The following is a 60948-nucleotide window of genomic DNA, read 5'->3' as shown; positions in this document are numbered from 1 at the left end:
CCTAACAAACCAAAATTAGTTTATATTCCTGGAGTTCAAAGGATGATTTTAAGGTAGTTAGGTCGTCGATGGAATTGACCAATTCTCTAATACCCTTAACAATAAAGAATTATTTTATATCGCAGGAATCTTTACCTTCTTCAGGTTGGACGACGTATTTTGTAATAGCCACAATTTTATCGAAAATTTATAGCAATTCATCTTAATGTTCGTGTAGGAAAGGCAACTTGCCCATCGTGATTGCTCGTTTTTTATATATTGTTCGTTCACGGTTAGTTAGATTTATTCGCAGGATGTAACCAGAAGAGGTCGTTAATTGGAAGGCACAATAGACCACTGCAACAAAAGGTCTTTCACGTGGCGGGCCAATCGTTACACCGGCCAATTTCGCTGGTCGTACAAAACGTAAAATTAGGTGGTTTGCAAATCACAATTCTCCGTGTTGCGTGTAGTCAACCGCCAGCTAATAAAATTTACAATTTTTACGCCGTTAACCTACGGCTCTGCGATGCTTATTTGGCGTGAAAGTTTCGGTAACCAGATCAACTTCTTTCCTTTTCATCGCGAGCACTCGAGCCAGCTGAAAGAATATCGCAACAACGTGTATCCTTATGTATCCTTACATCTGTACACTTATTCGATCACCACTCGGTTGCAATAACAAATGAACTAGCATCGCATTCGACGCTCCATAAACGTAACCATCGAAAGTGGACGCAATGAGTTTCCTTCACTGTTCCCGAATTTCCACCTGGAAGGCAGACAATTTTTTATACACGACGTCATTCCGAATATTGCGTCAGAACTACCTTTGACATATAACTGTGCTTACTCTTTTCTCGTGAAATTCTAGCGGAAAGATCTAGCGGCAACCGTGATTAGATTTCGCGCCCCTCGAGCGGTTTAATTAACGTCATATTTTTTTTCTTACGCGTGCACGAAGCCAGTTGCAATATAACAGAGTGATAGGCTATTTCCCGCAATCGCAGTGTATTTGTATAACAACAGATGAACCTTGGAACTTCCAGAAATAGCTCGGGTATCATACATTATTGGTGGAACGTGGCAGTCGTTTTATTAAAATATTTGTTTGCGATTTGGATGGGCTTCATGAATCACTACTGGCAAAGTGAATGTAAACTAAAATATATTTAACTAAATATAAAATAATGCGCTATGTCTAAGGTTACCTATCTACTCCATTGCTACGCTATTGCCACACTAATCCACTTTCTCTCCACGCTACAATTCACTCTAACGTTCAAATCCACACTGTTTCTGTAAGTCTTACTTCTATGACACTTGCATCTACACTACCATTTTTCCATTCGACAAACTCCCAGGTCAATGGCTTCTCCCTTTCCTTCTCTCTTGTACCCTTAAAAATAACAAACGTCTCCGTGCAATCCTTCCAGGTCATCGACGCCTCGAGTGGCCATGTCATAAATTATCTAGACCTAAATTATCCAGTAACTTAACTGAGCTACTACATTTATAATATTTCAAGCTTGTACAGAATCCATGAATTTCAAGTGAAAATATCTTCAGTAAATGAAAAACGTTTTTTAGCGCATGAACGTTATATACTTTCCCGTTTATTTTTCCTCGGTGATATTTCATAGTGTAACATTTTCGATTAATTCTTGAACTGATTCGGCGTGATTTAACCTCGGGCTATCGGCGATACGAAATAAAAAGTAATTAAACACACACAACCGCGCGCGAATAGCAGCCAGATTCGCCGCCATCGCGGATATGCGGACGGATCAATCAATGTTTACTAATGACATCGCTTTTTTACCTGTGGAAAAATGTTCCTTGCTGTCCAGCGAATAAATGAATTAAATTGATTGGCGAGTAGAAACGAAACGTTCGATAATTTTAAACGCTTTGCGATGAATGTTACGTTCGATCGAAAATACACGTGATATTTCCGGCAAAATGTCATGCTGTAAATCATTCTTTAAAATGCTGCCACCGTTTCCTAACAGGATTCCCAAGAGATTTAATCTCGATCGTAAATTAATTATTCATACGCATCCACAGAATTATACACACAAGCTGTTGGCTCGTATACAAACAAACTGGAATCCCATTTTACTTTCCAAACAGAATCTTCGTGTATCGCCATTATAACACACACCGTACCGCCCGAGTTAAATTGGTTACACAACACTCTTGTCAGTTTGCGTCCAGGCAACCACTGATTATATATTTCGTATATAATATTCTTCTGTTTACTGCAACGTCTTATATCGTAGTTGTCACGCTCATTGCATTTGTCCACCTGCGGTGGACGCCTACTTTGTTACTTTACTGGCAATCTTTGGAACATTTCTTAGCGATTGCAAGTACCAAATTTTTTTAAACGATATCCAAACATTAGAAAAACGGTGTTAGTGTGACTACTAATTCGTTATTTACCTTTTAAATTTTTATTTGTAAATAATCTTAAAATTACTTGGTCCTTGATTTTATAAAAAAAAAATGTCTGTACTGCATACCAAAAAGATACAGTGAGCAGGTTATTTACTGTACATCCAGCATCCTATGCCCTTGTGGACATAAGAATCAGCACAGCCAATACTTTCTCGCAACATCGTACGAATTAATAAATAGTGTGACGTCACGAAAATGTTCTATCATTCCCCCAGAAGCCACAAATAATCATCCGACACATTCAAGAAAAATGACCTAAAGACTTTCGACAGAGTAAGATAGATGGAACAGTCTGAAGTAATATTTGTTAATTACAGCCAGTGGCCGCGTGGCTTTCGAAGATAAGAGAAATTGTTTTCCAGACTGGTATTCCCTCGTGCATCGAATAAAGTGCTGATAAATCCAGTGTTCGCAAACTTACCACCGATAGAATGCATCGACTTCTGCGCCATTTATCTCCCCACGAATTACGATGCACATTGTGGATTCATTTTTCAGACAGAACGGTCTTATTTAATGTCATACCGTCCCAGGATTTATAATAATCTCTTGATGAATCGTTCGTGGAAGAAGGCGTCTTCGGACAAATATTTGAAGTGTATGCAACGTCCAAGTTTAATCGCCCTTAAATGGATTTCCTTAAATGACTTGGCATTTACGTTACTCTCCGTGGAACTTGCAAGTAACAAACCTAACCCAGACCTCCATATCCTGGTCATGGGACCAATGTTAACCGAAAATTATAGTTACGTTCCAATAAACTATTACTACGGCCAAGCGTACTGTTACAGAAAGCTATTTGACTAGGTATTGCAGCAGATAAACTGTTACCGCGTAGTTGATCGTTGCAGATATTGGATTGCGTGCAGACCCCTGTAGCTGTAAAATCTTCAATTTAACTTGTAACGAATAGAACACCGCTGTTCAATAATCACTATAGAACGAAATTCCGCGATGAATTGAAAACTTCTCGATCGATTATGAAACTACTTAAACCCGGAAAATGAGGTTCGCCAACTTATTTTCGAACTTCCAAATTGCCTTCGGTAATCCGATATTCAAATGAAACGTCCATTTGTTTTGTTAGTACGTCTCTGAATTCGACAAAATTATTGCGTGAAGTCTACCAAAATTTTGCGTAAATTCTACAAATTGTAAAGCAAAATTGACCAATTTTATAAAGCACTCTAGATGTAATAAACGATATTGGATCAGTTAGCTTCGAATATTCAAGTTCTCGATCAATCGATCGCTCGGTTCGATGCAAACGCAGTTAAATCAATCCTTTAATCGATGTGATGGTCAGTCCGTACTCTAAGTTATCGACCTTTTATAGGTAAAGTAATGTCTAACCGTATGTAACACGGGCGACGTATAATTTTTATTAACCCCTAGCTAGTGCCTCCTTAAAAGTCGACGAGCGTGCACCAGCACGCCCATCGTGGTTCCTACTGGAAGCCTTAAGACATCCATATATCACGCGATCGCGAGCACTGCTGACCTAACGCGTTTATAGAAGATCGATTGCCTCGAGGGAGGGAGTATGAAAAATTTCAACTCTCGAAAGTGTCGGTTTCAATTATCGCTTCTGTAATTAAAATTGCTAATAATGAAAATGCTTGTGGCCCGTGCTTACTCTTTTCTCGTGAAATTCTATGGGAAAGATCGATGGTTCTTAGGATTGCATTGCTCCCGTTGTGGTACCAACGGATAGAATTCCGCGAGGTGGTGATTCCAGGCGGATAGAGCTTCAATTTCTCACGGACGGTTTCAAGTCAAATAAGAAACAGACCACTCGTGATTCATGAGATGCGCCAGATACCAGGGCGAGTTTAGCCGAATCAAGATCATACTTTTTGCTCGGCCATGCTCCGATTAATTAACTTTCTTGACGTATCTCCGAACTTGGCATTGCTCGACCACGATACCCCATTAATCATAGCGCGTTGCACGAAGTGATTTCAGTATATAAAAATGGATCTCGGGCGTATACTTGGGAAGGTATATTTATTTGAAGCGTTCGTCCTTGATCGACCTTTAGATTTTCAAACGAAGAGGTATAAATTCTATTCAGGTCAAGGAAATTTAAACTTTGGTAATTTTTAATTCTACCATTCATTAACGTTTGTGCTCGGTCAATGCCGTTTTAATGCTCCTGGTAACGATAGACATACGCGTAGCTTTGTTCACGTGAAAAACTCGAATTTCTTGACTTATTCATACGATGTCGCGGTGATAAAGTTTAAGAAAGTGTAATAAAGAAGTCACCGAATGAAAATGGAACATTTTGCTCGAGAGCTTGTCGGTCTAAGCAGGAATCAATCGGGTCCATTGTGAACTTGGCAATGGACCTCTCATGGAAGGAGAAAGATGTGGACATACGTGATTTACCAGATCCGGTTGCTTACTTAAACTGGAAGACGTGCAGAGAACCAGAGGGAAGAGAGTGAACATATAGTCGCGAGGCGCGGTTTTTCTCTCGCCACGTAGCTATATAAGAAAGTTGATTGCAGTGATCGACTGCAGACGATCTTCACTCTTGCGGTTTCACTGATATATCCGTTTTATCATTCGTCCTCAGCCCTCGGGAGTTTATTCATCGCGAGCTAGGATTTTGTTTAAAAAAAAAATATTCAAATGAAGATATCGGTGAGTCACCTCTTCTTTCATTGTGACATCTTTCAGGACTTTGTCAGTGACAGTGACCTAGTATTAAAGCGTTACGTATTAAGTGGTGAATATTTTTCGGTGACAGTTTAGCCACAATTAATATTCGTTGAATAATTTCTTGTTTCAGACGATAGTCGTTGTAATGGCGGCGGTCGTCGCAGCCTACAAGGACGGAAGACTGTCACCGCTAGAGGACTTTCCACCTTATCAAGGAATTCGTCAGCATTCAACTTTCCACGAGCAACGCCAACCGTTCCAGGAGCAACCATACAAGACGCCGCAGTATCAATCGTATCGACAACGTCCGTACCGACAAGACTCGTCGTCTTATCGTGAACAGATATCCTTCAGGGACTACTCGTTGCCAAAGAGTCGGCCATTTTATGGTGACAGGCAATCTTTCAGGGACGCTTCAGACTTGAAGAACCAGGCTTCCTTCTTCACCGATGGACCATCCTTCCCGAACCATCGATACAAATATCCGACATCGTTCAAAGACGAAATTCAAGATCAATCCGTTGGCGAACAGTATTCCTATCAGCAGGAATCCTTTCCAAATGACTTTCGGATCTCCGATTTATACAAGGACCAAGAACCACCCGGGCAACAGACTTTCGGCCGAGATTCGGAGTACCTGAAACACGGTAAGTCTTTCAACAAGCAGGGCTCTTATCGTTTATCAAGCGTTTTCGCGATGTCGAAATCTCCGTTCGCGAAGAATGGAGCATAAAGGGAAAAGGTCTTTCCTGTTCAGGAAACCATGGTCTCGGTTACGTCTCCGTCCCGCCGATTTCCCCGTATTCCATTGAACGAGGAGGCATCCACAACGATGACACCGACGACGGCCACGACAACCACCCAGAAGCCATCGGAACTGTCTATCCTATCCAGCACAGCTCGGACTATCAGCCAAGTTCATACGTCTGCAACTTCCGTGCCGAAAGTGGCTTCGCACACGGGGACAATGCCAACCGTGAAATTCGATACGGTGAGCGAAATACACACTCCACCTTCCCATTCAACACCGCTGACACTTTCCTCTAACCTTCTCCCGCTTGCCTTCTTCGGTTTTCCTTCGAACGACTCATTGGTGATTTTTCTGGGTCTCTGTCGAAATCCTGACTAGCCGACAGTGACGGAGAAATTCCGATATCGAGTCAACTGTCATTTGTATTGAAGTTTTTAGAAGTTCCCTTGTTGCCTATTATTTACTATATTTACTAATAATTCCAATCTCAGTACCAAGGTTTGGTTTACAATTTCTATAACATTGCTCTCAGTCATCCTTTCATTCTTTAAGTATACCCTGCTCCTTACACTACCCATTCTCACTTTCTTTCTACTCTAAATATCCTTATTCTATTTTCTACCTTTCCTAACCAATCTACTACTTTCACTTTCCTTCTTCCACATAATACTTCCTCTAACGCTGAGTTCCCCCTTTTCAATCCATAACAATCTTCTAACAAATGTTTTAACGTACCCCTTCTTCTTGCCTACTAGATTGTTGTATAATCCTCTGGTGGACAGTTGATAAATGCATCCACGAAATATTAATGGTAGTAATGGAACAGAAACGGTTCTTAGTTTAAGTAACTATTCTAATTGATAACCATGATAGAATGCTCTGTAGACCGTTTCAGACTTAATCCGTCTGTGAACTTGTAAGTTTCGGAAAAATTCGGTTCGTCTTCTCGCGAACTTTTGATCAACCCCCGTCGTAATCCGTTTACAACTTCCCGAATCCGTTCGTGTGACGCGACACCCGCGGATCTTAAAAAGTCCAATAAAAGTTCGTAATTGCTTTCAGCTGGCCGACGACACCGCCACGACCACTTCGGCGACCTCCATGATACCAACCGCATCGGTCACCACGAAGCAATCTTCGAACTTGGCGAATCCGCCGACAGTGGCCAGCTTACCTGTCGTGGCCACGGAATCTCCAATCATATCCTTCGGCAGACAGTACGTAATGGCACTGTCCGAATTGATTACCTGCGCGGTCGATTGCGACCTTTGGCATTCCCACGGTGACACATTCGGTCTTTTTTCCAAGAAAACAAATCTGCTTGTTGAAATCTAGTCTGTTAAAAGTCTCGTTAGTCAAGTGTTAAGACGTTGTACATATTTGCTTCAATTCAATCTTTCAAAAATCTTGGTGGCTTTCATATGGTATAAAAAGAACCAACTTTTTATAAAAAAAGAATGATTAGGGTGTCTTTATATTTTTAAATTTATTGCCAGTGCAGTAAAAAAAATATAGTGGAAAATTTCCAACCAAGCTTGGTCTAGATACAAAGTTAAAACGGGTTGCTCTATGTACACATCTCCCGAAATCCTATAGAATTCACTTTCGAAACTATTTTCAGTACCGTTTCGCCAATTGAATTCCAATCGGGCAAGTTCACGGCTCCAGGGTCCTATTACATCACCAGCGGGGCGAAGAACAAGGCGCAACAGTCGTTGCTCACCTATCTGTTGGCGCAGCAAGGAAAAACAACCCTGAAAAGCAACGAACAGAATCCTCTACTGAACTACGTTGTCCTCCCACCTGTTATGACCAACAGTTTGAACAACAAGATCCAAAACCCGGTATCGAGCTACGTGCATCCGGAGGAGGGGAAGTCCGCGCTAAAGGACAGTCTGCTCAACTATATGCTGCAACAGGAACCGAACCATGGCCTATCGGTTCAACAATCTTCGCTACCGGAAACCGTGAATTACGTGCCGCTGACCAACACGTATGCCGAGAGACCGAAGCTCTCTCTGTCCAGTCTACCGTTCTCAACTTTGTCAGCGGTTCCTCGACCGATGGAAACGATAAACTACGTCTCCGCGACAGTGCCAAGAGTCTCTGGCTTCGCCACTCAAGACACGTCGCCATCAGCCGCCTTCCCTCTGGGTATGCCACACCTTCATACGAACCGATAAAATTCCGCTCGAGTCGTTCTACGATCTCTCGTTCGAACGGATCCTATCCTCGATAGAAAATTTCATCTTTCTGTCCCTTTTACTTCCAGGCTAACGGCGCGAACCATCCTCTCGCGTTGCCATTCGGTTTATTAACAGCCATGCTACCCCGTTCCGTTCCGGGTCAGTTGTAATTTTCGAAATTCCATTCTGTGTCTCCGATTCCGAGGATTTTTCAAGCTACGAATCACGATTTCATTTTCCTGTTTCCCCTTCATGCCAAATTCAATGGTATTTCATATAGATTCCATAGGATGTTCAAATTTTCACATTTCGATCGAAGGTTCATCCCTCGACGTTCTCAACTCGGCCACGTCGTTACCATCGAGTTTGGGGACAGGCTTCACGCAAAGTCAGTCCCCGAGTATATTTAGCAGTTTACCTGCTGGGCTGAACGGTGGCATATCAGCGGGGATACCGGGCAGCCTGTCAGCGACCGTTCCCGGCAGCCTGTCTACTCTGAGCTTGGGTCAGAACTTCCAACATCTAGGCCATCTACGACAGTTCGAACCGGCGAGGAGTCAGCCTCTCTCCTATTCTCCAGGTAACCACGATCGATTGAAGTGTACACACTTGTTTTACCGTCTTTCTTTTTCCACATGTCATATCCTACTGTCTGTTCAGATGACAAGTCAGTAAAAATAACCGAAACATTTATGTTCTAAAGTCAGCTATTGGCTGGCAACTATTTTTGTCCCAGTCCCTCCTAAATGGACATCACTTCACTTTATTTACAGTTGAATTGCTAATTGTAGAAAGGGGATATCTCCATTTTTTAAAGATACGACCCTTTTCTGCAGTACAGTAAATTATCGATGAGTGTCCGAAGGCTCCACTGAGGTCTCCCAGTGGTGGGGATGACATCTGAATACTCAGTCCCGAGGAGCTTTCGAACAATCATCGATAATTTACTGTACTGAAGAAAAGGGTCGTATCTATACGTTATCCACTGAGCTATGGACGTAATTAATCTCCGTTTTCTACAGGAACGAGAGATGTCCAGAGGATCTCCCTTGAAAATTGTCATCCCCTGCAATTTATAAGATGTTGACATGTCCTCCTTCTGTAATTAGCGATTCAACTACTGATTCGACTCGTTGAATAAGTTATAGTAGCTCATTATAATCGGCTAAGTTCGCCGAATATACTGAAAATGTCTTTCTATTTTGTATACGCTCCTCTCGGTAACGGGTGTCCAAAGATTGTTCCGGCTTCACGTTTCGTACCGTGTAACCCACGTTACGCGTGCGGTTCTGTGCAGGATTGCAGCTGCAGCTGGGCGGTTACGGCGGGATAGATTACACCTTACGGCCGAGTAATCCTGCCCCACGGCCCTTGGAGCTTGGCATCGCGAAGGTGGGCTTAAGTTTGCCGGAATTTCCGCGACAGCAGCTTCCCGCATTCTCCAAGGTGAATTTCCAACGAGTAATCGCGCCCCTCAGCTGGCCTGTCAGCCGGCAATCACTTGATTTTTGGGAGACTAGCATGCTTTCTACAGAACACCTACTTTAGAATCGCGTTAACTGATTTTATTTGAATATATAAAATCCTCTAACTCTCTAGAACTTTGTCACCAGTTTGATCCATCCGTGAAGCGTCTCGAAAGTTCCGCTTCAAATCACCTAGTATTCGACGACATTCGTGGCTCTCTGAACAGTTGAGCCCTCTAGTTCGTATTGTTTTATGCATCGTGAATGTTCGAAAGTCACCGAACTCCTTCAACGACGTGAATGCGTTTGGGCGTCGCGGTTCTCTGGCTATCGGAAAGTCGCCTCGTTCGAGTTCAATGGTTTGGCTTTCGGTTGAAACTTCGTCCCCCTCCGACATGGGAAATACAGATACTCGCACGGGCGGAAGTTTGTCGTTAGGTGCTCCACTCTCGTGCATGCCCTGCAGGAATTTTAAGCGATACATCGATCGCAAGATTTCCATAGTTTAATGGAAGCCACCTTTTCGGTATTTCGCCTGAAGAAATTTTCTCTGTTACATCCTCGTGTGTTGCACAACATTCCATCGATACGGTGTACATGGTGCATTAAATTTATTATGCCGTGGCAAAATAATCCTAGATTTTGTCAGTTTTCATGGTTTAATCGTCGACATGCGTGTCAGTGGTTCGGGACATGATGTAAACCCTCGAACGGAGAGTTTACCTATTGTCAGAACAGTTTTGGAATTTTGCATGTTATGCAAATACAATAACGTAACGAATATCAATGGCTGTTTGTTTCAGTTTCGAGCTCTGTGGAAATATGAACGTGTTGTTATTTATTGTTGTTCACGTCGCTTGGAAATGTTATGAATCTTGTTGATTGGCTATTCAAAATAATTTCTCACGTGAATTGACTGCTGTACGAGTACTAAATCTCGAACTCTAATGTTAAGTAATCGCTGGTCTGAATTGATAAAAAAAAATCCATTATGATCACGAAAAGCTTTTTCTCGCAGACTCTGGTTGCTTGCTCTACATTTAGGGTATTATGCACGAATAAGAACGTTAACCGTGAAGGATATGCGCCCTCCACTTTCCGCGAGTTTCCCATTTACATTAATTATGTCCCGAGAAGTTCGTGTCTGAATACCGCTGGCGAAAACTCGACGTCAAAGTAACGAGAATATTATTTGTGATAAGCTTTAACCGAAGAAGCTTTCCATTATCCCTGGTGAGATCGATTTACCGTGTTCCCTAGATGAAACAATAGATTCTTTTCATGGGTGATACCCACGTATACATGTTGAACATTCAACGCAGAACGTCGATTCTAATATTTTTGGCCGTGAACGATTTAACAAAATAATTTTTCTTTTCACGAGAGAGTGGAGTAGTGAGTAGGAAAGACAAACAGGAGCCGACAGCCAATGAAACGGTCGCAAAAACGTGCCCAAACTTTCCTACAGTCGCGTCGTCTTTCCGGATCGGTGAAGTTATAGAGAGGGAACAACACAGTGCTTGCATAAGCAACTCGGAACTTCCTTGTTACAGATGAGCCTGGAGCATCCTGTGTGGTAGATCATCGACCGCGAACAACCTCAGGAACTACAGTATGTGTTTAAGAAACTTCCAAAGTCGGGGATCTAGAATAATGTTGCTGAAAAACGAATCATATCGTAGTTGTAAGTGTTATCTAATTATAAGCGTGTGTAATATAACGTTCTTAAGAAATAGAAATAAATTTTGTCACTTGTTACGATCAACGTGTAATTAGTTCTCCGACTTAATTCATCCAGTTTGCCAATTCCAACACCGTTATCCGTTACCCTCCTCGACTTTTCTTTATCACAATGTAATGCAATTATGCTTTGTCAATATTATTATCGGCATTATTCTCTCCATCTTAGAATATTCTGAGTCTGGCTACTAAATATTACCCTTTCTGATCTTTCTGATTAAATAAGAATATATAACCCAGATCTTGATGTAATATACCATACCTTATCGATGCTGCTGTTCATATTATTATCCATTTTAGAATTTTCTAAGTATGGCTATTAAATATTACCCCTCCTGTTCGTTCTGATTAAATAAGAATATATAACCCAGCCCTTGACGTAACACAGCATACTTTATTCGAAGCTACTGTTGACGTTACGCGTTCTATCTCGGTATTTTTTCAGCCAGCGTCGCTACGCATTAACCCTTTCGTATGTTTTCTTATTACGTCGGAAATTCCTTGCGTCGACCTACTATCTTTTCCCCCGTGTTCGCACCACGCGACCTTCATCCTCCCCTTTCACGCCACTCTTCTGGGTTCTTTTTTTTTTATCGCTGCATCTCCTTTCCTTTACCTCTTAATGGGCCGCGCGAACAACCCAGGACGTCCGACGTGAACAAGGGGTCACGCTACCGTATGGTGTCCCGAGGCGCCCTTTGCCACCCGGGCGTTCGTAAAAGTCGATGTGAAACGATTTCGTTGCAGATTGGATTTACCCGGCGTCCGTACCTTCTTGGCCATGACCATTGTCACTGTGAATTGCATTGACCACGTTCCACGGTCACCTGATTTCTAAGGGACGCTCAACTGTCCCCGCGAACATTCTCTCCTAATCTATTAAATCATCCCGAAAGTAACAGTTTGAAGTGCCCGAAATTATTTTTTTTTTTAATTAAACACCTTCGTTCATTACTGTGGACGCCTACTTTGTCACTATAGTCACAATATTTGTAACATTTTTTTACGATTGGCAGCACGAAACCTTTTTAAATGACATCCAAATGTTACAAAAACGGTGTTACTGTGACTAATAGTGCCATTACTTATTGCGAGCAAACGCATAGTTTATGTAAAAAAATTCATTTAAATCTGTTAAATAGACTTAAAATGGTTATTGGTCTCTGAATGGCCCAACGAAAAGTCTTAAATGGACTCCTGGTATTTTATTGAAAAAAAATGTTTGTACAAGATACCAAAAGGATGCAGTGAGCGGGTTAAGCGACAATTTGAGGGTGTGGAGTAAGAGTAAGTGTAAGTAAGAACAATTAGGGTACTCGAAGAAATGCTTGAAATAACTTAAACAGGTACCATCATGCAGATTTATAGGGTGACTAAATACTTACTGTTGACATGGATTTTTGTAAATGAAATTTCCCGTTAATTTATACTATATTTTATTAATTTTAACAAGTGTCCGTGTGTTCAGTTTGTCTCTGTATGTTCGTGTCCGTGTTCTCGCGTGTGAATATGTATAAGTATTGCCATCGGTACATACAGCGTCTTAGATATTCATTTTTTTTTTTGTTCACCGTGTTTCATTTCGTCCTCCGTTTATCGGTTAGTCTCGGCGAATGAAACAACCGCCGTCTTACATCTATGCCCTGTATAGACCATTCGTAGTAATAATTAAGAAATTCATAGGAAAAACGTAGTTCTGTTCGGAGCGAAACACTCTCTCGCATGGACACTGACTAGGTAGTTTCAATTAATTTATTTCTTTTCGTTCAGTGTATGTTCTCTGTCTTTCTTTCTTTTTTTCTTTTGTCTGAATTCTCACGCAACGAGGAGTTAGAGACCAGCCTCCAACCATGTTTCGCGGGGATCTCCGTGGATTCGGGCTCAGTTTCGAATCCAAGGAGGCAACCCGGACTCATTCACAGGCATTCGTATACGCTCTTCGTCGATTAACTATATGATATTTACACAGATGTACAACGCCGAACCCCAGAACTTCGTCGTTCCGCGGTAATACAGACACGTTTCGCGTACGTGCAATCATTATTATAATACATACACACTTGTTATATATATACAGAGAGGGGTTACGTGTCAGGTTAGAAAAATACACCGATCTTACGCTTTTTCGGCAAGCGCGGTTACGCTGGAACAGAACGCTAGGCATTGATAGTTCTCGCTCGATCGCGGAAGCGCACGCTAAATCGACGATCGCTCGCGACACCTGAACCCTTGAACGAAACCTGGATTATTCCCATATGTATTCGGTCACTTATTTGAATTTACTATCTTCATACAAGTGTTCGGAAACGTTTATGTCAGTTCCAGTGACTTGTGAAAGGGAGACGAGAGGAAGAAATGTGAAGGCTTTTACGGTGTACGATCGGACGTTTACATGACAAATTAATTTTTCGTAAGGACACAGTGTAGGCTCATTAAATCGACATTGATAATTGGTTTTCTCAGGCAGATGCATTCGAGATCTCTTTTTGAATTCAAGAATGTATGAATGATATGTAAAAAGATAGGATTCGCACTAAAGAGAGTATATAAAACAATTTCGTATCGACAAAAGCATCACCTCAAATCATTAATTTTCACACACCTGTCATTAGTCCATAATATATTGAAATTGTTCATTCTCCGTAACATTAAAGTGGGACACCCTGTATACAATTTGAACAACTCGGTCGGTTAATTAGTAAAATATATCTGCCCCAATTATTCGCCTTCTGTTCGCAACAGCCGGTCAATTTTTCATTTCCAGCGTTACGGATGAAAAACAATCGGTTGAAGGAATGGTTGGCTAATGATCGCATTTGCCCGACGTTTCGGTTCAAGGGTTCGGGCTCGTGGGACAAAAAGAATCGACGGATCGTTTCTGTGTTTCTGGGACCGTTCCCACGGAACTTTCCTATCCCCGTTAACGATCTATTCGTCGAAGGGGGGGAGGGGACGAGGCGAGAGAACTTCGCCAATTAATAACCTCCCCCCCCCCCCCTTCGAGGAATGGTTCCTTTATCTCGCCGCGGCGTGAAATAGCACGCGGCTCGATCTATCGGCGGATCGGGGGCGCGTTTAAATTGTCGCTGGCCGGGATAACCGGGCGAAAAGTTCCTTAAGACGGTTACGGAAGGGCGTAAAGTTTGCCAGTAGACCGCCCGCCACCGCGGAGGATTTACCATAGAACGACTCGGATTTCCATGGTTGTTCGGTTTAAGGAGGGCTTACGAACGCGAATTAACTCCTTCGCACCAAGCAAAAGCACAGCCGGCCGGTTTCGATTCAGCGCCGCTTGATGTCGATTAAATCCTCCGTTTGCGGTTGACGTCTATGTTTTCGAAAGAATGACGAATTTCTGACGATAAGAGGCAGCTGACGTGGAAACAATTTATTTTTAATGGATTTTAGATTGGTTTGCAAGATCTTTGAACGTCAGAAAACGGGAACATTTCTTGACGAATCGAAAATACAGTAAATCATCGATGAATGTCCGAAGACCTTTCGGCACTGAGTGTTCAGACGTCATCCCCACTGCTGGAATGGTTTTACGGGTACCAACCCCTCAGTGGCGGGGCTCACGTCTGAATATTCAGGGCCGAGCAGTCTTCGAACACTCAACGATAATTTACTGTATCGTGTATGTCTGACTTACGACGGATGTTTCCACTTAAGGGTCTCTGATGTCCAGCGAATCTAGGTTCAGGGGGGATCGTGTGTTATTCGCACTACGGACGTGACACGCTGCTTCAATATAAACTATTCATTATCACAATTCATCGAGAAGGACTTTTCCCTAATTTGTTTTTCTTTTTGCCTAGCGATTTGCGATACACTCTTACTATCGGTTACGTGCTAGTGTTTTTAGTAATTTACGGCGTACCTAGGATTTATTTAGCGCGGCTCTTCGCGTATCGCGGTTTGCCAGACACGGCCTCGAGTCAGTAAGAATTCGTTTTAGTTCCTACGGTTATTTACAAATATACACTTGGAAGCTTACGGCTACGTGATACAACTCGTGTTCGTAGAGTCCATACAGAGTAAAAAGCTTCGATTGTAGACGTTATTGCGATAGCTTGGGTCACGCGAAACGTTTCGTCGGCGCGGTGCTCGGAGTACAGTGATGTGTCGCTTTTACTCGTTCGATATTTATGACTGGATACGATCATATTTCGAAGCGGGATACCGAATGACTTCAGACTCGTCGGAATTTTCGTTTGTACACGCTCAATGACAAAGAACAACCGAGATTTAGGAAAACGAGTTTGAGGAGGTAACTAAAACTTGATAATGTCAACTTGCACTATGAGCCATTCAATATTCCTATTTCTCAAAATATGAGCCATTCGTTACTACAATTTCTCAAATTATGAACCATTCGTTACTATTATTTCCCAAAATATAAGCATTATGCATCCTCGAATTTATAACTTTGCGTTTACGTCTTGGAGGAAGGTTGCCTAGTTTCTACCATCACCTAGGTTGGACCATTATTGTCACTTGCCACGTGTAAGTAATTTGTGCCGTATGATGCACAATATGTGCATGATAGTAGTGATTGCATGTAAGTTACAATTAGTATATAAGCAACACATATTGTCTATCGTACAGCGCAAATTGCTTGCTCATGACAATTTACAGTAGTAGTCCAATCTAGACGACGGTCGAAACTCGGCAGTCTTCCTTATTGTTATTTCCCTCCATCGTCTCAAAGCAATAGAAAGACAATTCCAACATCAAATTCGACTTATCGTTGGCGAATGACTCATTCCACACACACACGATCGAAACGAAGAACAAAGGGGATGCCAGTATTACGATACGATGATCTATAGAGCCGATGCTAATTAGATTTTAGTGCACGTCACTGTATCCGACGGTTCCTTTGTCCGCGGTTGTAGTTTCTCGTGGCCCCTCTGGTACACGCGTGCCTGTGTAAACGCGTCTCGGATGCCAATGCACGGACAGGTATCGTGCCTCGTGCTCATATTGATATGTTTGAAAATTCGGTCGCAGGAGACACTTGAGGCTCGCTCGCTCACGGAGACGGAACGGTGAGGCGGCGCAGGTAGGGTATATCGATACAGGGCGCGCGCACACAGGTGTTTCTCGATGCGTCGTCCGTTGTCTACTCTGTCGAACGACCGAAACGTTAAAGTGTTTATCTTCGCGAGGAGATTTCATCCGGGTTGGCACACAGGCAAGAAAGAGCGGACGCCTTTCGCGTATGGATTTTCGTTTCCCGTCGACGGTGAACGGGAACGCTCGGAGCGGTTAGCAGATAGACGCTAGATCAATTTTCATCGTGGGGGGAGGGGGGTGGCCGCGTAACGCGGAAGTGATGGACAGAATATAGAGGAGGAGAGAAGAACTTCGATATGTATGACAGAATTTTCTGTTAACCCTTCCGGCCTGTTCATTTCACTGAATACAGTAAATACTCGATGAGTGTTTGAATGCTCCTTGGCATTGAACAGGTCCCTTGGTGTGATGCTGACTTTTTAATGAGGTTTAGCACAGTGATACAGCTTGGAATTGGTAAGCCAATGATATTTCTTTCGGCTGCATATGGCCATTAGTTTATGAAGTATTTAATGTTTAGTGCAGAGAAGCCTTAAAACCTCCGTCGACGATTTGCTGTATTTTGATCGAAGCGTATCAATTTAATTGATATGGAAGTGAAGGGTTCGTATTTCGGTGCATTTGTCAAATGAATAGTGGGGTAAATAAACCAGCGAAGGAAGAAGCTCATGAAATGTTTCCGTTTTTAGTATTACAGAGGTGATAGGATCTTGCAACTAGCACCGGAAGGGTTCAAGCAAAAAAATTCGCGGACAGTGTGAGATCCAAAGAATGAAATATCGAGGAAGGTTCGAATCAGGGCGATTCTGTAAATAAGAAACTTGGACTGCGGTGGTCGCCGACTGGTGGAGTGTTAAACGAGGAGAAAGATTCGAACGGTCGAAAGTTCAAACGGTACGGTGTGCGTCGGACGTGTTCGATAAGTGAGACTTTAGTTCCTCCTTCGTGCGAGTTCCGGAAGATCGACAAAACGGAGCTCTGGGTCCTCTTTACCATTGACAAAATTCATGAAGAGATCGTGGCGAAGGGAAGGTGGAGGGACCTCGTCCGTTGATATTCGTTCTGTCGAGACGGATAATAGGGTGGTGCGGGTTCGTACGCGTCACGAAGGAGACCTTTTTCGAGCAGACGCCAATATAAATATAGCGAGTACCCTCGGTTCTTTTGCGTTCAGCCAAAAAATATTGCTATACCTTACGAGCTACAGTAATACTGCCACGGCATATTAAATAACCAACGAAGTATATCTACACAGCGCGGTCTGCATGCGTTCCAATTAACCTTTCAGCTTGGACGTTCTCTCACACCTTTTCTTATTCGTTTCAAACGATTTCCGAGCTTCGACGTTTCGTTTCGTCGCGCGACTAACACCGTGGCGCTCCTTTAGCGGGCTAATTAGTCTACAACATTCATTTTGTAATTCGGGTCTAACATCGATGCACGCTACCTCCGGTTTGACATCGTCGGGAACTCGAACAGTGACGCGTGACAGGTAGATGCGAGCGCGCAGGGAGTATTACTGGTGATCTGGTTTTCTGGCGAACAACAGGCGAAAATAGCGACATTTAATTATTTACACGTATTCCGATCGGTCCTGTAATTTTGAAAATAATCATCTAATCTTATAGAAAGCTGTATCATCTATAGCAAATCATCCATGAGTGTTCGAGGAGTCTTCGGCAGTTAGTCTTCAGACGCCATCCTCACCACTGAGCACTTGACTGGTTTCACAGGGGATTAATAGTGGGGATAACGTCTGAACACTCAGTGCTGAGGAGCCTTCGAACACTCAACGATGATTTACTGTATTGAAATATATTCATATGAAACAAGAGTTTATAGTGAAATAAACGACAACTTGCCACGCAAAGTAGATTGCCATTTAATTAACTATTGAAGAAAGTTCATGGAAAGTGTTGTATACCTTCTGACGGAGCACACGTTGAGCTGCTCGATTGTCCAATGCCTCGTTGTTCCTCCTCTCCCCAAGACAAACGCGACCGTAGACCGGCGTCGCTTGTTTAAAAGCTGAGGAGCTTGTGGAAAGCTTTGCGAAATTCGGGATTGAACACAGTGTAGATTACAGGATTCACGAAGCTGTTCATGTACCCTAGCCAGGAGGTCACGATGAACGCCGTGACACCCGGCTGACAGGTCGCCTCGAGCTTGGTGCAAAGCGCGTCCATGATGTTGCAGGTGAAGAACGGCAGCCAACAGATTAGGAAGACGCCTGGAATCGTTACCGACGGTAACATCGCTCTCGCGTCTTCAAGAAATTGAAGGACAAACACTAACGAACAGCTCAAGACAATTCGAGCGCGATAACTGTCCTGTGTTGCAAATTAGCCAAAAGTAGCCAGGTATACATACCCAAAACTATGGCCAGCGTTTTAGTCGCCTTGCGTTCCTTCTTTGCAGAGCTCTTTTCCCTTTTCTTCTTGCTCGCCTTGTTCGCCTTGTATATCGTGAACCTGGACCCGGCCGCTGCGTTCCTCTTGTCCTTTTTACAGGTGGACGAGCCGGACATGACACTTTGCGTACGTCCAAGCTGAAGGGGTAATAGGGAACCCGCGCTCTTCAGCCTTTTTAGCTCCTGCTTGCTCGCCTCGGCGCCGTTCTTCTTCGGCAACGAACTGGAACTTGGGGTCGCCCCCTTCGGCGGCGGCGATGACGAGGTCGAGGAAGACGGCGCCGAGGTGATACGCGGATTCGGGCTCGGACTGGAGTTCGTCTCGAGGGTTTCGTGGATCGCCATGCTGCTCGCAGCTGCATCGTAGCCCGAATCCTTTCGCGCGTTCTGCGTTCCGCCGAGCTGAGCGTGCGCCACTGCACTGAAACGATAACTGCAATTCGTGTATCAGTGGCAATACACGGGGCGATTTTACACCCCAGACAAGGTACCTAGCGAGCTGAACCGGTCCCCGATGACCACCGAGACGAACGTTGGTGGAGTCCCTCGCGGAGAACGTTTCTCGTAGATACGATTCCTCCACGTAACGACTTTCCAAACGAGGCACCGGGAAAATGATTGGATCGTACAGTAACGCTTAAAGTGTACGACATCCATGACAAAGCATTCTACGTGACCAGTCTTGCTGGTTCGTCGACGCGATGGGACTCTGGAAGATATCAGCTGGTACAACGCGGTTTCCATGTGTGCGAACCACGTATCTCGGCCTCGTGATTAACCAGTGGATTCTGTAATTACTATTGAACTACGGATTTCCGTGAGGCGGTTACTGTAGTTAGGCCTTTGTGACGGATTTGAAGTTAGTAGAGTGGAAAATGTGTGGTACCGTAGATTTGAACTGTTAAACGGGGAAGACCGGATGATTGATTTTTTTGTACTAGACTTTCTGGTAATTTTATTGCCTTTGAATGAATTTACAAGAATTTGAAAGAACAAGTTTGTTATTGGACAAGGTAATTCAGGTTGTATTTAATTAGATCCAGCAGGGTAAACTTAGCACACGTATCCACGAGACTGCTATGATAAGGCTGTGATGAAGCTGTTGTTTGTCCCAATGTGAATTTACTTGTTACTTCAATTTCCCGTTTTATTATGTACTCTATTACCGGTTTTTATTTGTACGTATTATATTAATATTTGAACTGTGAAGGATACTCCTTTCTGCCCTTCTCCCCCTGAAGGGAGCGATCTCCTGGGCTGCATCTTCTGTAGCGAATCGATACGGTGACCACTCCGAGTTGCTGGACCAGTGGACAGTCGACAAACAAACGAATCGATTTCACAGTGGACTGGTTTATCGGCGGTCCGGTTTCTATTTTTATCGACTGTGCTTGCGAATAATTCTTTACGCCAATGAATCAGCGGATCACAATAAAAGATGTACCGGCTCTTGGTTTCGAACGGCGGTACTAAAAAAACCCCGACTAAGATTTATTTTTTAAATATTTGCCTCAGAGGAACGTATTGACAATACTACATTCAACATTTATAGGAGAGGGAATTGTAAACTATCCGTCAGAGATAGATAAAAATGACAAAAGCTTCCTGGTATTACCGTCAAGACTAAAATGCTAGTCTCTGGTATGACTTCGTAAAATATTATACCCTCTGCTAGCACTAAATTTCAGAAATAGTTTCGTTAGCCAAACACCTTTTTCACCATCGTATGTATCATCAGATCATCTTCCTGGTATCTCGTAAATTCCACGAAGTATAGTTAAAAGAACAGTAAAAAAATGTGGTCATTGTCTAACAACTTTCCCTAACACTTGCTAATACATAATATGTCTCTATTATCGCCACCCAGTATATCGTGAACATATATTACGTGCCATCGAATTAAAAGCACTCAGTACAAATTCCTAGAATCAATAGAATGATCTTCGTGTAATGTACTATTTCACCTAGCCCGTAATTTCGACCAGATACAGCCGTTTCGGTGACCAGCGAAACGTTTAAATCGTGGACACAGCAGTTTCATGGCTGGCCACCCGTGGAAACGGGACCGTCGAGCGTTACTCGAGGGGTGAACGAGATTGAAAAACAGTAGCTTTAGGACCGTCGCGAACGTTCGTCTCGGCCGCTGGGCGACCGTGAAGTTTATTGGACTCTTACGCTGCTTCCTCGACGACCGTCGCCAAAAAGAACTCGGTGCTCCTGTCGTTCGAGATGACCACGACGGGATCGAGCGGTGTCTCGTCCTCGTCCTCGTTGCTACCGGACGCTGTGTTCGTCGGCTCCTCCATCCCCGGAGCAACCAGGGCAGCCGCCCCAAGCGCGGTCTCCGCGAACCTTGCCACACAATACCCACTACGTGATCTTAGTCAAAAGCGTCTAAAAAAAAGCCTCTACACTTAGCATGCTTTTAGTATACCTCGGGCGTCGCGCGGCGTTAATCCGGCAAAGGGGGCAGAAAATTAATCTATCATGCACAAAAGCGATCACGACCGCGCGCTTTCGCGAATCCTCGAATAAAGAACCCGGCTGCTACTTCGTTGAATTAACATCCTGATGCGTGATTCTGTTGGACGAAGGAATGGAAGGTTTGCTGTTGACGGAGCTCGACTTGTGACGCGGAGGACTTGGCCATACATTCTTAAAGGGAGTTGTTTGTCGAAGGAAGGTTCAACAGATACTGTGCATTGTCGACAATGAAATACAGATTTAGGTATGTAGTTTGTTGTTCTAAAAATCTTAACTTTGGGCAAACATTAATTGCTCATTGCTTGGAAGGAGATTCTGTATTGTTTAATTCTGTAGTCGAACTTTACAAAACAATTGTGAGAACTGATTGGATCGAATGATTATTTATAATTATTGTTTGAACGTTTGAGTCGTTTAGTACAATGGCAACGGGAGTGCACGTGAACTGCTCACATCCATAAATAAAGAAACTTCTATCACCGCGACGTTATTGATCTTCATGGGACTATGATTCAGCAACCTAATGATTCACTGTCATGAAGATAAATAACGCAAACGGTCCACAAAGAACATTCGGGGCTTTAACTCTTCCCCGATGGGAGTCAACGGGAATTTCACCGTGAGAGTTCGATGGATTGAGACATTATTGGGATTATCGAGATTGACCCGATGTAAGGGCTTGGGTCCCCAGGGTAATTCCGCCAATGGGAACGCAGGCCCGTCGCGTTCAACGCAGAGACTCCTAGGTTCGTAGCCGATAAAATCGTCGCAAGACGCGTGTGTATATTATGTACGAATTTCGATTGTCGTATTATCCGGATAATGTGGACATTGGCAGCCGTACGCGGTATATCCGTGATCGGATTACAGGTATGTATGTAACTGACGTTACAGGTTGGATAGGCGAAACGGCTACTACTGGAATCGGCGCAGCTGATCCCGATAAACCGTTGGATGGTGGAAAATTGAGGCCAAATACAATCTCCTTTCGTTATTTGCCAAACTGCGTACAGTGCGGTGAACTTCAAAAAACAGAGGAGAATAGAGATTTTATATTACATATGTGCAATCTGCATAATTCATTTCGATGTCGATTTGGATCAAGAAGCTAAATCAAACACTGCATTCCTCGGTTATTCTCTATTTGTTCAGGTAAGGTTTGCAATAATCGAGATTCAGTTGTGTACATAATGATAACTACATTAGGTAAGTGGATTATATACAGCGTTCAATCGTATGAAAAGTTCTCTGGATTTTATGAAATGCAAATAACCTAGGAGGATTCCAGTTAAAGTGTGTTTTTTTTCATTTGGATGTCTCGTTTAACAAAGAGAGATAGAGGAGGTGTTCAAACGGTATTCACAAAAGAAAGACTGGGATTGTTCTACTAACACTGAACCAGGGTAAAATGATCGCACTAAACCGGATCGGGCTGTAACTCACGGATTGAGAGCTCCTCGAGTACGAACGGATCGTAAATTTTCAAGCGTACCACTCGACACACGCTCGATACGAGCCCGTGAAAATAATTAATAATTCTGTTTTCGAAAGTTGCGGCCGGCAACAACGAAAACAAACTGCGAAGTTTCGGATGCTCGGGAAATTTCGACGGTAACTTTGCACCCGGCGAGGTTAATATCTGAAAGCATTATCCTTATCTGCGAGCATAACACAGCTTCGACTATTTAACGCGGACCGTTCCGATATGGCTTTACAGGGTGTAACGATTTCGTTCAGGAATCGAAATCGATCACTCAAGTTATCTCTATTTATCGAGAAATTTTTTGAAGATGTGCTCTGGGAACATTATACAAGGAATTTGGGGAGTACATTGTACAGGAGGAGGGGACACTTTCAATATATACAGAGTGTCCCATTTAAGTATGACCCTCGAATATCTTTTTTAATTCTGAAATTAAGAAAGTGTTTTTCACAATTAAGAAAAGATATTCGGGGAATCACACTTAACTGCGACACCCTGTATATCAGAATATTTCTTAGATACTTTAATAGATGTATCAGATATTCACTTAACTTCTGCTAGATAGAAAATTTATTCACAAGGATATTCAAGATTTAATATGATACGACAAAAGTGTAATACGGTATTTCGGTAATACACCTGAAGTTATTGTAACAATGAAGGGATTACTTCCGCCATTTTCGCTCAGTTCACGATATATCATAATATTTCTTCGTGGAGCGTAATAGGAGCAACGCGTCGTTTTTTAATACACCAGAGTTATTGATGTTGCAGCATATGAGGGGACAAAAGAGCAGGGAGAATTTGTGGAGGATGACGCAGGTCCGAGATTATGTTGAATACATCGGACCCAGGGGAAAAGACGCGGTCGCACAGCCAAAATGTGACCGTTCCTACGAACAGCTAAGTCTAATTTATCGTCGGTGTTTGTACATCCTACTTCGTAACCGTGGCAGTCAGGAACCGACCTATAAATAATAATTAGGGAGCCAGAATACCATCGTGAATATCGCTCGGCCTAGTCGATATCGCTCTGATAGAGGAGACACCTTGTGCGGATTAGAAACTAGTGAAATTTGGCTCAGAAATGGAAATCCAAACTTTGTATCTGCGGTGCCAGAAAACGCAAACTGCTTCTGAAATGCTACGATTCATTACTGTACATCGTATCTGAAACTCCTAAATACAAACTATTTAGACTACTGGAATTTCCTCGCGGAATCAGAAAAGTTTAGGTACTATCTACAATCAAGTGTTATTGCGAATGTTATATTTCGTTAAATATCATCATCTAAATAATATGACCTCATAATATTACCAACAGTGTATACGTATCAATAAAAATTACCTAAACAATCAAAGACTCGAAATATTTCCGAAAGAGTTCATTCACCAATATACATCTATATCCTCCAGTAGTCTCTACCAGTTAATACATTATGTAGTACAATCTTAAGACACCCTATACACACTTCCACCCAGTGACTTTTCGCCTCTTCTGTCATTCGTATATCCTCGTTACTTTATACGCGTCATTACCGGATCAAAGGAAGAATCTCTTAAGCTGTAACCTTCCCTCCGGTCCAGGTGGCCCGACAAGAACGCTATTTATTCCCTTCCCACGACGAAAAAGAATGTGGGGCCTCGAAAGTGGACATTAAATCATCTTCACAGGACGAACAAGTCTACGTGCCTTCGACTCGACCGGCGAGAACCACCGTCGGGAGACTCCATAGTTCCCGTCGTCGATGAACAAACGTACGACACTCGGGCGAACGGCCAGGCACAAAAGCCGGCAATTAAATCGAAGGCGAAGTAGTTGGCTATTCAAGGCAAGTACGCCGACCCCGGGACAACGGAAATGAAGCCCCCGTTCTCGCGCGAAGAAAAGCGTATTATCCGGAGATGCTCGGAGCTTAACCTCGCCTTATCCTTTCCAACCCCCTTAGCCACCACCCACCCCTCCTTTTTCCTCCACCTGCCCGACGACTTTCTTTTCTACGCGCACGGCGTCTTTCCTACTTCGGCCGACATATCCTCCCTCTCCACGGGACGCCAATCTCCGTGAGAAATCGCCTCGTTGGAATGCAAGAGTTATACGGGCGAAAATTGAAAAAAAATGGCGGTCTCCTTGTGCACGCGACACATTCGGAATGAAGACCGTACGTCTTCGAGCGGGTCGCGTGTACCCACACGACTCACTGGATCCGCGAGTGAATTTATCGCGCTTAAAGAGCACTTTGATCTCTGGCTTCGCGCCGCGCTTCCTTCCAGCGTGGAAATTGAAAATTGGCTCCTAGCGCGTAGGTATGTAGCTTCCTGTTGAGATATTGCGGACGGGATCGCGACGGGCGCGGTGTCTTCCGACTTCGTCGCGTGTTTCCGTGCTTGAATGATTCTTCGGTCGTTGTTCGATGGAAAAGGGGTTTCTAATTTCATGCTCCGGAGATTCGTGCAATTGTGAACATGGAAGGGTAACGTGCGTATATTTTGGTTATTGTTGAGTGAAAGGTTGGAAGCTGTTTTCGAGTGGTAACATTTATGATAATGGACAGTACGATTTAGGGTGATAGTTGGGCTAAAATTATCTGTGCAGTTGTACTTTTGATGCTGATAAGTTTTATTATTCGTGCAAGACTACACGATGCTTGTAGGGTGGAGATTATGAAAAATTAGAACGAACAAATGTATGTATGGAAAGAACTGTATGTTTTAGTATAATTTATGGAATGCTAGGAATCTACTGCTTCCAAACTTACAATCGACAATGTAACTTAGATTGTTGCACGTAAACTGATGGACAATGGACTCGATGGAAATTGGTTTCACAGACAACCAAATGTACACTTTAATTTTATTTTGTTGTCAACGGTTTTCCTTCAAAAAATCATAACAATTAATAAAATCCACCAGTTCATTTGAAACAACGTAATAATACAGCATGCAATCGGTCAATCAAATTCCTTTCAACAGTCAACGAAGTGTTGGCTTTGATTCTCTTTCACCGAGGCATTTTCGAACTTTATACGATTTCGCACGATATATCGAATCAATAATTTCGCCTTCACTGATATTAGACGGCGTCGAAGACATTTTTATTCGCGGAAAACGGTAGCAATTCTCGAGAAATTTCTGAAACCCGACGAAAGAATTTCCATTCATTTTCTCCCTTAACCTCGGCGTCTGCTTCTGAAGGAATTCCTAGAAAATTCTTCGTGAATTCGAGAAGAACGTGGTAACGCGACCATTATCGGTCACGGAGGAGGGAAGTGTCGTCTCACCTGCGGGTATGCGCGATGTTCTCGATTATACTGCCGGGTTTAATGTCGCCCATGTTCGGCTTCCGGTTGGCCCTGGCTTTCCTCGCCCTGTTCCGCAACGCCTGGAAACGTGAAATTGAAATCGCTGGTTCAAGATAAATCAGCACCGCGAAATAAATTCTCCTGCGTGTCGGATAACACGTTCGACACCCATTATCGAGTGTACATTGGCATCGGACCGTGGTACAATCTGTACCCATGAATATCGATCATTTTAATGCATTGGGGTCATATTTTCTTGAGATTTGAAACGTCTTAATAAGGATACATAGGATCATTATAGTGAAAAATAGATGGAATGTGTCGTTAAATAAAAAATAATGAGTCATGAATAAACAATGAATCATTCATTCGTTGGACACTGAATGGAAAGAATTTATATAATATTTTACTCGGAGAAAATTGAAAATGTTATTCAACAGTTCATAGAATATGCAATATGAATGGACCCGTTTATATTGTTACTATCCACCAAGTTATATTCATGTAAAGTTTTACTCATTTTAAGTTCAGCTGTGTTGGATCATACTTGATACCGTTCAGTTGGGGAAACCTGCCATGAATACGACCAACAAATTCGGTCCTTATGATAATGGTGAAATTGTAATTATGGTAATAACTTTCCTTGCATAATATAGTTGAAATGTAATCAAAATTTTAAATATAAACAATAATGTAATAAAGAAAATAATTGGGCGAAATTGAAGTACAGCTCACTTACGAATCTGTTGAAATAAATTATCATACTCTATTTAACAAACAAATATTTTTTTCAAGGGACTCATTGATATTTCTAACATGATCCGAAGAATTCGATTGCGTTTATAAGGAATATTTTGTTAAAGTGCTCTATAACACGAGTGTAAGCCACCAGATATTGCTTGCGATCTACTTAATTCTCGTCACGCATATCAAAGCGAAAGAATTTATCGCGATTCACGATAAGAAATATTTCCCCTTTCGAAGGTATATTTGAAAATTCCGCAGCAAGCGACCGGTGCATTATGAGAAACTCTTCCTTCCGCGGGCGTGTTACGGGGCTGCATATAAAGGAATGATATTTCATACTTTTACATCGATGTTTCGAAGGATACCCGTTCCCGGTTTTCCCGACGTTAAACCGCCGCCACTATACTTTTACGACGGTGTGGCCATACCACGGGGAAAAGAAAACGGTCAAGTTGTACCAACGATCCAGTAACGATCGTATGATTCCTTGCGAACCGAGCGTAAGGTCGCTCTGTCGTTCGAATGAGAATTCCTTGTAATTCGATAACTTTCTATACCGGGGGTGATGACATAAAGAAACGGGATTTGATGGCGAGGAAAGGAGCAAGAATACAGTTTCACGTTACGAACCGTCGACCGTTTTTACGATATTCTACGGTAGAATCGTACAACACTCTTTTACCTTCTTGACTATTTCAAACTAAAAGAAGCCTTATTTCTGTTTGAGAAAAATTCATAAAGATCACGAGAACAAAATGGTCCACGGAAATTTGTCCGACATAAAACGTAGAACGACACGTGTTTACGATTAACCGCAACGTAATCGCAAAACCCAGCAGACCCACGGTACACTTCGTTCCATCTGGCGTTAAAATTACACCCGCATAATTTGGCACGCTGGAATATTACAAGCACTATGCCAGAGAGTTCCGAATGTGTGTCGTTCCGTGTCTGATATTGTACGACTATCCAGGAAGACTTTCAACTCGTAATTCTCGCGCTACGGAGTTTCATATACAGTATTCCCTCGCTATAACTATGCCATTGGGAACTAGTAACGCACGTTTAAAGCGTTTGTAATCATGATTCTCTCGTTTCATTGGCTGACTACTAATTTCTGTTTATAACTCTCTCATCATCAGTAGTCGAGTCCCGCCTACTGTTAACAAATCCTGTAATATGGCAGGGTCAACGATGAGGTTATAACGAGACCATCAGAGTGCGTTTATAGAGAAGGAACAGTGTACGGTTTAATTACTCTCTTAACAACTGTTACCTTGAATATGTTATAGTACAGAAACACCATGATGATGCAGGGTATGTAGAAGCTGGATAGGCTCGAGTAGATGATAAAGTCCGCATTGTAGAAGAGGCATTGGTCCGGTATTCGGTCAGGGGTGTTATTCAGACCGAGAACAATTGGGCTGCCGATCGCGGCCGATATCGCCCAGACCAACAGTATCGTGAGCCACACTCTTCTATTGTTCTTGTGCTTCGCGTACTTTATCGGCTGGGTCACCGCGATGTATCTGAAATTCAAATTCGTTTCGTCCTAACGGTCCCCTTGTCTGATCGACGTCGAGTTACACGTTTGCATCGGCCCGTCTGACTAAAGGGGTAGTTTCGTGTCGTGGGTCGAAAGATACATAAATTCCGTGGCTTTTGTATTTTCTTGTAATTTAGAGCTTCCTGTCTGCAGCTTTAACACGTCGCACAATGGTACAGAACGCCTATTTAGGAGTTCAGAAGTTTAATTTCAATGTTTATATCTATTAAAAAATATATAAAATTAATAAGTAATGCTTTTCAATAATAATTTTTTTAAAGAAAACTTGTGATTGACAATGGTAACTTCGTGAAACGGAGAAGTTTTCATTTTGTTTATAAAAAAATTATTATTAAAGAATAGTACTTATTAATTTTGTATGTTTTTAATAAATATGAACATTAAATATATGCTTACCAAGTTTGGTTCCGAAATTCCCATTTTTACACCCAAATTGAGCTTCTGAACTCCTAAATCGGCGTTCTGTACCACTATGCGTCGTCCAGAAGAATGTACAAATCTGCCGAAGTGACAGACTTTACAGTCTTTATCAGTTACAATAAATTTAAATCCAAGAAATTTATTATTCGCGTCTAGAATATCTAAGACGTAAGTGTTGCAAGAGCTATTATAGAATATTCCTTTATTCCTTTTTAGTAGAAATATCTTTATCAATTAAATTGCATGACAAAGGTGAACTTAAGATCGATACACCTACGGTGACAAATACAGTAGACATTCGTTTAGTGTAGCCCAGTTTATTGTATCTTAGGAACGTCGTTTCATACACGTGCGCGCACCCCACTCTGTCGTCCACCAAGGAAAGAACTGATACGTACGGTATCGCGTTTAACTCGCATATTTTTCACCACAGAAAGTACGGTGTATATGATACTGTCTAAAATAAAATGTTTCAATATTGAATAACTGTTGTGAATAACTTTTTTTGATATAATCTAAAAATACCAGACATGGTATGGCGATCAAAAAGTACGTACATCCAGCCCACCCTATATTTAGCTACGTCGTGCAAGTGAACATACAATCATTACTCATTTACTGCATCATTTCTAGAAATTCGTGCAATAACCGAATGTCAACTGTAAAGCACAATAACGTGCACCTTTTTCTATTCAGAAAAATGTAAAATATTATCCACTTTTTGCCCAAGACACGAAACTACAGACATTTACTTCCGCTAATACGTTGTTCCCATTGCAGCGGTGAGAATATTCATGGCTGCGTCCCGAAAAAAGTAAAAGGGCAAGAAAACCAGGGATTATTCCCATAGAGAAGGGACCAGAAAAGAAGCTCTGATTAATTAAATCGTTAAATTAACGCGTGCTCGTGGGGATTTACTGGAAAAACGTATAATACGCGTCAGTAAGATCCGGATCCCCGTGGGTTTAAGGCTGTAGGAGGGAAATGTCCTTAATAGAGTGCAGTCATTTTTCCGCACCGGGGCGTGCATATTTTAACATGCGGATCCGCGGAACCATGGTATTAGTCACTCGTCCGTTCCGTTTCCGACCAATTGCGTCCACGGATTCGGAGGGTCTCGGGACCGACACCACGATCGCGAAGTTACATTCAGTCTCCGTGTATATACCGATCGAAATTTATGGTTTCGCGTTTAATGCAGTTCGCAGGGATGGTAAAAAGGAAAAGAAGAACGTGGTCGTGTGATTCATATTGCTTTTATCGTGTACGCTGGACGTCGAATGTACGTATACAGGGTGTCCCAAAATTGGTCTAAGTCTTTGAAAGAAGTAATGTCTGAGGTGATTTGAAGCAACTTTTTCCTTAGCGAAAATGTTCTCCGAGGCTTTGTTAAGGAGATATTAACGAAACACCCTGACCAATCAGAGTGCGAATTTTGGAAAACGATGTATCATGTGGAAACCTTTTTTTTTGTATACTTTCGACTTTATCTTTTACGTAAAATCGCCCCATACCCGATTCTACCGCCACTTATAGGACACCCTGTACAAACATTCCATAAAATCTGGGTGAATTCGCGGAAACGAAGGTGCACAGTGGCGGCGAATTTTCACGGACAACAGGAAACACGAAATCGTTCCGACTCTCCCCCTTTATTTAGCTTGAACGTGGCTATTTAGTTCGAGGTTTCGGCAGAATTTGATTTACAGAAATTGCGCGGCGCCGCTTTCAACTCCGTACTCATTTCGACCGCCGCGAAAGGCAACCTTAACCCCACCCACCTCTCTCTGTCCTGTTATTCGTGTCACGTAAACCGGTTAAATCAGCCACCCCCTTTTCCCTTCGTTTTTCGAGTTTCCTTCCTCTCTGTGTTTTTTTTCTTCATCGACGATAATCTGCTGCGAATTCTCCCCCTTTAGCGAACGGTAACACGAGCTCGGCACGCGCGATGTATTCCCTTTGTCACCAGGGTTTTTTTGTCCAACCAATTACAATTGTTATTCCCTTTCACGTGTTCCGGAACGGTTGATCGTTTCTGGATCCGAAAAAAACAGAGAGGCGTTGGAACGCACGGTGATTAAAGCGTCACAGAGAGAGGCGAACCTTGGGTTACCGTGAAATAAAAAGAATCACGTGGTAGCTCACCTGTCTATCGAGATTGCTACGAGGTTGAAGATGGAACTGGTGCTGCACGTGACGTCCATCGCGATGTAAAAGTCGCAGACAAAGCCCGGCAGGCTCCACGATCCGTTTACCTGGAAAATGAACGGGGCAAACTGTGAAGATTAAACTCGGACACACCGATTAACGGATGGCCGAATTAACTTTCATTACAATGGGACGGGATATCGTTTGGACGCGACTCAATGGGCTCCGATTCAACCGGGGCTCCGTTCAAATTACCTGGAACGTGTGTAAACCGAGCGGAATTATCAGTATGTTCGATGGAACAGCCTCGCGTTGTTCGGTCTGAAGGAATACGGGGTCAATCTACTGAATATCTTCAGTCTGTTTATAATTGAGTTCAGATTATGTTACGTATTCACTTGAGAATTACTTTCTCAGAGACTTAGCAATATTGTGCATATTTGAATTTTCAAAATTCCGTTCTCATTGTTAGAGCCATATTTGTAGTTTTTCCTATAATTATGTTCCCTCACTTCACTGACAATAAGAGATCCCCAGGTGTAACGCTGGCTTTGCAATGAGGTCTAGCACGGTGATAAATCTTGGTATTTTGGAACCAATAATATTTGTTTCAGTCACATGTGGTCATTCATTTCCGAGATATTTAATGTTAAAATTGTAGCCTGTATGCAAGGTATTTCGGAACTGGTGGTACAACGTGGAAGGATATGATTTTACATGTAATAATAAACCGAAAATGTAGAATAAAATGTTGTTGTACAATGTTACGTTTTCAAGATAATTGAATTTGAAAATTTGTTGGATGCGCGTACAAATGAAAACGCCTTGGTTAATGCATCTGTTTATTACATTCAGTTTCTACTTATTGTCAACACGAGTTTCGAAAATTTATTATCTTGAAAATGTAGCATCATTTTATTCTATATTTTCGTTTTATTTTTATATAAAATTACGTTCTTTCGTGTTCTACCATCCGAGCAGAAATTAAATATCCCATAAACTCATATACAACTCAAACAAATATAATTGGCTTCACAATTCCAAACTCTATGACTGTGCTAAACTTCAATAAAAACTCAGCATTACACCTGTGGACCTCTCCTTGTCAGAAATAGTTTTTATCATAAAGCATTTCTCCTTCGTTCATTCCAGAAATGAGATTAATAATCTACAGTCGAACGACGTTATTCCAAGAGCACGTTTGAGACCAATTGTTTCTCTTGACTTCGCCCAGTAATTCCCTCCCTCTTCTTGCTCCTCGACCGCACCACCTGAATCGTTGCCCAAGTGTCCTCGAGAACCATTCCGGCTCAGGAAAAAGGCGTTTCAAGTGCCTACTCTGCGAATCAAAGGGCGTACAGTTCGAATCAAGACTAGAGCTTTATCTTTTTCCTCTTTTGCATTCCGTTCGTCTTATCCCGTTCTTTTATCTCTTCCCACGGCGTCCGAGCAGAATCCACCGCATCTTCATCTACCCTTTTATTCGCGAAAGCGAAGCTATCCATGGACCCACGATCTCTGTAAAGTGGCCAGAACGAACGAACCCGTGATTTATTCGGAGACAACCGCGTGCCCAGCGTACGAAATTCGGACCAAGTCGAAACGCGCTTACGAACACATGGCTAGCCTCTATTTTCTGTTAGAGTCAACGGCTTCGAACGAGCTCCGATTTCTTTGACGGTGCTCCTCGGTACCGCAGCTATTCCCCTTTCAATTGGATCACTCGGTATTCGTACCGCGGATCGACGAAATTTCTGTAACCGTAGGCCACACCAAGAAATGCACTCTTCTTTGAGATGCTGCTCAGCGACGGTTTACCTCAATGCGGAGAAAATTTTACCTTGCTTTGACCGGAAGATCGGTCTACATCAGGTATGGACAGCTCGTCGATAGACTCGCAATTTTTACGCAAATTTGGATACTTGTGAATAACTGTTGTGGCGTAATTTATGTGATTAGGTTACAGAACGTGTAACTGTACACAAGGTGGCTAATACCTTGGTTCATTTAGGATTGGATAAATGGAGAACAACTTCACGGTTTTCATTTACGGTCACGTTCACTTTTTTTAAATGACATGCTATACTTGTTTTAATCCTAGTAGAATGGAGGATGTCTAGAAAATTTCAACGACCCCTAATACAAGCTCATTCGACAATAAATAAAGGACGAAAGAGAACGAGCCTTACATCATGAAAGTAAATTTTTTTATACTCAATTCTGTCAATTTGATCTGTGTAAATGCAATTGTTATCATAATTTGTATAAGACCGTCAATATTAATAGTTAATTGAAAAATACTGTACAGATGTGAACGAAGACACCTTTTTTCAAGCTCTAAATGTTCTTCATTTTACACACGGTATGACCATGAATCAGAGGATGGAGGACAAACGTTCCATTCTACGGGATTCTCCGTTGAGGGTATTCGATGTAACCAGCAGTTCGTTCAATCCGGTCATTATCGATCACGTTCCGCAATATGCATCGCGATTACTTGCGCGGCGCATTAGCGAATAGTATTAAGTTGCGTTACCGGTGAGCTCAACTAACGGCCCTTATCGATCGAGCCCGTTATTTCGCGTACGTACGACCCAGCTGTGCAACATGATCGGTCTATCGATACTTTATGACGTCGTAACGTCATACGAATATACGACGTGCGCACGATACAATGTTGCTCCTTCTGTCGTTTAACATACGGCCGTGGAGATACGCAACGCGTTCTGAACGCAACCGCGAATATGTGCACGCTGCAACGAGCGTTCGCACAGTTTTGCAGCCCAGAAAATAAAAAATGAACTTTTCGTCCCATAAAATGAAAAATATGACCTTAACAATGAGGACAGGGTCCGAAAGCCTTTTTCAGTGCGCTATTTTTTGCTGAACTGGTTCTGTATTAAACGATCCCATATAAATTATTCAAAATATTCAAAACCTTTTCAATTTTATCCAAATCCTTTTCATATTCTGCCATTGACAGGTTAACCAAATTTTGTGCCTGTTTCTTTTGTTTCTTTGTAATTCCTCCCGAGCATAATTCTAATACGAACAAGTTATTTCACGATACGAGATTAATGTTTTTACAGTTTGATTAACACATTCTGTTCTCTTTGCAAACTACACTGCGTGGCATAACTATAAAATTACCCTAAAATTTTCTATCCTTGTGTATTCTGGTTAAAATAAAAACAAACTAATTTGCTTTCTAGGGAATATAATCTACCGTTTTCTGGAGAAACATTATTTTTCGACACGAATACATAAGAATTGAAGATTTTAGGGTGGTTTTATAGTTATGTCACGCAGTGTATACAAGAATATATTGCAATATTCTGGATTCAATGGCCCAGATGCTAACCATAGCTTGAATTCCGCCTGTTACACTAATTTTCAAGAAATACGCTTCTCGCCAACAAAAATGTCGTCAACGTTTCGTATAAAGATTTAATGTCAACCACTTAGTTCCCGGCAGAGAGCATTGTTGCGGTCGTAAAAAAGTGAGCTAGAATTTCACTGCACGAGAGAGGACCATTCACGGCTGACCTGTCGCGAAACGCATGCGTTTTCCACGTGCAATTTCCTCCGCCTTGAGCGACGTGACGTTTGTCGAAACAAATTATGGCACGGTTGTGGCAATTACCGGGAACTTTGTAATTAGTCCCGTTAGCTGTTGCCGACCGAATTTAAGCGATTATGATTGTGTATCGTGGTAACAGATTTGCCTTAGTCATAATGTTTAATTACGTAGCCTGGATCGATCGTTAGGTAAGAACGAGCGACGAATTCGGCCCAGTCAAGGAGAAAGCGCGTTTCTTTCGACAAAAGAAATCTCGTCTCATAAAATCCCGAGGGACGTTTCGCGTTTGTCGTCGGCCTCGTTCGATCGTACCGACGCGACGGTCTTCTTTTATCTCACGGATTGCCTCGGCCATACCCTTCCAGTTTCCCCTGGAGATGTCATTAAACGCTGGGAATGCTGTCACTTTGAACTCTCAAAGGAACAAGCGACAGGGGGTGGCGCAGGCACGCGAGCAAGAAGAACACAGAATTATTGACGCAGAAAATATTAATTCGATGAACGTCGAGTACATTGAAGTATGAATACCCAGGTGTCTGAATCGAGGAAATAAAATTCACTTCCCTTTGGCGGTCCTTCAATCAAATCGACCTGTGAATACGCATCGTCCGCTGAAGTATTCTGATTAAGGTGTAAGATATCAGAAGGAATTTCGTCTTTGGTACACGCGTTGGGTCAAAGAAAAGTGAACCGAAAATTCCAACGAAGGTGTATTGGCTATGTTATTTTCTTCACAAGACTGGTGGATCACCGTCGAGTCCAATTTTCACGAAATAAAGGTTTCTTATTCCTGTAGGTTCTTCCTCGCTGATAAAAGTGTTCGTTTCATTAAAGTTTCGTGGTTGTTTGAACCCTCTTCGCTGTAACTTTCGTACACGTCGTTAATTACAAGGCTGGTGCGTGTTAAATCCCAGATCCTAAAACCCAACATGGTCTGAATACCGACGAGCATCGTTGTGCCACGTCCTGGTTGAGCAACTGCCAAAATACCAATGAAGTATTTGGGACGAAGTAATTTAAGAGGGACACGCGGCAGTCTTTTCCGTCTGTTTTGAGCACAGCCTTGTTATCCGGCCAACGCTGCGCCTCCGTTGTTGTCCTTATCGTTTATAACGGGAAATATGCAAAATTTGTTCCAACACGTTTCAGCCCTACGGCTGAAGCCCGCCCCCAACCCTCAAGCTGCTAAGCGTAGATTATTATAGCGTACCCGGGAACAACGTGTACTTTGTGCAAGAACTCGTTATTCACCCGGGCGATCGTTACACGTCTTAACACTTTGTCGATGGGTACACTGTTAATGGGTGCTCCGGGGCCATAAGAACCCAAACTACCCATAATATAAATTGAATAAAGGGATGGTTTGAACAGCTGGACGTAAACAGCATTGTTCCCATAATAGCCTCGATTAAATGGTGTTTATTAACAGTGGTAATTTATTAACACGATACAAACAGTTTAGATTCTGACAAGAAAATCAGAAATCAACGATTAAATGATGGAATGATTGAACGATCGATTAAACGAATAAATGAATAAATAACTGAATGATTGATTAATTGAACAAATGATCGAATTATTTATAGCGGCGGTGATGGCTAGAGGCGTGAAGAGGAAAAGAGAGGGATCGTTTCGTCCTGGGTCTGCTAGTGGAATAGTTACTAAGGCTACCTAGCAGACTTTACTTTCGATGCGGGAATATTCAATGGTCGGATAGGGACGTATACGTATACAAACAAGGAAGGATTCGGGTAGTTGTGGGAAAGGCGTTAACTCGGCAGACCTCTAGTGACGAATGCAGGACCTACTGCCGCCACATATTTATAAAATAATTCATCGAGTGATTGATTGGAACATTGATTGAATGATCGAATGGATAAATGAGTGAGCGAGTAAATGAGCAAATGAATAAACGAGGAAATCAATAAATGAGCAAATCAGCAACATTTATGGATTCGTATTTATAACATAAACAATTCATTAATAAAGTCTGTTAATAATGTTTTATGTTAGAAATTCGAACGAGTCTTTGGCTCAGTATATTTCGTAGACGTGTAATTAATTACGGTCGAATGTTACTCGCCACTGTTTCGCGTCGTTACGCAAGAAACATACGTTGACCAGCTGTGTCGCGAGCGGACCAGTCTTGGGCACTTTCAGATTTGCTTTATTCCCGGCGCACGTTACGAGCAGAATTAATAATTCCGTTGAGAAACAAATTGCAGGGAACGACGGGACACGACGCCCGCTCGCGGCCAGTCGAGAAGGAAGTCTGTTCTGCATCTTCCAGCCGGTGCCTTATTTTAGCCCCTGCCCTCGTACCTGAAACCCTTCAGCTGGTTCTCTCTCTCTCCCCATCAGCGCCGGGTTAAATGAGCCATGACTCTGCTGCGCGTTGCTCGGTAACGCTTCTCCCTTGTCAAGAGGGGATTCACATCGACGCGCTTTCGAAATAGACACGCGGCCGCGCGCGTCTCGCTCGAGGAGCTATTTCCTAACGCGCGAACTGCGCGGGATAATTAATCGTGAATAACGAGCAACAAGGTTGTCTACTGCGTTTCTAATAAAAAGAGAACAGCCTCGAAGCTTCTGGGTTTGGTAATTTGTATTAAATATTTCTGGTGAAAATTCTGGTTGAACCCAATTGTGATTCCACCGATATTGGTACTGTTAGGTGAGCTGAATCTCGAAATTTGTCATCTTGACCTGTTAAGTTGTTGATGGAGATATGTGGACCTAATTTATGCCAACAGTAGCCTTTTCGTAGAATTGGTTATGTTTGGATAGAGTGAGTGAGGAGTTGTTAGAACCTTGCTATATGGAAATTGTTAGTAGTTTCCATCCAGAGGAGATTAACTTCGAGGTATTTAGGATGTCACTGGAATATCGATATCGGAGCTAGAACTTCCGCCGAAATTGGGTGGCCCTTTGGATGACGATACCTTGATAGGAGCCAGGCAAAGGCCAAGGTAAAGCGACACTTCCGGTCGATGTAAGCCTCCTCGTGATACGCGCATAATCGTTTATAGCCGTTCTATAGAGGTCTATAATTAGATGCAGGGGGAATGGGACAAGTCGACCTTAAATTATTCCAACGACCTTGCGGGCAGATGCTAAGGGAAACAGTGAAGGAACAACGCCGCTATCAATCCTTCTCCCCAGTCCTCTCGCAGCTCTACACTTCCGCTCATTGGTTTGCCGTTGCTCTGAATTATGGATCGCGTTCCTACGTGTGCGTGTAGATAATTTAGGAGCAGAGCAGAGCAAGACTCTCAAAACTCTGTCAGGGGTTGGGACAATGTCGGATAATGTTTACTTTATGGACATTCTGTGGCAAGGGCTGGCTGGTAAATTTCACATCCCTCGACCCTCATGCAGTCTCCATGCTACTAGATGGAATTATATTCTCAATTACCCTCGACGATTTGCAGTAACCCAACAATAATTCTTCTATAGTTTGAGACTTATTGTATATAGAAGAACACAGATTGGAAAAGTTAATCCTCCGTTGTATTATATTAATAATGGATTGATAAATTTCTGCTTATACTTCGACCATCACGCTTGGCTCATTAGCTCCATTAATCGCCGAAAAAGAGAATAATAGGCACAATAGACAGCAGAGGTTCGCGACAATCCGGCTGTCTAGGATGTGACACCGTTATTTCAGTGAAACATCAATGCGGGAGATTAATTAGCGATTGTGGCGGGTATTTCGAGGATTCCATTAATTCGACCGAATCAATATTCAGCGGAATCCAAAACTGGTGTCTCGAATACCCGTCCCGTGACTCCGGCGACCGGGGGAAAAGTGAATTGCCACCGTAGCAACTTGCATCTCAGCCTGCACTCGCTTTAATGCACTTCGTATAATCTAGTCGACGGTCGTATATAATGCAGATCTGCCGGTCGTGCATACGCAGTGCAGGTTGCAGGGGACATTAAGGGCATTACACGTGGCCACAAATACTCGACATCGCCGGAGGCCGCGTTGTCTGGAGAGTTCGAGATCGACAATGTCGTTGTTAACTTTCATTGAGGTCCATTCTGAATCTCCATCCAGTCCGAACTGTTCGATCGACTTTCCGTGGGCATCGAAGCGATACAATGTTAATGGAGACAATGGTATCAGTAGTCGTACGGAACACGTAGCCGGCGTGCCGGAAATTCGCTCCTCGTCGGGTTGTTTCTTCTGTTCGTGTCGGTTTCAGACTGCTCGCTGCGGAGGAACACGGTGAAATAATGGAAAACGTCGTTCTCCGTACCGCTCGACATTAATTCTGAGAGTCGGCCCGAATCCACGAATTTTAACGAATCACTTTATTTTCATCCCCGTTCGGAGTGGGGAACAGCTGCGAGCGGTTATGGCTCGTGACGCTCGTTTCGAAAATGAACTCACCGACATTTTTCGGGCGGAGGTGAAAAAAAAAAAACAGTGGGCGTTCGCGCGGAATTTAATGACAAGATCGATACCAGCGCTGATTGGACGTCCTGTTCGACCACGTTTGTGCTTTATTGCGATTAAAAACTAACTCGATTCCCATAAAATCCTATTCCCACCGCGGAACCATTACTGAATTAGCTATTAGCAAACTGCGCGGATAATTGGCAAGGAATAGTGACGGCGTTGTCATTCACTGTCCCACTAAACAGCGTTTTTATCAACACTATATTCAGTATTACTACTACCTAATACGAGAATTATAAACGATATTAATTCATACGTACATGTATTTCTTATGAGATTCTGTTGAATAGCACGTAAGGAGTGAATTGAATTTATTGAAACTTTAAACAACTATAACATTGAAACCATTGACACAATTTACATGAAACTGAAACTGTTAGTAGAAAAGAACTCTCCTCTTTACAATGAGATCTATCTGAGCTCGATATCTCCAGTCGTTCTCGAGATATCCTACTGTATAGGGAAAGGTAATTTTTGAGAGATAACTATATCTTCCTCATTCGCACAGTTGGACCTCTCGCTCGCACTCATTCGCTGGAATGCCCCATTCACGGGGCCTGTGCGCGGGACTGCGGTAGACGCTGAGTCAGCGATCTTTTACTATTTACTATTAGTAGTACGCACTTCCTGGAATAAATATAGGTCAAAACGTCTGCGGGAGTTCCGACCCCCATTCATCATCTCAGTTTAGATACTTACGCTTTAAAGCCTTATATCTTAGGAACGGCTTGAGATAGCGAGTTCAGACAAAAACTATTTTTAAGGGCACGCTCCCCACCACCATCCAAGTGTATATATGTTTAAAATTTTCAACTTCTTAATGTTGCCTTTGTTGGCATAAAATTAATGTTCTTTTATCACCTTTGCTTGGTTTATCGTGCTTTTTGTTCAATGAACTAGGTAATGTAAGTTACGCCTAAATTACATCTGAATTCGGTACGGGATAGATCATATGAATATAAAAACTCAAAGAAATAAAATGAAAATGTAGTATTCCAATATTGATTTAAATTGTAATTTCATAATTAATCAAGTGACCATGTTATGCAAAATTGTCGATGAATTTAGAGGTATAGCGGCATTTACCCGTAAATATCGGTAATTCTGCATAATTTGCAATTAAACGTTCTCGCAGCAGCACATACAACTATGCGCAATCATGTGAAAAGAGTATTAACTGTTATAAAATAAACTCACCAGTCTGGCACAAACGTATATACATATATATTATAGCAGATTGATATAATTGAATCCGTTGAAAGGACTGTTCCACGTGTACAGTGGATACGTGAAATCGGCCCGCGGTGGGTCAGCTACCAAATTAGTTATTTCTATTGGTCCCCATTCTCGATGACGAACGTCACTCAATCTCGAGCCCAAAATTCAATTAAACCGCGCACACAGATACAAGCGCCTGCGGAATCGGAATTCCGAGCTGTTATGAAAAACGAGATACGAATAACGAAATCACGACGGTGTTACTAAGGCCGCGCTCAATCCACGGGGTATGTGGATCGCGGTTTTTAATTGACGCACGGGTGCGTTTTGTGAAAGGCATAAAATTGATTTTACGGGAATTGCTGAAAAACACGGGTCTCGTTCGTGACATAGATGCAACGAGAACGCATAAATGGGAACACGCGACACATCGAATCCCGTTTGTGAACTGTCGGATTCCGAGTTTTCGATCGTCGGGGGCCAGCGACGAACAGAACTATGCGAATTACGCTTGCAAACTGTTCGTCAGAAGCGTTAGCGTTACACCAGTGAATATTAACTCGTTTCCAGTTTCAGTTGTATCGCATCCCGTGACGGGTTTTATTTACTCGCCGAAAACAGTGATTTTCTTTTACCCTCCGTGGCTGGTGGAATCCAAATTTCACGTTTTCCAAGGAAATTATATTTTTCACGCGCGAAAGAATAATTCTTATGAAACACACGGAAAGTAATTGGGGATCAGTTATTAATGCGATCGTGCATAAAAAGTCATGAATGAGTGATGTTATGGGAGAAATGAAACATTGGTAACATTCTTTCGAAGATATTTATAGCTAAACACTTTCAGTGAACGGTACTGTAAGTATTTTAAAAATATTTCATTTTAATGTGTTTGTTCACGATAAATAACGATCTAGTAGTCACACTGTCACCGGTTTTCTAATGTTTAGATGTCGTTTATAGTAAGTTCGTATTGCCGATCGTCAAGCAATGTTCCAAATATTGTCACTATAGTGATAATGTAGGTGTCCATTGTAGTCGACAAATTTAGTTGTGACAGATTAATGTAACAGTATGTGATATTTGATATATAAATAGTATACTTGTTCTATTGGGATACGTGGACACTAAAGATTATAATCTCACCAGAACGAACTGCTACTCGCGGCGTAAATGAAAAGCGCGTTAAAATTAATGGCCGTTGTCTCGAGGAGAGTATCGCCATCGAACGAGTCGCAGCGCCGAGACCGATTTAATCAAATGGCCCCGGTATAATAGAAAGTAAACACTCGGAAAGTTTCATGATTAAAGTGCTCGAACAAAGTTGCCAGTCTTGTTGCACTGTCTCCCCGAACGCGATTGGTAAAGTTGGAATCTCCATGATTGTGGAGCATTTGTCCTACAGTCCGGCAAAAAGTCGATCCGAAGTTTTTCGATTCGCTGTATCATTTTCCTTTTTTTTTCCCGTTCGACACGGAGTCCTCGGGTTTTCGAAGTAAAGGGACAGACTAAGATTCTCCCCTTACGTTATTCCATTGGTTCCTTTTATATCACCGACGTTAGAGTAGCAATTAGGAGAATGGACCTCTCCCTGTCTGCATATTCTCGATCCTGGAGGGACGAGCGAATCGAAATCTCGCTTTTAATTTATGGAACGCGGCGAATACTTGGACTTGACTCTGCCTAGCGTTGAAACATTTCGAGAATCCCTCTTTGTAAGAGGTCATGCATAATTCAAACAATAGCCGTCGCGACAATCGGAGATTATGGGATCTGGGATCGTGTTCATTGCAGCGTGTCTCACATGATAAAGACTGGCGCACAGTACACCGTATTGTCTTGTTAATATCCCCGCCTATATGCGCCTACGTTGCTTTCTTGTTTACAAAAACATCCGATAATTCGGGGCTCGACTGAATATTCCTTAATTCTCATTTTTCTTCCATCGTTCGATGGGATCTTTGTTATCAGAGTACACTACCATCCGAATACTCGCAATCAGTTCTATTAACGTAGCATTGTTCTAAAGACTTTATTCGAACAGTTCGTTGCAGATCGAATAACAGAGCTGATAGTGTTGTTACGTACAAGTGTGTGGTACTGATTATTGGAACTTCGTGTTGAAGTAACTAAGAAACTCGAGGTTGTTAAGTACACAACGCAATTAGGGAAGAAATACAATATAGGTTAGTCAAGAATTCTGAACAGTAGAAGCGTGCTACGGAAAACTATGTACGACTGTGCTTTTAGTGGATGGAAAAAGTTAATGGTGCTCAGACATGATGGTTCTTACGATGTAACTTGACAGGAACATAGTTATCTTATTCTACCGAATACGAAGTAACTGGAAGTCAATGGAAAAGTTGGGAGTAGAAATCAAAAATTTAAAAGAACTTCTACCTGGTTAACAATCTTTTCTCTTCTCCTCCGATTACGTCATTCGGTTCACAAACGTAGAACTCGGGAAAATTTCTGTTGATGTTCGATTCACAGGCGAGTTTCGTTTACTCGTTTCATTGATCGTGATCGGGGCAAACAGAGGCGAACTTTAAACCGGAGCTTTTAGAAAGAAAGACGGGCTGAACAAAAAAAATTAATTAAAATCCACGCTCGAAGTTCGGCGAGTAGCTAAGGATGAACCTATGCTCGTAAATTAAACTCGGTGAAGGGAAACCCCGGTACCTTAATCACGACTTTTGCGAGTTGAATCCAATATCTCCGGCCGAACTTTTACAACGGTCTTCCGTTCTTTCATTCGTCTTGTCGCCTTTCGGTAAACTTTTTCCCCGCGAGTCGCCCTTAATGACTCGGTTCTGTGTAGGGCGCGCTAAGCGAATCGGTCCCACCTCCACCGTACGCTCAGTTCCCTCGAAACTTTCCAACAAAGAGGTCATTAGGACCTCGTTTTCGCTATTATTAACAGTCCGCTTTAAGGGAACAGGTGTATTTGTTACAATTCCAGACAGATTTCAGACGTGGGTGTAATTACGGTGGATTTATTGCAAAGTGTAGGAACAATTCTTCGAGCAGATAGAACACAAAACTGTGGAATTAATGTTTCTTTTTGGGGAGTTTCGCGCGCGAGATAATTGGCCCTAAAAATTCAAGGAGTACACGTAATAGACAGTACGGCTTCTTGGTTAGTGTGTCGGAATGTTACTCGGTGTTTCCACTTACTTTATGCATACTTCATGCTTCTAAGTATCAAATTAACTTTGTAAACAGGCCATACCGTTCACTATTAACGTTTATAATTAAAACATACTGTTAAGGGATTAATTATGCATTAGAAATAAACAATAATACGTCTGTATTTTTTTCTTCACACCACTCCCTTAATCTGAATATCCCACCATCTCCCTTAATAAAATGACTTCGTGTAATTATCATGTTGTACCATACAACCAAAAATGAACGAGAAAATGCAGATAAAATTCACTCACCAATATTAAGCAACGTTAGTAAGTTATTTTCTCTCCCCGGAAAAAATAGTATTGATCGGTCACGTGGAATATTGTAGCCTCCATACGATCGGATAATTGATACCAACCGTAATTTCTTCTCAAATTACCAGAAACAAACGAAATAATTATTTCCTAGAGCGACTACTGCTCCCACTCCTCGGTATCGCCAAGGCCACCGGGCAATACGTGAAGTTTGTCGGTGGTTCAAGTGACTCGTTTTAATGAACTCGATCGCAGTAATTGCAGGCGTTGATATCAATCTACGATGGAAGATTACTGTTTGCAAGTGGCATTATCCGCAGCGGTTCTCGGCCTGGGATAATGAACGAAGCCAGCCAGAGTACAAAGTATACAATCGAGGATACATTTGTTGCGACAGACGCTGATCATCTTTAAGGGGTTAGCCCACCCTGGCGGCTTGAAAACCATAGGCACATTTGTGAATTTTTTCTGGGAATACAACAAAGTAAACTGGACACAATTTTGTATGTTTGATCATATATAGTGAGTCACAGAAGTGTTCGTATCCTCGCAATTCCTGAATTCAAATGACTAATAATTCTTTAACAATATATATTCTGCAATGTTTATCAGTTTACTTCCTTCTATTCTCAGAAAACGGTTCACAAAAGTACTTATGATATGCAAGCGGTCAGGGTAGGCTAGCCCCTGAATTCCGTGTATCCAGTCCGTATCTCCACCATCTTTGGTCGTGTGAAGCTCGCGCGTCGAATCACCCGTTTCCGTCTCTTCGACGTTACAAGCTTCCGTCGCGCTTGACTACGTGTGCACGCGCCTCGCGGAAGCGCAAACATTACTATTGATTCGAGAGTGCGCCGACGGAAGAAAAAGTGGATCCAACGAGCGATCTCTCTATCCCGCGATTTTTTTTTTCCCTCGCGCTCGCTGGATGCCTCGACAATAAGAGCGCAACGAATCTAAACGGATCGATGTACCTGCACAGCTCTTTATCAACCCCTGATCGACTCCGAGGGCGCAATTGAATCTATCCAACCGAGTGAGTCGACCGAGTGGTCCAACCGAGGATTTATTACGAGGCCTTTCATACGTAGGAATTCTTTGTGGGAGGGAGGCGGTTGGTTCCAATTTGTAGAAGCTTTTTAGCCCCCGTAGGCTACGTGACCACCGCCACTTCGTTCGCCCGGTCTAATGAGGCCGATTACTCGCGCGGGACGGCGGTGAGAAAAATGTCCTCTAAAAAAATTGATAATGAATCCAGCAGCGGAGGGGTTATATCGCGTCGCCAGAGTCTTTAAAGACCCGCGGCAACGGTTGATCCTGATACGAGACCGTCGGCTCCATTGTAATCGCGAACGGGAATTTATCGCACGGTGAATGTTGTAATAATACGTGGTTGAAATTTATGATGCTGCTTCTCGCTTACGACCGCTCCCCGATCCTAATCGGCGGCTAAAGCTTCCGGTGTTACGAATTTTTCATGCAGCCGCCCGGAGGTTTAATTCCGCGCTCTCCGCTGGCTTCACGTTCACCAGGCGGCTCGATACGCGAACGAGATTTCCTTCAAACACGCATAAACGTAGGTACGTAATGCCAACGTGCAGGGAGGCACGGAAGGACATTTCAAAATTAGAAACTTTATCGATCTCGGGCGCCCACGAAGAAAAGGTTTGTGGAGGGTCTATGTCGGGACCTGAATTGACTACTTTCGAATTCGAGAATAATTCTGACGTTTATACGACCAGGGGTTTCTGTAATTTTCGACGCGGTATCTTGTAAGTCTGGTTGATTTACATCCTGTAACAACGAGTTACATTAATTTCCTCCTCCTTGGGATTACCACATCGGTGAAAATCGGAGAAATCTCTCTGGCCTGCGGGAAAACGTAAAATTTATAAGCAGTGTTTTATGTTCCGTATGCGATGGTACTAGAAGGATAATTAAATCTGAGATTTATACACACTGGGTATTGGAAGAATGTATTGAAATATTAGAAAACCTGAGAATTAGTGTTCAACGTTGCAGTTTGTAGTCGAACGAAAACGAATTTGCGAAAATACGTTTCATGATCACTGTGAATCACGACGAACAACGCCGATTGATCGTTCCGACGATTTTACTCCCGGCAATTAGTCATACTATCCTGATCATTGTCATTACTGTTATTCCGCCGTTCCATCTTCCATTGACGCAGTAAATTTATGCAGGAATACTTCAATCCCACCCACCTCCCACTACGGTTGTCATATCGCACAATAACGGCGCGGCGTTTGATATCAAATGAACCGTAATCAGCGTTAATTCGATTGGCAACGGTAACACCAGCAAAGCACATTCTCAGTGTACCGTTCAATCAATTCGACACACGCACACGCCTTCGGATTCGCGGCCCGCGTGGATTACAACTCGATAGCAGTACAATTGAACGACACATCGGGCTAATTCGACGGTCATTCTTCGCTGATAATCACGAGCGTCTGTACAATGACGAAGCGGAATGACGTCGACGGTGTGTGGATGAATTGCCACCGATTTTCTACTAGCTACTTAGTAAACGTCATTCGAGGAGACATTTAAATCAGCGTTTTCACATCGTATAACGTCCTTTCATAAAGAGAAATACAATTTTAAAACCGTCTATGGACGGTTAAAATGGTTCTTGAAGGGTTCTAAAAATGGATTTTACTACTTTCTCTCAAACTATGACATTTCTAAAATCTGAAGGGTAGTTATTAACCCTGTAATTATACTGTCCAGGTGGTATTCGACACAAGTTTTTTATTATTCTCGTCTTAAAATATTTTTTATTGTTTAGTAAACGCTTAATATTTATATTATTATATTTTATATAACTTCATGATTATTTACTGGACAAATAAATAAAAATACATATTTCACATCCACATTTTTTTACCCACCTGAATATAACAAAAAGGAGCGCGGGTTGGATCCGACCCCACTTTACCGAATACAACCTTAAAAAAGCTCATCTTACTATTCGAGGGTTGAAGGATTCTTGGAAACAAGATGTTCGTAGACAGGCGACTGCAACAACACTTGTCGATCCCAGAAGATACTCAGAAAAAACTGTCTTATTCTCATGTTAGATGCATTAACTGAATTTAATAAAATCTAATTATACTATCTGTATATATTCGTACCAGTTTCCTACCCCAATTCGTGAAAATGAAGAAGTTCTTCTAGTAATAATACCGTAAGGATCGGGAGGATCCATTTCATCCAGAATGGAATAAAAATTCTGCCTTTCAGTTCCCCTTGCGTTCGTGAGGAAACGATATATTCCCCCTTCGTTTCGCGTAGCTCGCTGATAATGTTTAATGTTTATCAGTAGCCCACACCTGGGTACCGAACATGTCCTGGAGGAGGAACAAAATCAATCAATTCCGCGCACGTATACCCTCGGGGGGAAGAAACCGATATCCGAGCGACGTCGATTGGGACTTTTCAGCGAATTGACCACTCGAGTTGTTCTGGGACTACGTCAGAAAAAGATCCCCGAAGCGGACTAACGTTCTGCTGGCCTGCACTTTTCGATACAGACGATGATGTGTCGATGTGTTAGAGTCTTGATTGCGTTTTCCGTTATCTGTAAACGAGGATGCCGATAGGGAGGACGAACGTTGAGATTTAACCAAGCAATTAGCAATTCTTCCTAGGTCCGTGAATAATCCAACACGGATCGGAAGTTTAGAATTTCCTGATCACTTACATCATGTCAACGAATAGACTATTTAATCGAATTGATGCCATCCATAGACTGGATTTTGTGGAGTTGTGCCAAACACGGGACTGTGCAGAATACTACAAAATGTAAGAATATTAATAACAGTTTGAACAAGCATATGTTTTAATGTTAGGTTTCTGTACAAGATCAACTCTTAAAATCACTCTTAACATCACTATTCAGAAACTACTATCGGCAACTGATAAATATACAGTGTAAGTTAATAACTCTTTTTGTAAGATAGAATTCTGCCTACCAAGCATCACAATTTTCTCAACAATTTTATACTTCTGTAATCTACGAATAATCGAATCATTGCAGAGAGATGCGAAGTTCCATTTGCTTTCGATTATTTAGAATCAGTCTGTAGAAGAGAATTCGTGCAAACATCCTCCGTCTGTTTATTACCATGGAGAACGCTTGTATAACGATGCAACGTCGATGGAATTCCAAATTCGATTCCATGAAATGCCCCACCATGGTCAATACGGACCGATCGGGTTTTGTAATGGGATATGTTAAACAGAGGATTTCAACGAAGAAAATTACGCAGGTAATTTCCAGCCGCGTAATTTAAGAATTTCCTTCGTTGAAAGTACCTTCGGAAGGAAGCCTCGGGAGTAGTAGTTCGAAGGTAGCATGGAACTTCTGGCTCTATCGGCTGGCACGAGCACCGTGTATCTGTCTTCCTAATAGGTCGTATTTTTCTTCCCGGGCTAAACTCGAAAGAAACCCGATCGGCTTTTACCCGAGAATCATGGGAAAGCCCGAACATCTCGGAAAACAGGAGAAACAATGGATAAAACGAAAGCTCGGTATTGTATTTCGATAATGATGCACTGAAATATACGTAAAATGTAATATTAAATCTATCAATAAGTAAACCGCAACATTTTTTTTAATGAACTACTAACATAGGAGGAGTCGAATTTCATCTCGAACAAGCTGCCCAATTATATTGGAAAGAACTTCGTGTACTGTTATATTAGCTAAAGAAAATAGCTGATCATAGATTATTCATTCATTGGTATTTAATTACATCAATTCTAATCACTTCTTATTCGATCTATTTTTAAGTATATATTGAAAATAATATTTAAAAAATAGTATATAAAACGATTATATTTCAAATATATTTTAGATACTTATTTTAAACTTATATTTTAAAGAAGTGTGTCAATAATAATAGTGTTGTGTGATTACCTAACATATATCCAGGTTACCGTGTACAACACTATATCCCTTACCCAACCTGTACATTCACCTGAAATTCCTACAAAAAATGGCTCTCCGATAGCTGTGTTCACGTGCAACGTATCGTTTCAAGAGATTTCTATATGGAATACAAAGCACTTCACCATACTGTGTATCCATTCGTTACACATATTCGTTATACAGTTATACATAGAAGTTTTGTTGAAACCATTCTATCGCCTTTTTGTGATTTCATTGTCTGTTTAAATTCAATAATTGTGACACACAGGACTTAATCGTGCCTAAAACATCGTTCTGCTTGTACTTTGTAGGCAATGAAACTGAGACTGCGTTTCACATATCGGCCACTTTTGAAGTTACGAGTTCTGATGTTATATACATATAATCAGTTTCAGGCTGCATTTGCGATGCAGCAACATTAGTAATAATTCCAAGTAACACGAAACCGACGTTATCAACAAAAAGAAAACTCATTAGACTGTAATGTCTCCCCGCGGAATATCTCTCTTCGAAACACGATGCAGAGTCGCGTAGCGTTCACATTTCCTGGCGAACGAAGTTTATAGGAGTAATTTCCAGCGTAGGAAACATCAGTTTCCATTCATCGTAAAGGTTCCACGAGAAAGCCTGTTCTCCCGGCTGGAAAATTATTTTCGTTTAAAAACAGTCGAATAAAAACTGTGCCCGCGAAAGATCTGACTCCTGGCCTGTTTAATTACGCCCCCCTGCTTTAGTTCAATTAACGATCCACCCATGGTTACGTGTATTCGTCAAAGGTGCAAGTCGAGAAAATGTAAAATACCGTGTGTAATTCCAGCGAAGAGGTACGGCCTGGCCCGAATTCGCCTAGAATCGACGACCACGCGATTATGTGCTCCTTTCGATCCATCTCTGGCTGGCTCTACTTCATTTCCGACGGGAGGAAGCGAGACCACTTTTCTTGCTCGAGTAAAATCCCGCGACGAATGAATTATCCGGGACGATTGAGTCGGGAGCGGCTTCTGTCTTTTTGCTGGCTTACGGCCCCTCTTTTCGCGGGAACGAGACGGGACGATTCCCGTCGACGACGTACTCTGTCTCCTTATTCGACGTCGCCCAGCCGCGACGACGACCGCTAACGAAATAAAATTCCGAGCATTAAACCGAGCCATGATTCGCGTGCGTCAGCATATAACCGACGAGGTTGCCTTTGGAGCTTCCATCAGTCCATGGAATTGTCCTACTGTAGTCACGACGTTCTACCGAATGCAGGAATCTAGAATGTACCTTCTTCCAATCGGAGGTTGCCGTTAGTGGAATAATTCAAGTCGCTGTTGGTTGATCGAAGTAGCGGACGATAATATCAATTGATTAAGGAATTTCGTGCAGATGTTTCAGTGGATTTGGCATTCTTGTAGAACTGTCTCGTTAATGTAACGCCATGTCCTTTTGGTGGTACGAATTAAATATCTAGGTAACATCTGCTGACTCTGTAGTGACGGTAGAATTTACAGTGAAGCGATTATACATCGTAGAATCAATCGAAATTGTAGGGTTTCTGAATTGTAGCTTGCTGAGTGTCTGACTATTGCTCACCCTTTCTACTGGCACATGTTATCCACTAGCCCTTATCTATGTTCCATTGATCCTACAATTTTATATGAATCTAAACCCAGTGATTAAGGGGAATAAATGATTCCATACCTCTACCAATCTTCACATAAATCAACACAAGTGAAAAGAGTCAATTATGACCAGACGCATGGCTAAGCGTTCTCGAAATCCGGAGCCTCGTGTAACTAAATACCACCCTACGCAACCGACTACCTTTTTTTTCGCGTAACACGACCACTTTCAGCCCGCAACCGGCCAGCTTTCCGACACCTCGCATATTCTTCAAGCGAATCAAATTGCTTCCGCCAGCAGGCCTAGCTATAAATTCGCTGACGGAAGGTCGGCTGGGGAGCGAGCCGGAAGCCGGGGCGGCTTCGACCGGCGACTGTATTTTCCATCGACGTGTCGGCCACGTTGGGTATCATGTCGGCCGCTTAAACGGGTAACGGCGTCCCCTATTAATTCTCGTATCGAGCCGCTGCAGTACTCGAAGCGATTCACCCGTCGTAATTCAATGACACGCGGCGGAGGTCCGCGGGAACCGAGGGGGAGGACGATGGTTGGACGGCGCACGAAGCCACGTTGGTAAAATTGATTTGGAATTGATATAATCACCAAAGTTAAGCCGACGGAGGGAAGCGAAGCAGGTGGATAGATGTATTGATAGACAGACCGATGGAAGAGCGCTGGCTAGACGAGGATTGAAAGGTATCGGACGATGGCAACAGGATGAATGGACGTGGCCGAAGAGCGACGAAGAGGGAAACGTGGGACTTTGTCCACGAAGTTAAACGCGAGAGGCGATAAGGAGGTGCGAGAACCTCACTCCAAGAGGGGAGAGCACTTCGAGGCTCAATCGTGGATAGAGATTGTATGGAAGCGGGTAGTCGAGTGGGGTGGCAGAAGCTGGCAAGAGGAGCCAGAGACACCGGGGTACGGGTCGGTAGAGATGGAATCGAGCCAAGAATTTGCAGAGTGTAATCAATTCGATGATATTCAAATCACGATATCGTGCGACGAGATTCGAAAGAGATATACTGCTACCGAACGCCATAGTCGCTGGGATGATAGGCCTTTTGTGAGATGGTTTCAAAGAGATTGAGTGTGTTCTTTAGGTTTCAAAAGGCAGGGGTTTAGATGACTTTGAAAACAGACGAACAATATATCTGCAAGTAATTTCCGGTAGCTTCGACCGTTAGACAGGTTCAACCCTCTCTTCGGAGCGGTGATAAATCTTTGATTCGACCGGTGTTACGCTCTCACTCACAGCCATCTCTAATCCGAGACGTTCGTGCCGCAAGGGATGATCGATCAAAGAGAGTCAAACAGCTGCGTTTCGGTTTCTGGATCGTTGTTCTCGATGGTTAATTGCCTTTCCAGGCGTTCTCCCGGCTTGATCCTCGGTTCGTACAAGATGTTTCTAAAGAGCTTCAAGCGTTCCTTCTTTCCCTGATAGTATCATTCGACTATTTACTGAACGAATTGTTCATTGTTCAAGAAGATAATGTAGATTGTCTTCGGTTGAAAACAGACATGAACACGTTATAGCGGAGTTTCTGAACGACACTCAAGCACTATCGAAATAAAATGTATCCATGGAGGATAGTACAATAAATTCTTGATGAGTGTTAGAAGGATCAACGGCGTTAAACATAAAATTATACCTCTAAGACAAATGTGATTGGATTCAGAATTACAAGCACCGTCATTGTGCTAAACCTCATTATAAAGTCAACGTTAAACCTAAGGACCTCTCTGATCAATGCCGAGGAGCCGTCGAACACTCATCGGGGATTCACTGTAGTAGAAAACGAATATTATTGAAACTTGTGTGTGACATTTTCAAAAGCCACCACCAAAAAATCGAAGCGGTCAGAGTATTGATCGCTTCTGCGATAAACAGTTTCGTGTGCAGTGACGCAGGTACGCGGGTAAAGCGTGTGTGTCACTAACGGCTATCTGGGAAACAGCGAATATATGGGGTAGGATGACTCCAACGTGCCGTGCCTACGAAGAAACTTTCTTTCATTCCCTTCCAGAAAGAATATTCCGAACCCCCCTCCCTCCTTTCCTCTCCCCTCCCGCCCATGTCTTTCCTCCCTAACTCGCCGCTGTCTCCTTTGAATGAAAGAGATCGCTCGGACGCTTATACCGCTAGAATAAAAATTCCTGAGGGCGTTCTGCGGATATTATCGGAAGTAATCGAGCGATGGACGGTCACCTCTGGTCCATGCCTGCCCCGTGAAATTCCAAGGCGACATTAAAAAGCCATTAACCCGGCTAATGGAAGCTTTTGTGTCCGTGGATACGACTGGAGACTCGTACAGTTTCTTGCCGCACCAGATCACACGTCGAGATTATAGAACTACATGCATTCATTTTAAGCGAGCAAATCATTCTTTTTCATGTTGAAATTTGATGTTGAACTCCGTTAACACGATGAATTAGCGACTAAAATATATTGGTTAGCCTGTCTGAATATTGCTCACTGCTTCCACTTGCATTAATCCCTGATGTATGCATAGTATAGTCCCACACGTTTCATTAATATAAATGTTTCTGAACTGAAGGTTTGTATCTAAGAATCCTATAGAGCAAATAAGATTAATACGTTGATTTCGGATGGCGTAGTTGTACATCTTTCTGAAATAAGAACTAGAATAGTAAAAAATAGGAAAGAAATCGCTTTACCTATGTGTCAAATTTGATAAATGAAATTTACGTAGTAGTTACTAAATATTTTTAGAACACCTGAAGTTTTATGTTTGCAAACACAAGAACCCTCTCGCCAGCAAAGTGTTAGTACATGATGGTCCACGTATGTTCACAAGTAGAAGTGGTCCAGTAGTGGTCAGGCACACGAATAAACTGGTGCCTATCAGACATTCAGGGAGACTAAACTGTCTCGACTTTATAAATTATTCAACTTTTTCTTTTTCAATTAAATACTGCAACATTTGTTCACGACACCACAGAGTATCCCACCTAAAATGATTCAGAAACATTTATCGCACCGTCAAGTTACAATATTTATTATACAAATTTCGTAATCGCGGTTGCTGATATTCTCGAGAACAGAAACTGGGTTCACTGTTTCACTTTCTGTTCCAGCACGATTCCCGTATCCCGTGAACGTAAACTTTTCTAACACCCTCCTGTTTATACTGTCATACACGCATGCCGCCACCGAAGTACCTCGAGCGAGTCCGTTTCATCGATTTAACGCTCCCCAAAGGAGCGGAACGTGTTCGAACGGCTGGTTGCAAGAAGGCCCGCGCGTTACCGCTGCATATATAGTCGCCGAGGGAAAAAAAACATGAACGTGGAAACTGCGACGATGTGTCTGGTGAAAATTGCAAGGAACACGCCACAAGAACAAAAGAAAGGGTCACAGCCGTTTGCGAAGTTTCAAATACCGCCGAGAAAGGGGACCGAGTGGGTTGTCGATTTTCGACAGGTTACAGGCTCAACCAAGTGTCTAACGTGGATATTTTCGATATCAACGGAGGACGAAAGAACGCGGCGCGACGTTCCTTGCACGGGGCGAAATATCGATTCCATTCTGGGGGGCTATTACACGGGCGTATGCGCAAAATTGACGCGAGCACCGCGCGAATATTGAACAGGGGAAAGGGAAGGGTGGCGTTGTCGAGTAATTCGGAAACTGATAGTAATATTCCGTGTAAACACCGCCCCGACACGTCGTCCCTGTTATTTTTCCCCGCGTGAAAACGGATTTTGGATAGCATCGGATCGCTGAATTGAAATTCGATGTTTCGTTCGGAGCGCGTTGCGTTAGATGATGTAGCTGTTAATCCCTTGTGAAATGATTGGAAATATTAACAGAATTATTGTTAACATGGAATATTAACATATATTATGAATTGTTCAGGAGAAATATTCGAGGGATAAATAAATGAATGATTGTGTATTATTACAAAATTATTGGTTATTCAAAATCTACCTTCACAGAGTTTTTTTATTATCAGTATTTTTTGTCGAGGTCAGACACGTTGCCTCCAGTCCCGAGTAAACGTTAGAAAACAATTTTCTAACCCGTGGGGGATGATCATCACACCCGAGCCACGGTGATAAAGTTTCTTTTATCCACTGTGGAAAAAGCAGTATTTTGAGAATGTATATGACACGGTCGGTGGCAATATCTGTTCCCGTCATTTTATTGCAGATGGGAATCGGAAAGGATATTGCTTTCGACGTTACGGCTGACCAGATACGGGGCATTATCACTAGAGTTTGATACGTTTCTTGTAGCCAGCGGAGCTGTCTCGCGCAATACTCTTAATACTTCTTGCCTCTCGTTCAACTCGTATCGTTATGATAAGAATTCGTGTGAAGATTTTAAAGCACACCCACGTAATACATCCTCGAACGCACAAACGAATGAACGATCAGCTGCATGTACCAGACTTATTCACGCAAAAAAGTTCCAGGGCGTATTCTCCCAAGGAGGATCAGCACGAACGATTCGCTTCCCTTTAACGTTCTCACCTAGAAACTTCTCTATTCACCGGACTTTTTCTCGAAGACAGTTCGTTCATCTCCCCGTAAACTGGAACGTATCTTGCCGGAGATCGAGCGGAATGTAATAATAGAACTTTTTCTTAAGGTTCGTCGAACTTTCTCACGAACGACGTAGATCTTCCCGGACGAAGTCACGGAATAATATACTTGATTTCTATTTCCACAAAAGATTGAAGAATAGACTGAAGAATCTCCCACGTATTGGTTCCACTGGATTATTTTAACTCTCTTTAGTATACACAAGCCGAAATATCAGCTTCGGGATCTTCGTCACAAATACCGATATTTGGCATTCCATATGTAACAAAAATTATAAATTCTGATGCAGAAAATTTGTTAATTTTAATAAATACTTTCAAGAATGCATATATTCCAGGGTATTTCTAGATAGTTCACACAAGAATTGTAAGTTACTAAAGGAGTTAATAATTGTTAGTAGCCGGTCGACCAACAAAGAAATACTCGCTGTTTAATCCCTATTGTCGCGTGTACGGAAATACAGGACAGTCCCGACTATTCGTCCAGTTGGCAGTGTTCCGTGGACGTCGTGGCGTACGGTAGAGCAGCCGGACAGGAGGGTCGGCGGGGGAGGAGGAGGACTGTTCCACGTTTCGGACACGTAGTTACGACTAAGTCGGGGATCAGATTAAATTTACCTAGCCATCTAACGTGGCAGGACGGTGTCGGCGTGTAGAGACATCGGGAGACAACGTGAAGGAACTCGCCGGAAACGTCCCGGTTAACTTGCCATAAATTCAGACGGTCACGAAGTCCATTCCGACGGCTTGGTTCAGGCGACCGGTAGTATTGCTCGCGAGGAAAATTTGTATCGCTGGCGAGGAATTCCGAGGGGAATCTAAATGGAAAGAAACACCCCCTGTAAATTGGGAGAGGATATATGAGCGGAAAGAAATCTGATATTATTGATGCACCGTGATCCAAATTTGACCACAGATGAACGTCACGTTCACGGTTTTATATGTATGTGCTTGGATTATATAGATGACCTCAAAACTATATAATTTATATAAATGTTTATGTATACTATCGCTCGTAAGTATTAAAACAGCTGGACTGCAGGAAGAATATACAATGTACAGTAAATCCTCGATGAGTGTTGAAAAGGTTATTGGCACTGACAAGGAGAACTTCACATATATAACGCTGGATTTTTAATGAGGTTTAGCACAGTGATAGAGCTTGAAATTCTGAAGTTTCAGCCACATATGGCCAATAGTTTATGAAATATTTAATGCTTAATATCGAGGAGTTTTCGAACAGTCTCCGAGCATTTACTGTATCGTAAACATGATATATTTTGAAATCCTGACAACTATTTTCTTCAGATTTTCAACAATTTCGTAATGTTTTTCAACGTTTACTGCATAATATCAACGCCAATTTTTGTTTCGTATTATCGGACATAATAACCGGTTCCAGTAAAAAAGTGGCGTTCATTTCTCAATGGTGTCGAGTGCAATCAAATTTAACCATATGAACAACCAGCCCAATTAGTAACGGAAAATAAGGGCAAACCGCGTGCAAGGAATCTCAATTAAAATCAGTTAACAAATCGAAGCGCGACCGTTTAATCATATCGTCCGCGTGCCACGTAAAGATAAAACGAGCTTCATAAAACTCCGCAGTGCATTGAACAGGAAAGTGGATTATATATGTACGTATATATGGTTGGTGCGGTTAAGAACGAATCCGACAGTGAAACGGCTACAAATCGTATAGTTCTGTGCACCGACTACCGATAATAATTATAAATAGCAATCCCCAATACCAAAGTTAATTTGTGCGGTAAACGATGATAATCGAATATTAATTGTGATTCGATACAAATGCAGAGTGCGGGTGGCTGTAACTGGGTCTCAACTTTGAATCACTATATATTCATATTTATTCACTGAATCGAACAAACAATTTTCAAAACAAATTTCAATATCATGCCATCATTTTTGTTTATCTGTTTTGTTTACTTGTTAATCATTTGTGTATCGTTCATGTTTATACCGTATAAGTCAAGTTGCGTGAAATGGATTTAATTCGTTGAATTGTGTCTACACGAATATGTTTATTATAAAAAATCACGAGGTTCAGCAAGTTAATTAAAATGTACGTACACTGAGCCCTTTTTCTTCGCACGATTAACTTTCTAATGAAGAGTGATACAAGGACAAGACGATTTCTACATTTTAAGGCCTGGCCATAGCTTTGGCAAGTTAAACCTGGGCTCTGTCTACGAACAAAAACCTTCGTCAATTCGACGGACAGCTTGACGGATATTGTGCTTTAGGTACGTCCTTTCTTCCACCGTTACGCGGCCTAATGAATAATTCTCCTGTTCTTCGATCCTCGCGGTTCCGTCTTATTAATGAGTACAAAGTTCGGAAAGTTATCGAAATGGAAGTCTTACAAGCGCGTAATTATCCCTGAAATGAAGGCACGAAATATTAATGACTTTATCTCGCAGGACGAGACTTCGTAACGTCTCGAAAGATCTGGTATCGAAACTAGAAAGTATCAACAATAATTATAATGCTTTCACTGCATAATAAAGGAAGAAAGATCACTGAGTTACACGAAAGACGCGGTACAGCTTAATCATTGTCTGAGCGGCTCAACTCGGAACTATCTTGAACTTCTTCGTGTAAAAAGTGAAATCCTCCCGGAACTCAGTTCCCTTCTCGTAACTTCATGACCCGTAAACTTTGACACTTGCCTCTCTAATTATTCAAACGAACTCGTCGAGGCCTTTACGACCGATCAAATAGCTCGTTTCACGAGCGACGCGAACGCCACCACGAAGACGCCATTTACAATAACCTGGGATCATCGTAAGTACTCCACGGAACCCCATTTGACTAAAGATTGAATATTTCTTCAGATCTCAGGGCAATTATTTGTTACGATAGCTCGCAGAAACTGTCGACGATCACTTATTTAATTTGAGGTAATTGATCGCGGGCCAAATATGCTGAGTTTCGTCTCAATTCCGTGAGTTCGATCAAAGGGAACCGGGAGCCTGGAATTTAAACAGCATCTGATCGAGTTACGATTGGCCCCTGTAAACTTTTAAATTAAATACCTCTCGGTTCTCTTCGGAGTTATTGATTAACGATGAGATTGTTATTCAACAGTGATACCAATAATTATTAATAACTAAGTAGCTACTACACTGACAACTTTGCACTTGTGCTGCTTCTGGTATTATTTAACAGAACTTCTGACATGTTTTTCATAAATATTAGGTCGTTCAAGTATGAAACATGAAAAATAATTACAAAATCTCTGAATTCACTTAAGACTTGTTATCTGCGAAATACTTAACAGGTAAGAAAAGAATAAAAGGATCAATTCGTTAGAAGTATCACATCTTCAAGAGCTTCTGTCATCGCAACATTTTGATCCTAACAATTCAAATCGTCGACGATCGCGACGTATAATGACAGAGAACGAGGAAACTGTGTAGAGAATGTGCGCGCCAGATTCACGAACATTGTCTGCAGATCGTGTTACCAACTTCGGAGAGTCGTTAGTGAGTGACTTCGTCGGTGGGGCTCGTTCCAAATCGTATTCCGCAGAAACCCGAGGCGTATACAGTCGTGTGGCGTGTACGTCAGGTTTATTTAGATTCCTGTGAGATTAGACCAGCTGGATTGCGTGTCACACCGACTCCAGGTTTTGACGACATTCCGCGGATTAACAACTTTTGTCGGAATCGCGTTCGACGGATTCTGTACCTCTTGACAGTTAAACATGTTGAACTGGTTTGGACTTTATTAGTGCGTACAGAATGTTTACTTCATTTTCGAACGTTAGTTATGCGAGACTCTTGGAATATTAATTGATCAATAGTGTGAAAGCGAAACCAAAGAAGATTTTACGTAGTCCAAGAAGTTCTGTTCATATAAACGAAAATGACCGAGTATTATACACTGCGTGATATAACTATAAAACCACCCTAAAATTCTTATGTATTGCGGTTAAAATAAAGAATGTCTGATATCGTGTTGGGAATCATCCAAAAAAGGATAGACTGAAATCCCCTGGAAAAAAGTGGTTTGTTTGTATTTTGTATTATAGAAGGCATAAAGAATACAAGATTGAGTATCTGCCAACGACTGATTTTGCGTTTCAATCTTGTAGTTCATTGTTTGGAGTAAGTTAGAGGGATAATTTCTTTTTCAAAGACTTGCGAACGTGAAAACGCTTACCTGTCACGAACGGGGAGGAGAAAGCGACAAAGTTTGGACCTTGGCAAGCACCGCTGTGAATACGAATTATCGAACTTCTATCTCCGTGATCCAACCAACGGCAGAGTTCACTGGGAACGTTGCCGTCGTTCCTCTTTGTTGTTTGACGGTTCCGTCGCGGTGGCGACGCCGCGCCGGATCGAATCCCGATGCTCGATCATTATTCGGGGATACGCTGGCAAAGAGCACCGCGTATTTCACGGAATTTCGCACCGTTTACGCTCCTGATCGTGGAGATGAGATCAGATCGAAGTTTGGTTGATTAATGAACGGAAATCCCGGGGGTCTGATGCAAAGTACGGCCTCGGTACGAAATCAGAGCCCTACGCGCTTCCAATTAACATAGACCGTTGATCGATAGATCGTTAAACTGGATGTTCTTTGCGGGGATAGGTTTAACATTCGGGTATTCGGTATGCCTGGCAATTAATGTTGAAATGATTAGTGTTGTATAGATACCTTTGGAATATTCTCAAAATATTGCTGATGCAGAAATTCAATCAAATATCCATTACATGAATCTTGATACATTTAACTATTTCGAGTATGTTGTTATTCGTGTAGTGCTCCTTACATTTCACTGAGACGTAACGGTGACGATAAATACCTATCTTTGTCACAAAAATTCAGTGTGATATTAATACAGGGTGATACAAAAAAATAGTTCATAATTTTAAGGGTAGATAGTACTCTCCAAGTAATAAAAGTAAGTCTAGATCAACATAGGTCGAAAAATTAATATTGTCGAACTTACAAACAATTTTTTCTTTCGGTTACAGCGACTGACTTAATCGACTGACGGTTTGGGAGCTATCGTACTGTATGGAAACAGTGGATTACCTTCCCATTTTTTGTTTTCAAGTTTCCCTATACATTTGTTTTTCACCTGAAACCGAACCTCTGCTCAGCTTCTGTTTAATTGCTTTCACAGAGAAACACCCCATCCCCCTCCAAGTAGTGGGAATAACGTTGTTCCAGTTGCATTCATCGAGGAATCACTGTATGCTATACATAGGGTGGAAAGTGTAGAATGAAATTTTATTGTAACTGTCTAATATTACGCGACGGAACAAAATAATCTTTGCACTATCTTCCATTCAAATTCTGATTGCAATGAATGCACTACAAAGATATATTGTCATTGAACTTCTAAGTAACTGGACAGTTTTCAACAAGGAGAATATCGTAGCCAGAGTAATTAAAAGATTCTCAATTTCACACTTTCGGTTTCAACGACTACGCCCCGCGGAGGTGAGAGAAGTTCGCTCAAAGAAATCCAGCGACTCGCTGCCACTTCGCGAGCTGAATTATAAGTTCGAGGAAGCTGCAGAGCGTTGAATTTTCCAGTCAACCGAGCGCATTATAAGAGCACTCCAGGTTGCTCATCCGCTGCAAAACTTGACTATTCCGGAGACCGGTTACCGGTACCGAAACGGCGCCAGCTCCGCGGAATGCAAAGTTTTAATTGTAGTCTTAACAACTTGTTACCTGGCCAGGCCGTTCGCTCGAGATGGAACGTGCTCGATGTGGCGCGGATGAACACTCTGCCTGGGAGACGCGGTTTATCGTTCGCCAATGAAAACCAACCGTGGCGCCTGCGCATTCCTGGTCTTCGTAATTACTATCGAGGTGCAATATTCGGGACCAGCAAGACGGAATTGAGGTCCTGTGGACGGGATAATTTCAGAAATCATGTCGTCGGAGGGCAACAGGATCGCTGAGAACTTCCTCGCTGGCTTCCATCCGCCTGGGCTTGATACGACTACGGGAATTACCGAGACCTCTGATTAGTTTAACCAGAGGATTTAATAAGTAGCTCCTTAGCTTCTCTAACTTCGTGAAAAAAGATGTAATATCGCAGGGAACTAAATTTAAATAAAACCGTGTTTGGGTTTTATGTTGTTGCAACCGGAACGCGCTTCTTCGAGGTGGAACTTTTGACGGAAGTTCGCTTTTTAAACTTTCCACAAAAGCGCCCTCCCGACTTGATACT

The 60948-nt window shown here is 42.3% G+C and overlaps 2 protein-coding genes across 2 annotated transcripts; one reads left to right on the top strand and one right to left on the bottom strand.

The window, feature by feature from the left end:
• Positions 1–4784: 4784 nt before the first annotated feature.
• Positions 4785–9591, top strand: LOC107194362. Its single transcript, XM_015583979.1, is given in 8 exon segments — positions 4785–4838; positions 5237–5753; positions 5864–5909; positions 5911–6097; positions 6920–7074; positions 7479–8011; positions 8363–8623; positions 9341–9591. Coding segments are annotated over 8 exon segments (2004 nt in total).
• An 8758-nt stretch (positions 9592–18349) lies between these two features.
• LOC107194361 (dopamine D2-like receptor) lies at positions 18350–32896 on the bottom strand. Its single transcript, XM_015583978.1, has 8 exons — positions 32887–32896; positions 32730–32821; positions 30887–31017; positions 28031–28283; positions 25987–26087; positions 20914–21090; positions 18699–19171; positions 18350–18558 (listed from the first exon to the last, which is right to left on the bottom strand). The coding sequence occupies exons 1-8, from the start codon at positions 32894–32896 to the stop codon at positions 18350–18352; spliced, it is 1446 nt and encodes a 481-aa protein (XP_015439464.1).
• Positions 32897–60948: the final 28052 nt, after the last annotated feature.

This window comes from Dufourea novaeangliae, unplaced genomic scaffold (genome assembly GCF_001272555.1).
Source record: "Dufourea novaeangliae isolate 0120121106 unplaced genomic scaffold, ASM127255v1 scaffold39, whole genome shotgun sequence".
Taxonomy (NCBI): Eukaryota; Metazoa; Arthropoda; class Insecta; order Hymenoptera; family Halictidae; genus Dufourea; species Dufourea novaeangliae.
Note: the sequence above shows the minus strand (reverse complement) of the source record. Positions and strands in the feature narration are given on the sequence as shown.

Excerpts from the sequence above, each read along its gene's own strand:
- LOC107194361 (XM_015583978.1), bottom strand. Across the intron at positions 28,284-30,886 it reads GTAGCAATCTCGATAGACAG|ATACATCGCGGTGACCCAGC; the intron begins GTGAGCTACCAC and ends TTTGAATTTCAG. Across the intron at positions 21,091-25,986 it reads AACATCGCGCATACCCGCAG|GTTCGCGGAGACCGCGCTTG; the intron begins GTGAGACGACAC and ends TTGTGTGGCAAG.